The sequence below is a fragment of the Polypterus senegalus genome, chromosome 2, assembly GCF_016835505.1.
Source record: "Polypterus senegalus isolate Bchr_013 chromosome 2, ASM1683550v1, whole genome shotgun sequence".
NCBI classification, from domain to species: domain Eukaryota; kingdom Metazoa; phylum Chordata; class Cladistia; order Polypteriformes; family Polypteridae; genus Polypterus; species Polypterus senegalus.
In genome coordinates this window covers 317815803-317887891 of record NC_053155.1, presented here as the reverse complement: position 1 = coordinate 317887891, position 72089 = coordinate 317815803, and positions in this window count along the sequence as shown.

The window sequence follows — 72089 nt, the reverse complement described above, 5'->3', positions numbered from 1 at the left end:
GGCTGAGCTTTCAACGTAGCAACTTCCTTTTAATATCTGACATGCCTTATGGACACAGGAGTATTTCAGCAGTGACATTAAGTTTACTTGAGTAACAGAAAATATGCAAAATGAATCATAACAAAATTAGACAGGTGCATAAATGTGGGCACCCCAACAGAGATATGACATCAATACTTAGTTGAGCCTCCTTTTGCTCCTTTGAGCCTCCAGACGCTGTCCTCCTGTAGCCTGTGATGAGTGTCTGGATTCTGGATGGAGGTATTGTTGACCATTCTTCATACAAAATCTCTCCAGTTCAGTTCAACTTGATGGACAGCCAGCTTCAAATCATCTCATAGATTGTCGATGATATTCAAGTCAGGGGACTGTGACGGCCATTCCAGAACATTGTACTTCTGTAGATTTCAAACTGTGTTTTGGGTCATTGTCTTGTTGGAATATCCAACCCCTGCGTAACTCCAACTTTGTGACTGATGCTTGAACATTATCCTGAAGACTTTGTTGATATTGGATTGAATTCATCCGACCCTCGACTTTAACAAGAGCCCCAGTCCCTGAACTGGCCACACAGCCCCACAGCATGATGGGACCTCCACCAAATGTGACAGGAGGTAGCAGGTGTTTGTCTTGGAATGCGGTGTTCTTCTTCTGCCATGCAAAGCGCTTTTTGTTTTGACCAAATAACTCTGTTTTATTCCCAAATGTGGCTTGTCTAAATGAGCATTGGCATACAACAAGCGACTCTGTTTGTGGCATCAGTGCAGAAAGGGTTTCTTTCTCATCACCCTGCCATACAGATGTTCTTTGTGCAAATTGCACATTTCTCACAGTTCTCACAATCCTGCTCATATGCCGCTCCTGTGTTTTTCTTGGCCTGCCACACCTGTGTTGGTTTAATAGCAACTGTGCCTGTGGCCTTCCATTTCCTGATTCCATTCCTTACATTTGAAGCTGACAGTTTAAACCTCTGAGATGGCTTTTTGTAGCCTTCCCCTAAACCAGGAGACTCAACAATCTTTGTTTTCAGATCTTTGAAGAGTTGCTTTGAGGATCCCATGCTGTCTGTCACTCTTCAGAGGAGAGTCAAAGGGAAGGAAGCACAACTTGTGATTGACCACCTTAAATACCTTTGACCACTCATGATTGGACACTCCTGTCTATGAAGTTCAAGGCTTAACAAGCTCATCCAACCAAGTAATCAGCATTGAGCAGTGACAGGCATTCAAATCAGCACAATGACAAGGGGACCCACATTTGTGCACAGCCAGTTTTTCACATTTGATTTAATTTCATACAACTAAATACTGCGTCACTAAAAGTCTTTGTTCGGAAAACACCCCAGTACTCCTAGGAAATGAAAGACATAACACTGTGATCTTTATTGTTGAAAGGAGAGTCAATTATTGTACAGGCTGAGAAGGGTTCCCAAACTTTTTCATATGACTGAATATAATTATTGTATGTATAAGGTATCTATATATGTATGTTATATATGTATGTATGCATATGTGTTGGGCCGGGATGCCCAAGAAACAAAAGAATGGGATAGGCAGCCTTTTTTAGGGCAATGCCTCCCCCAGAACTCTAGATGGCAGCTCCCCTGGGTTGTTGCGTTGCCCCAAATTCCCATAGGGCATCATGGGACTTGAAGTTCTTTAGTTCAGCCCTGCTGGGTACTGTGGCTGCAAAGACTGAGGAGCCGTATGGCATGTGGTTCCTGCCTTACCTGGAATTGCTTACAGACCACGTGGGTGGAAGAGCAGAAGCACTTCCAGGTTGGCCAATATAAGACAACTTGCTGGCCTCATAGAGGCGAGCCAGAGTCGGGTGGAAGGTGGACAAAGCTTGCTGGGATGTGCGGAGGAGACAAAGACCAAGAGACAGAAAGAAAGAAGAGTAATTGTACTGTACTATTATTGTATTTTTGGCTATGGTGGTGAGAAGTGGTGGTGTGAAGAGTTTTCCACGCAATAAAAAGGCTCTTTTGTGCTTTTAACTTGTACCCTGTGTCTGTTGTGTTGGGTTTGGGGAGCTTAAGTGCCCTCTAGTGACTACAATACATAACCCAATAAACCATGTCTTGCAAAAGTACAGAATACTTTTGCTGTTTATTAAAAACTATGATGAAGTTTTATTCTCTGTGGTATTTCTATTTCAAAGCACTGTCACTGAAACAATATAATTTAATGTGACTTTGTTTTATGTCACATTGCGGCAAGGTCTTAGGTTTCCACATAGGCAACCAAGTAATTCTGGAGCAGAATTTTCTCCTTCAAACATATATCTGGCTCACTCTAATTTACAGAATGAATTAATGTGTGCATTCCAGTGTATAACTGAAATCTACAGATTAAGGCCCACGTACAATTCTCTTTATTACTTTCTATTTCTTTTTATTGAGCTCAGCTCTGTTTATAACAAAGTCTCCTTCTCTGGCTTTCTTGACAAACTCATAGACGTGGGTGTCAATCATTAACCTCTTTTTATTGGCTAATTGGACTTTCCAACTGGAAGCAGGTGATGGAAGTTGAAGGAGACAACACTTCTGAACCCCTCCAAGCCCCACAAGGTTGTATCTTGTTTATTTGTTTTACCTGAACAACTGAATGTCACATGTGGGCACCATACGTTTGATCAAACACTCTTGTGGGTCCCATCACAAATTAAGTCAAATCTGCCTACTGGAATGAAGAAGCAGAAATTGTCAGTGGCTGTATAACTAGACAGAGAATGAGATACCTGTATGTCCTCCATGAGAGGATGCCACAGAATCCCCCATCAGGGCATAAGAGATGACTCTTATACAGAATGAAAGGGGAGAAAACTAAACACCTTCTACAGTATCCAGTCACTTGCTTTGACATACACCTCTAGTTGTCACACAGACTACTCTGCCTGCTTTCTAATCTAATAATTAATCTAAGAAAAATCCCCCCACAGCCTTGTCATTCAGGCCCCCAAATCACCCCCTGACTCTAGTTGGCTATTTCTCTCAACCCTTCACCCCCTAACAGTTAATGTGTGGTAAGCATACTGGCACAATAATGGCTGCCGTCTCGTCATATTCTCTTTATGTAAAGTGCTTTGTGTAGGAAGAAAATTGCTCTATAAATAGAGATATTATTATTATTATTATTATTATTATTATTATTATTATTATTATTATTATTATTGTATAATATGTTTAACCGATATTAGCTCTAAGACATGGGTTCTTAACCTCCTCAAAGGCTGGAGTTCAGTAAGTGGGTTCTAGAACTTTCTGAGTTACATTTTGTATATAAATTGATAAATATTTTGTACGTCTTTATTTGTAAACTAGACATACCAATTGTAATATTAGTGTTTTGTTATGCTTGTTGGACTTTCATGGCTAGCTTTCCAACCCCTGGGTTTTTAGGACTAACTCAAGATGTGAAATGTATTGCAGGGTTTTGAGGGTGGGGCCTCAAACTGATCTATCTATCTATCTATCTATCTATCTATCTATCTATCTATCTATCTATCTATCTACAGTGGTGTGAAAAACTATTTGCCCCCTTCCTGATTTCTTATTCTTTTGCATGTTTGTCACACAAAATGTTTCTGATCATCAAACACATTTAACCATTAGTCAAATATAACACAAGTAAACACAAAATGCAGTTTTTAAATGATGGTTTTTATTATTTAGGGAGAAACAAAAATCCAAACCTACATGGCCCTGTGTGAAAAAGTAATTGCCCCCTGAACCTAATAACTGGTTGGGCCACCCTTAGCAGCAATAACTGCAATCAAGCATTTGCGATAACTTGCAATGAGTCTTTTACGGCGCTCTGGAGGAATTTTGGCCCACTCATCTTGGCAGAATTTTGTAATTCAGCTTTATTTGAGGGTTTTCTAGCATGAACCGCCTTTTTAAGGTCATGCCATAGCATCTCAATTGGATTCAGGTCAGGACTTTGACTAGGCCACTCCAAAGTCTTCATTTTGTTTTTCTTCAGCCATTCAGAGGTGGATTTGCTGGTGTGTTTTGGGTCATTGTCCTGTTGCAGCACCCAAGATCGCTTCAGCTTGAGTTATGAACAGATGGCCGGACATTCTCCTTCAGGATTTTTGGTAGACAGTAGAATTCATGGTTCCATCTATCACAGCAAGCCTTCCAGGTCCTGAAGCAGCAAAACAACCCCAGACCATCACACTACCACCACCATATTTTACTGTTGGTATGATGTTCTTTTTCTGAAATGCTGTGTTCCTTTTACGCCAGATGCAACGGGACATTTGCCTTCCAAAAAGTTCAACTTTTGTCTCATCAGTCCACAAGGTATTTTCCCAAAAGTCTTGGCAATCATTGAGATGTTTCTTAGCAAAATTGAGACGAGCCCTAATGTTCTTTTTGCTTAACAGTGGTTTGCGTCTTGGAAATCTGCCATGCAGGCGTTTTGCCCAGTCTCTTTCTTATGGTGGAGTCGTGAACACTGACCTTAATTGAGGCAAGTGAGGCCTGCAGTTCTTTAGACGTTGTCCTGGGGTCTTTTGTGACCTCTCGGATGAGTCGTCTCTGCGCTCTTGGGGTAATTTTGGTCGGCCGGCCACTCCTGGGAAGGTTCACCACTGTTCCATGTTTTTGCCATTTGTGGATAATGGCTCTCACTGTGGTTCGCTGGAGTCCCAAAGCTTTAGAAATGGCTTTATAACCTTTACCAGACTGATAGATCTCAACGACTTCTGTTCTCATTTGTTCCTGAATTTCTTTGGATCTTGGCATGATGTCTAGCTTTTGAGGTGCTTTTGGTCTACTTCTCTGTGTCAGGCAGCTCCTATTGAAGTGATTTCTTGATTGAAACAGGTGTGGCAGTAATCAGGAAATTGAACTCAGGTGTGATACACCACAGTTAGGTGATTTTTTAACAAGGGGGCAATTACTTTTTCACACAGGGCCATGTAGGTTTGGATTTTTTTCTCCCTAAATAATAAAAACCATCATTTAAAAACTGCATTTTGTGTTTACTTGTGTTATATTTGACTAATGGTTAAATGTGTTTGATGATCAGAAACATTTTGTGTGACAAACATGCAAAAGAATAAGAAATCAGGAAGGGGGCAAATAGTTTTTCACACCACTGTATCTAACCCAGACGGGACGGCCTAAAAGGAAAAGATGGGGGGAGGCAGCTTTTCTAGGACACACTGCCTCCCCAAAGACACTAGATGGCAGCTCCCCTGGAGTGTAGCAGTGTCCCAGGTTCCTGCAGGGCACTATGGGACACGGAGTTTGGAAACACAGCCCTGCTTGGTGCCTTGGGTGCTGCCATGAGATGCTGTGGGAAGAATGATGGGAGTCTAAATGCTCACCTTGTCCGGAAGTACTAGCAGATCATGTGGGCAGAAACCCAGAAGTGTTTTTGGGCTGACAAGGAAACTAAAGTTCTCCATCTGACGCGGAAGTACTGGCAAGTCACGAGGACGGAAGGAAGGAAGCACTTCCGGGTCAAGGACTATATAAAGAACTGTTGGAGACCCAGTGTGTGAGCCTGAGTCGGGAGGAGGTGGATAACTCTTGCTGGGAGGTGTGGAAGAGAAAACTATTAGGAATTATTAGTGCACCACTGAGACCCCAAACCCCAGACACAACCACTGCAAGACTATCCTGAGTTCAAAAAAATGTTTTCTACTCTCCAAATACCTTTACCCCCTGACTCAATTGGCTTCCATTTATGATTGACCAGGGAACACTTTTGGTGAAGTCACAGTCCAATGGAAGCACTTCCAGGTCAAGTGGAATCACCCTTGAAACACAGAATCCTTCTTCCTGTAGTGTCCTCTGGCAGAACCCATGGACCCCAAAAGGATTGTTTCTCAGGACTAGGGATCCCATGGATCCCTAAGGGAGTCCAAACTGGGTCATTACCAGGAGAGCACCGCCATATATTGTACAGGGGCAGGACATGTTCTTAATAAACAGGCTCCCCCAGTCTATCCATTAGTCTTTCATCTTGAATGGGATAATAATCCAGCACCTTCCCAGCTGGGTTATGCCTCCTCTCATGTTGTTCTTACATTGCAGCTTCCCAACCAGGCAAGGATCAACCTACAAAATCTCAGTCATAATGCCAATCCATCCGTCTTGGTGCTTACACTATCTATCTATCTATCTATCTATCTATCTATCTATCTATCTATCTATCTATCTATCTATCTATCTATCTATCTATCTATCTATCTATCTATCATTTAATTTAATGCCAAAATCTTTCTATCCATTCATTCCAAGGTTCAAAGTATTTCAGGTGGGCAGATGAGCAGCCTTGCAGTAAAGCAGTGAGACCAAATGCCAGACACCAAGAAGAGAAACAGAATAAATGAGGGGTAGTGATGGTTTATAAATATTATATTACTTATATTTCTGTATAAGTGACTAACAATAGAGATGCAGCATGCACAGCTAATCAGCAGCTCTTGTCAGGGTATGCTATACTGAAGTTATGAGTCTTCAGCTGGGATTTGAAAGCTTATATTAATGGGCAGATGATTCCACAGCTTCTAGGCCCTGTAACTATAACTCAACCTCTCAGTGTTGTTTTATTAATCCTTGGAATCTTAAGTAGGCCGGCATCTTGATATCTCAATGTGCTCCAGGTTTGTAAGTAATGATAAATTCAGATGTGTAGGCAGGCCCTACTTTACATGTAAATGTTATGGTCAAGCTAGGGTTCTTCCTCCAGTTCATGTCTTTGTTTTCTTCTTTTTTTTCTAAATATGAAGGTGATTTAACAAATAGTAGAACAAAATAGCAAAATGCCAAAAAAGGCAAAAATTGATGCAAAAAACAATTGCATGAACAGTAATCATAAGCAAAAAAGTTGTTATGAGCAGGGTTTGCTTTGAATTTTTTTCTAGGCTTTTTTGAGGCTGCAAAATTGTCAAGGTGATTTATTCTGAACCAAGTCTTGTAAAATTTCACTTATTTGTATGGAATGTTAATTGTTATTAAAATGAATAAAATCCAAAAAAAGTGTTGTTTTTCGCATTTTATGCACTCAGAGAATTTAATTCTGTGGATGTTTAATTGGTGCCTTTCTTTATAAATGACCTTTGACTTAATATCTTTTTGGACACCACTTTATTACAACTATGTGGGCAGCCATTTTATGATTTCAGTCATCAGGATGCAGATCATGGATGCTAGGGGCGTGGCCTCGGGTGTCATGACATCTGGGTAATTGCCGAGGGGTCAAAAGGTCACCTGGACTGCCATTTCGTATTTGAGATCAGTTTAATCTTTGTGGCTCACTTTACTTGATATTTAGATCCACTGTAATTATGTTGTTTGTGACACCATTGACCATTCTGTTTTACTGCACAGGCTAGAAAATGATGTTGAGCTCACAGGCATTGTGCTTACTTGGTTTAGTTCTTATTTATCAAATCGATTCTCCGATGTCATCTTTAATTAGTTGTGTTAGTGAATTAAAGGAGTGGAAGGATGAGAACTACTTGTCTTTAAACACCAATAAAACAGAGATGTTAATTGTTGGAGGAAATATATATAGGGAATAAATATATATACACACAGGGTGGTCCAGATCTAATTATGCAACTCTTAATACAATGCAGGAAAACAATACAATTTCTGGTGATTGGCGCTACCAGTCCGGTCAAACATTTCGTTGATTTGGGAGATCGTGTTCCTATGCACTGCAGGCTGTCCAAGTTCCTCCAACATCCAGCGTTGCACATTGTTTATATGTTTAAAGTGTTTATGCTTTAGCGTGCAAGTTTACTTCGTTTTCTTTAAGTTTAGGGGCTTTGAAGGTTTTCAAAAACTTGTTTTAGACTTTGGCAAGTCAAAAGACCCAAATGAGCCGCCAAGTCCCAAAACAAAAACCACAGCGTCTTTGGTCCATTAAAATCAAGGTGAGTAAGAAAAACAAGCAGGCCACATTAAAAGCAAAAACAGCGGCCTGTAAAATAATAATGCCAGTCCGAGCCACGTAAAAAAGATGTCAGGCAACTCTAGTCCTAAAACCACTAACAAGGTATATTAATCCCTGATCTAAACTTCAACCCAATCCTCTGTGTACATACTGTGCATTTTATGGAGCACGCGTCCCTTTGCTTTCCTAAATGGCTTTCCTTAACGGCATGCAGATAGCAATATAAGACTGAGTCGACCAGAGTCTCCTTCAGTCTCCCTTGTGCACATCCCTTCAAGTTACATAAACGGTGCCCCTCTGTGTACATACCGTGCACTTCCCTTTCACTTTCTTCAATGGCACCCCTTGAGTGACGACACACAGACATTACTATTTGTCCCTCTCAGTCCCCTTGGTGTCTGGCGCGTGCGTCCCTTCATTTATGTAAACAGCACCTCTCCTTTGCTTTGATAAAAAGCATGCAGACTGCATTATCAGACTTTGAGGCCCTGGGTCCCCCTCAGTCTTCCTTGGTTTTCCTTGTGCATGTACCCTCAGTTACTTAAATGGAGCCCCTCGGTGTACTGTACATACCATGCACTTTACAGAGTGTTTGCCCCTTCTCTTTCTTAAATGGCACCCCTCAGGTGATAGTGTGCAGACACCTCTATCAGATTTTGATGATCTGGGTCCCTATTAGTCCCCCTTAGTGGACGAAGAGCATGCCTCCTAAGTTACATAAGTAACTGACATGCTGTGCGTTTTATGAAAAATACACCATAACATTTTCCTTTAAATTTTTTAGCTTTTGGTTCAGGTATCCCATGCTGACCCTGGCAAGGTGCCACCCTAGATACCTGCACATGTTGTCCATACCTAAATTTTCCCCTAGTGACGTGTGTTGGATTTACTCTGTGGGTAAGTCCTGCTGCACCCTCCAGAGTTAGCTACTGCTTGGCACACAATGCTGCTGGAATGGACTCTGCAGCTCTGATTGTGATGAACAACAACAACAACATTTATTTATTTATATAGCACATTTTCATACAAAAAATGTAGCTCAAAGTGCTTTACATAATGAAGAATCAGAGAAGGACTGGAACAGAACATTTCTCTATATAAAGATGATATGGTACTGTACATATCAGGCCCACAAAATTCTGTGCCTGCAGTCTTAACAACACTTATAGAATTTCAAAAGATCTCTGGTCTCAGAATTAATTTGAATAAAAATGTACTCTTTCCAGTGAATTCTCAAGCATATAATATTAGATTAGACACCCTACCTTTAATCATTGCAGATCAGTTTAAATACTGAGGGGTAAACATCACAAGTAAACACAAAGCTCTTTATCAACAAAATTTCGCCGTCTGCATGGAAAAAAATTAAGCAAGATTTGCATAGATGGTCAACCCTTCATCTCACTCTAGCAGAAAGAATTAACGTTGTTAAGATTAATATTCATCCTAAGCTTTTTTTTATTTCAAAACATTCCAATATATATCAATAACAAATTTTTTAAGCAATTGGATTAAACAATAACCTTATTTATTTGGAACTCAAAACATCCACGTATCCAAAGAGCGACCCTACAAAGGCCTAAGGCAGAAGGTGGCATGGCTCTACCTAACTTTCAATTTTATTACTGGACAGCAAACATACAAGCTATAAAAACTTGGACACAAATGGATGAACATACACAGGCTTGGTCTGCAATAGAAGTAAAATCCTGCAGCACTTCTTCATATTCCCTGCTTTGTGCCCCAATAAATGCAAGTTATCGCCAATATACTGATAACCCAATTGTGCTTCACTCACTCAGAAAATGGAACCAATGCAGAAAGCAATTTATGATGGAGAAGCTGTTATCTGTGGCACCTCTGCAAGAGAACCACCTCTTTCAACCGTCGCAAACATATGCAGTTTTTAATATCTGGAAAAGATTTGGGATTAAATTGCTTAGAGATCTTTATATAGACAACATCTTGCATCCTATGAACAATTACATTCCAAATGTAACTTTCCAGTTACACATTTCTCTCACTATCTTCAAATTAGGAACTTTGTTAAACAGAACCTGCCCGATTTTGTACATCTTGCACCCTCCTCCATGCTGGAAAAAATATTGCTCAATTTCGAACACTTAGAAACCATTTCTGAAAAATTATTTTACAGTCCCTGCCTTTCAAAGATCCAAGAGGACAATGGGAAAAAAATCTCTTAATCAATATATCAGATAAGGAGTGGAAGGTAGCAAAGCAGAGACTTCACTCGACCTCCATATGCGCAAAGCATACAATTATTCAACTCAAAATGATATATCGAGCACATCTGTCTCACTTAAAACTATCCAAAATGTTTCAGGGCAAGATCCAATCTGCAAACGCTGCAATCGAGTCCCAGCCTCACAGGGTCACATGTTTTGGGCCTGCACCAAATTAACATCATTTTGGACCAAAATGTTTAAGTGCCTTTCAGACAGCCTTGGGGTCACAATCCCTGCTAACCCATCATCAGCTGTGTTTGGTGTTCTTCCAGATGGGTTTAAAATGGAGAAGGACAAACAAACTGTGACTGCATTCACTACACTTTTGGCAAGCAGACTTATTTTGCTAAATATTTTGCTAAATTGAAAGAATCCTAACTCTCCTCTTTTAAGTCAGTGGGAAACCAATGTTTTATACTATTTGAAACTGGAAAAAATCAAATTCTCAGTTAGAGGACCTGTACAGAACTTCTTCAAAACCTGGCAGGATCTAATCAATAACATTTTAGAATAAGAAGGAGTAATTCTCTCTGCATTTCTTTTTCTTCTTCATTCATTTGTATTGCCCTATTAAACTCATCAATATAGGTATTTTTACAAGCTTTAAGTATTACTCCGTTGGCCATGCTCTTTTTCTCAGGGGTGGGGTTTGATTCATTTTCAATCCTCTTTTTGTAAAAATTAAACTATTTGTATGCAGTGTTGCCAACTCGTCAGTAAGGAAAGTAGCTATTGGCTGTCGTAGAAGTCGCTAGATGACGTCATCACGTAATTTGCATAATGCACGCTGCACATGCAAGTTATTTGCAAATTCAGAAACCGAAAGTAAGAGACAATTCTGTCATATGGCTTTCATAAAGTTACGTGACACTTATTTGAAGCTTGAAATAAATGGCAGTTTGTTTTGTGTGAAACTATTGTAATGCTTTGCCTTTTGTGTATGTTTCTGAGTTGACATGTGTTTTTTTTATATCGCAAAGTTTGGCATAAAAATCAGTCTAGCGATACAGGCAGTATGCCCGTGTATTATCTCCAATAAAAGGCTTCAACCATCCTTTGAATTCAGGATTCGATTCCCACTCCTTTCTGAATTTCTGAGAGTATAGTTTTGACTGAGACATGATGAACTAGCGAGCTATATGTTTATGCTAAAGTCACAGAGAAGCACACACACAGTGGATGAGGTAAGTAATGAGGCTGTTTGAGTCAAATGCAGCGATTTATTCTTGTGCAGCAATTTATTTTAGACAAAGAACATTTTTTAATATGCATCGGAACAGGATATTTTTAATTTACATCCCGCTTACAAGCCAGGGCGGGATCACTTAACGGCGGATTCGCGCATGGGCAATTCATTTGCAGTCGAGACTGGTAGGAGTGATTATCTCCTGCTGTAACTGCAGCTGGGGGGGACTCCTGCGAGAGGACGGGCCTGTCTGTGAGTGCTTTCGGACAGGACGGCAGCCGCTGTGGCAAGTTGAGAAAAGTCAGTCAGTACAGACACATCAGAGTCTCCAAAAGTCTCCAGTAACACAAGAAAAAGTCGCCAGATTTGTCGCTAGTCGCTTTTTAAAAAAATTGTCGCTAGAGGGATTTGAAAAGTCGCTAAATATAGCGACAAAGTCGCTAAGTTGGCAACACTGTTTGTATGGAACGATTAAAATAAAAAAAAAAAAAAAATCTCTCCTTGGTTATAATTTGCAATATAGGCACAGTAAAGGATACAAGTTAAACTAGCTACCTTAAGCATTTCCCTCCTTTTGAAATTAGCCATTTAGAAAATTATAAATATAAAGAAATTTATTTTGTCAACATACTAAGCCATATGAAGCCATTTTGAGAGTATAATGCATAACTGCCGTTGCGTCCAGAGATGAATATGCAGTAGATAGGAGACAAATGAAGTGTACGTATGTGATACGTATGTGAAACATCAAGGTGAGGATATCAGAATTAAAATGTAATGCAGAGAGGTCTGACATTAAGGTGGCCTTATGGATCTCTTAGTTCTTCTTCTACTTCTTTCAGCTACTCCCGTTAGGGGTTGCCACAGCGGATATTCCCCCATCACCTGCATGTCCTGTCTCACCACATCCATTAATGTGAATTTCCCCTTGGGATTAATAAAGTATCTATCTATCTATCTATCTATCTATCTATCTATCTATCTATCTATTCTATCTATCTATCTATCTATCTATCTATCTATCTAACCTTCTCTTAGGCCTTCCTCTTCCCCTTTTGCCTGGCAGCTCTATCCTTACTACCCTTCTCCCAGTATACCCTTCATCTCTCCTCTGCATATGTCCAAACCAACGCAATCTCACCTCTCTGACTTTGTCTCCCAAACGTCTAAGCTGAGCTGACCCTCTAATGTCCTCATTTCTAATCCTGTCCATCCTCGTCACACTCTTCTTTAACTCTGCCACTTCCAGCTCTGTCTCCTGTGCCACCGTCTCCAGCCCATATAACACAGCTGGTCTCACTACCGTCCTGTAGACCTTCCCTTTCACTCTTGCTGCTAACCGTCTGTCACAAATCACTCCTGACACTCTTCTCCACCCACTCCACCCTGCCTGCACTCTCTTCTTCACTTCTCTTTCACAATCCCCGTTACTCAGTACTGTTGATCTCAAGTATTTAAACTCATCCACCTTTGCCATCTCTACTCCCTGTGTCATCGTCACCATTCGACTGACCTTCCTCTCATTCACATACATGTATTCTGTCCTGGTGGTCCTACTGACCTTCATTCCTCTCCTCTCATATCTCCACCTCTCCAGGATCTCCTCAAACTGCTCCCTACTCTCAGTACAGTTCACAATGTCATCAGCAAACATCACAGTCCACAAGGACTCCTGTCTAATCTCGTCTGTCATCCTGTCCACCACCATTGTGAATAAGAAAGGGCTCAGAGCCGATCCCTGATGTAATCCCACCTCCATCACTCCCACCGCAGACCGCACCACGGTCACACGTCCCTCGTACGTATCCTGTACAACGCTTACGTACTTCTCTGCCACTCCTGTGTTCCTCATACAATACCACAGCTCTCCTCGAGGCACCCTGTCACATGGATCTCTTAGTTGTGCTAACAAAAACCTTCAAAATTAAATCAGAACAGCTAGTTTAAATGGCTAATATGATAAATGCGATAGCAATGGATGAAGGACTATTCAAATATAACCTGAGAGAACCCAATAAAGAGTCAACACAGAAGAGAGATTTATTGATATGATAAATGACTGCATTTTAGATCAGAACAGTATATCAAAGCGCTAACAAGAGGGCAAGCTTGACTGAACTTGATAATAAAGGAGAGATTCAGACTCCAGGGGTTATTGAAATGCCAGGAGGCTTCGATAAAACCAAAATTCAGAAATTCACACAGGGAAAAAGGCTGGGATCAGCTTTCAACTTGTAAGGAATAATAAGGTACATTAAGAATAAAAAATGTCAGTCGTGCAATAATTTTATTGTAAAAGATCTTTGCAATTGTTGAATAGAGCAAGGAAAGGTAAGAAGGTGAAACAAAACTTTAGAAGCCCTTGAGATTCACCATGAGAAAGAAATTCTTAAATGCCATTGGGTGTCGTGTTCGAGTCGAATGCATCGTGTGCCCGAATTTGATAGTTGTAGACATTCACAAAGTTAGAAACATGAAAGTTTGATTGAGTACAAAACCAAAATGTCAGAGTCAGAATCCAATCCAAAATACATATTGAAATAATACATTATATACATTTTTGAATATTTCCTTGGATAAGCAAAAAATGTGCAATTCACATACTGTTGACTGTCATCTTATGTGAGAATTTCATTTATTTGGTTGATATCTTTATCCAAGGCAACTTTCAACATTTATAATACAATTTGTTCTATTCCTATTGGTTTTCCAATTAGAGCACAGGGAGGTCAAGTGACTTACTCAAGGTTAGTAGCAGGACTTGAACCCACAACCTCAGGGGTTTCAATCCAAAGCCGTAACCACTAAACCACACTGTCTACCTGCATTGCACATTGCATCGTGTATAGAGGAACGTTACATTTGGTGAGGTGTCCTTAAACAACCCTGACGTTCCCCTAAAACAACAGCAAACACAGTTTAACCGTCACCCATTAATACGTACATTTAATATACAAAGCCCAATCAAATCCCTTCAGTTGATTCACAATTTGCTATACACTGTATTAGTTAGTTTGGTAGAGCACTCTTCACTGACTGCAGGAATAGAGCATTGTGAAAATTCTTAGTTAAAACTCAAGTACAGATTAGACTAAATATGTTAAAACATACAAAGTAGAAACTGATTAAACGTACATGGAAACCAACAACATCTAATTGATGAATAATGGCCAGTTAACAATAGAGGAGACAAGCATAATAGATGAGCAAGTCAAAAATGAAGTCACCATCCTGGAGAACTTGGCAAACTGGCAATCTAACTGCTTCTGGATTAGTTCTGGTGCCTTTCATTATTAGTAGTAATTATACAGTGACTTTAGAATCTATCTATCTATCTATCTATCTATCTATCTATCTATCTATCTATCTATCTATCTATCTATGTAGTGCCTCTCACATATCTATCTATCTATCTATCTATTATATAGTGCCTTTCATTTCTATCTGTCTGTATATCTATCTCTCTTCTGCAGAGTGGTGGCTCTGAGGGTAGGGATTTGCCCTGGCAATCGGAAGTGGCTCTACTCTGTTATACCCTTGAGGAAGGTCTTTAACATTCAATTGCTCCATCTTGGGTTTGACATCACTCTGTATCCAGTTCTGCATGTACTATTGGCCCTCCAACCTGCAGGGAAAAACCTGGGGGTTGGTGGCAGAATTGGCACTCCAGCCACCATTTAAAAGCACACATTGGTTCCATCTATCTATTATTGTGATTTTCCTATTCATGTGACCTCAATAAACTCTTCCCACTATTTTTAATGCATTATTTGTCCTTGACATTTTTCTCGGCATGGGAGGCTTCATGAGGTTTTTCCTAATAACTAACTGATAAACATCAAGTACTAAGTTATGCTTCACTTTTCTTGGAGTGTTTTATAAAGCGTTTAATAATCTTGCAGTCACACACAACACTACACCTTGCATCTCTTCCTGATATCCAAGTCAGTTATTCCCAGACAAATGAGTAATTTATAATGTAATGAGTTGTGCTTAAAACCAGTTTGTTCTGTGATTTGGTACAGTAAGCCCAGTGAAATACTGTATATAACATAATGACTCAAAAGAGAGAAGGGAAAATAAAGCCAAATGACCCATAGCCATCGCTGTTGATGACATCCGTCTGCGGATGCAGCATTATATCTTGATTTGATTTGACAGGCTCTTCACTTTGTCTCCTTGCTATGCTTTGTTGCCTCAGCTCATCTGTTCAGAGCATCAAATCCATTAACTCAGGTCATAGAATATTAAAGACCCTGTAATACGACTGTGCAGGTGGGATGTTGTATGATGGATATACGTAAAAATGTTCACTCCAGCACAAAAAATAAACATAATTCATTCTTTTTTACAAGCCAGCGCAGGTTGGTACAACGGTTCAGGCTTCAGGTTCACATGCTCAACAAACTCGGGTTCGAGTTCCACACCATCTGCCCGGACATTCTTCCTACTGCTTGTAGTTGCTGGTGTGTAAGACAGGATCAAGCACGGGTCAAACGTGTGCTGAAAGAAATCTCTTTTAGTCCAAAAGTTCATTTTAAAAGATTTAGTGAAAATTCAAAGCAAATAGTCCACATGTTACACATGGCATACTTGTCTGAACTTATCATGACTTACATACCGGAGCACATATTATGATCTCAAGATGGTTATCTGCTTAGGATTCCAAGGATTCGTAAAATAACAGTGGGAGGTCTTTTAGTTACTTTTAGTTACTGGGCCCCCTAAACTCTGGACTGGTCTGCCTGCTACTATAAGAGATGCCCCTTCAGTCTCAGCTTTTAAATTCCGGCTGAAGACTCACGACTTCAGTTTAGCACACCCTGACTAGAGCTGCTGATTAACTGTACAGACTGCATCTCTGTTGTCAGTCATTAACACTAAAACATAAGTAACATGACAGTTAGAATTTGTTACTCACCATCACCTATTCTGTTTCTCTTCTCGGTACTCAAATGTGGCACTTGGTGCCACTGCCCACCTGCCAAGGTGTTTGGCCTTTCTAAGGTAAAGTCATCTCTGATGGAGGATCACAGGAATCGTCGGGAAGAGGGGTCCTTTCATCGGATTGGCTAGCCGAGCACTGACTCTTCTGTGGAATGGCCAATAGGGAGAGGCAGCCTGATCGCCGAGGTCTCAAGGACTCTAAACAAATCCAAATCCTATGATGTGATATCATCTACTGTTAAATTCTGCTCTGTACTTGTAATATTTCTACTGCACTGTTGTATTGTATCGAGGATTACTTGTCTTCTGTCCTGTGTATTGTCTTGTATTAACATCCAATTTTTTGACATCCACTGCACACCTAACCTACCTGGAATGGGGTCTCTCTTTGAACTGCCTTTCCTGAGGTTTCTTCCATTTTTTTTCCCCCACAAGGGTTTTTTTGGGGGAGATTGTTTTTGTCTTCTTAGAGAGTTAAGGCTGGTTGGCTGTCACAAGGCATGGCCCATTAAAACCAATCACTTCTCGTGTGATTTTGGGCTATATAATAATAAATTGTAAATTAAAAGGCAAAATCTAAATCTAAACCTAGCGTTTCATGTCAAACTTCAGTTGTTTCTATACTTAAATATGCTTTACTTCGCCTTCAGTACGCTCTAAATGTACAATATTGCACGTTCAATAGAGCATATTGTCTTTCATGCTACTGGGCACATAAGGCCTGGTTTAAAATTGTGTGCCCTCCATGCCTCACTTACAGCAAGACAGGTCACTAACTCTGTAGAGAGAAAGGCTAGAAACAGTTAGGATATACAGTCATATGAAAAAGTTCGGGGACCCCTTCTTAATTCTTTGGATTTTTGTTTCTCATTGGCTGAGCTTTCAAAGTAGCAACTTCCTTTTAATATCTGACATGCCTTATGGAGACAGTAGGATTTCAGCAGTGACATTAAGTTTATTGGATTAACAGAAAATATACAATATGCATCATAACAAAATTAGACAGGTGCATAAATGTGGGCACCCAACAGAGATATGACATCAATACTTAGTTGAGACTCCTTTTGCTCCTTTGAGCCTCCAGACGCTGTCCTGCTGTAGCCTGTGATGAGTGTCTGGATTCTGGATGGAGGTATTTCTGACCATTCTTCATACAAAATCTCTCCAGTTCAGTTCAACTTGATGGACAGCCAGCTTCAAATCATCTCATAGATTTTTGATGATATTCAAGTCAGGGGACTGTGACGGCCATTCCAGAACGTTGTACTTCTCCCTCTGCATGAATGCCTTTGTAGATTTCCAACTGTGTTTTGGCTTATTGTCTTGTTGGAATATCCAACCCCTGTGTAACTTCAACTTTGTGACTGACGCTTGAACATTATCCTGAAGAATTTGTTGATATTGGGTTGAATTCATCCGACCCTCGAATTTAACAAGGGCCCCAGTCCCTGAACTGGTCACACAGCCCCACAGCATGATGGGACCTCCACCAAATCTGACAGTAGGTAGCAGGTGTTTTTCTTGGAATGCGGTGTTCTTCTTCCACCATGCAAAGTGCTTTTTGTTCTGACCAGATAACTCCATTTGTGTCTCATCAGTCCAAAGCACTTTGTTCCAAAATGAATCTGACTTGTCTAAATGAGCATTTGATACAACAAGCGACTCTGTTTGTGGCGTGAGTGCAGAAAGGGCAGAACGATGTACAGATACACCATCTGCAGTGAGATGTTCTTGCAGGTCTTTGGAGGTGATCTGTGGTTGTCTGTCACCATTCTCACAATCCTGCTCATATGCCGCTCCTGTATTTTTCTTGGCCTGCCAGACCTGAGTTGGTTTAACAGCAACTGTGCCTGTGGCCTTCCATTTCCTGATTCCATTCCTTACAGTTGACACTGACAGTTTAAACCTCTGAGATGGCTTTTTGTAGTCTTCCCCTAAACCAGGAGACTCAACAATCTTTGTTTTCAGATCTTTTGAGAGTTGCTTTGAGGATCACATGCTGTCTGTCACTCTGTGACGAGAGTCAAAGGGAAGGAAGCACAACTTACAATTGACCACCTTAAATACCTTTGACCACTCGTGACTGGACACTCCTGTCTATGAAGTTCAAGGCTTAACGAGCTTAGCCAACCAAGTAATCAGCATTGAGCAGTGACAGGCATTCAAATCAGCACAATGACAAGGGGACCCACATTTTAGCACAGCCAGTTATTCACATTTGATTTCATTTCATACAACTAAATACTGCGTTACTAAAAATCTTTGTTCTGAAAACACTGCAGTACTCCAATGTTCTAGGAAATGAAAGACTTACCACTGGTATCTTTGTGTTGAAAGGAGAGTCGATTATTATGCAGGCTGAAAGGGGTTCCCTAAACTTTTTTTATATGACTGTACCAATTCAATTCAGCTTGTGGGGACTGTAAGGGCGTCCTATAGACTATGCACTAATAACTAACAAATGGCTCTCACACTGTTTTCACAATCTTTTCACCTTTTTCACTAGATTACTAATAGGTTTACATCTTACCTGAAGAAGGGGCCTGAGTTGTCTCGAAAGCTTGCATATTATAATCTTTCTAGTTATCCAATTGAAGGGGTCATCTTGCTTGACTTCTCACTACACCTGTTTCAACACAATGTTCACATTCGGCTTAGCAGAAACTCTTCTTTCACCTTTTTCTAGAGAGTTTGATGATCTGTCGTGGGTCATTTCCTTCCATCTGACAATGGCTACTGGGTTTTTGATTTTGAAATAGACGGATGGCCACACAGAATGTCAGTATTGCTGTCAAAAGTACACACCGCTCCTAAAGCTTCCCACTGACCCCTTCCTATTTGCTGTATGCGGCTCGAGGACTTTACTTCTGCCCTTTTATTGTTATGGAATAATACTTTTAAGAAGATCTCTTTGGTCTATAAAATCCTCAACTGTACTGTTTGTCTCTTGCCATGGGACTTGCTCCTAACGTTTTGTATAAGTGATATTTCCTTAATGCTACCGGCGCTCTTATCAGTACATTTGACTTCGCCCTTCTTTGCCTCCTCCCGGTCCTTTGTTGCTCTGAGTGTCCCCGAACGTCCCTCTCCTAATGCTTTTGTTTCTTCTCTTGGCTCTTTCTGTCAAGTCTCTTGCTTCTTTTGCAGGTTCAATCATCTCATTGGGAACTACTGCTGCAAAGCTGACTTAATTGTCTCAGTTCGAGGACCCTGATTTCCTTCTGCCTAAGCTTTGGAAATACCGTTGTTATCAGTGTTGTGCATGAACGAGTTCAAAAGAGCGCCTTAATTGATCAAGCTCATTTTTCTAAGAACGGTGAACTTAACATAACGTATTTGCAAGTGAATACCTTGAACGTGAGCTCGTTCAGTTTTAGGTGACATTTAGGATCTGGTTTAGGTCCAGATTAAACGTTTTGCCTTACCCTGTAAGGCAGAAGTGGAGCAGAATCTGAATACAGTATTCGGATAAGCACACAGTGGATTTTTACAAATATTTATTTTTATATATTGGAAGAAATCCCATTACAGGGTACCATGCAAGCAAATGGGTCAGAGAGATAAGGAAATACATTTTTACCCAGCCAGTATACTAAAGGAACTGAGAAAATAGACTGAGGATTTTAAATGCTTCCATCCCAAAAACACCAGGTAGCAGTGGTCCTCTTATGAACATGTTGGTGAAGGGAACAGAGGAGACAAGGAGGTGATGGGTAGGTATGGTGTTAAGGAGAGGAATAAAGAAGGTCAGAGGATAGTGGATTTTGCCAAAAGGATGATCGTGACTGTGGTGAATACGTATTTTAAGAAGAGGGAGGAACATAGGGTGACGTACAAGAGTGGAGGATGATGCACACAGGTAGATGACATCCTATGCAGAAAAGTCAATCCGAAGGAGATTGAAGACTGCAAAGTAGTGGCAGGGGAAAGTGTAGCTAAGTAGCATAGGATGGTGGTCTGTAGGATGATGTTGGAGATCAAGAAGAGGAAGGGAGTGAAGGCAGAGCCAAGGATCAAATGGTGGAAGTTGAAAAAGGAAGACTGCAAGGTTGAGTTTTGGGAGGAGGTGAGACAGGCAATGGGTGGCAGTGAAGAGTTACCAGACAGCTGAGAAACTACAGAAGATGTAATAAGGGTGACAGCAAGAAGGGTGCTTGGTGTAACATCTGGACAGAAGAAGGAGGAAAAGGAAACCTGGTAGTGGAATGGGGAAGTACAGGAGAGTATACAGAGGAAGAGGATGGCAAAGAAGAAGTTGGATAGTCAGAGAGATGCAGAAAGTAGACAAGAGTACAAGGAGATAAGACACAAGGTGAAGAGAGAGTTGGTGAAGGCTAAAGAAAAGGTGTATGATGAGTTGTACGAGAGGTTGGACACTAAGGAGTGAGAAAAGGACCGGTGGGCTACAGAGAGGGGCAGAGGTGGTAAAGGATAAAGATGGAAACGTACTAACAAGTGAGGAGAGTGTGTTGAGCAGATGGAAAGAGTACTTTGAGAGGCTGAAGAATGAGAGAGAGAGAAGAGGTTGGATGACATGGAGATAGTGAATCAGGAAGTGCAATGGATTAGCAAGGAGGAAGTAAGGACAGCTATGTAGAGGATGAAAAATGGTTCAGATGACATACCTATGGAAGCATGGAGGTGTTTAGGAGAGATAGCAGTGGAGTTTTTAACCAGATTGTTTAATGGAATCTTGGAAAGTGAAAGACTGCCTGAGGAGTGGAGAAGAAGTGTACTGCTGCCGATATTTAAGAATAAGTGGGATGTGCAGGACTGCAGTAACTACAGGGGGATAAAATTGATAAGCCACAGCATGAAGTTATAGGGAAGAGTAGTAGAAGCTCAGATAAGAAGTGAGGTGGTGATTAGTGAGCAGCACGGTGGTTTCATGACAAGAAAGAGCACCACAAATGAGATGTTTGGTCTGAGGGTGTTGATGGAGAAGTAGAGAGAAGTCCAGAGGAAGTTGCACTGTGTCTTTGTGGACCTGGAGAAAGAATATGACAGGGTGACTCAAGAGGAGCTGTGGTATTGGATGAGGAATTCGGGAGTGGCAGAAAAGTACATAAGAGTGGTACAGGATATGTAGGAGGGAAGTGTGACTGTGGTGAGGTCTGCAGTGGGAGTGACAGAGGTGGGATTACATCAGGGATCGGCCCTGAGCTCTTTCTTATTTGCAATGGTGATGGACAGGTTGACAAATGAGATAAGACAGGAGTCCCCATGGACTGTGATGTTTGCTGATGACATTATGATCTGTAGCGAGAGTAGGGAGCAGGTTGAGGAGACCCGGGAGAGGTGGAGATATGAGAGGAGAGGAATGAAGGTCAGTAGGAATAAGACAGAGTACATGTGTGTGCATGAAAGGGAGGTCAGTGGAATGGTGAGAATGAGGGGAGTAGAGTTGGCGAAGGTGGATGAGGATCAACAATACAGAGTAATGGGGATTGTGGAAGAGAAGTGAAGAAGATAGTGCAGACAGGGTGGAGCAGGTGAAGAAGAGTGTCAGGAGTGATTTGTGACAGAAGGGTATCAGCAAGAGTGACAGGGAAGGTCTACTGGACGGTAGTGAGACCATCTATGTTATATGGGCTGGAGACGGTGGCACTGACCAGAAAGCAGGAGACAGAGCTGGAGGTGGCAGAGTTAAAGATGCTAAGATTTGCATTGGGTGTGACGAGGATGGACGGGATTAGAAACAAGTACGTTAGTGGGTCAGCTCAAGTTGGATGGTTGAGAGACAAAGTCAGAGAGGCGAGTTTGTGTTGGTTTGGACATGTGCAGAGGAGAGATGCTGGGTATATTGGGAGAAGGATGATAGAGATAGAGCTGCCAGGCAAGAGGAAAAGAGGAAGGCCTAAGAGAAGGTTTTTGGATGTGGTGAGAGAAGACGAGTACAGTAGATGCTGGGTGTAATAGAACAAGATGACGAGGACAGAAAGATATGGAAAAAGATGATCTGCTGTTGTGACATAGATAGATAGATAGATAGATAGATAGATAGATAGATAGATAGATAGATAGATAGATAGATAGATAGATAGATAGATAGATAGATAGATAGATAGATATGAAAGGCACTATATTATAGATACTGTCTACTGTGTGTTGGAGGATCTAATCACAGGCTTGATCGAGGTATGTAATATTCTGCCGGGGTGAGAGGGGACACTGTCACTAACATTGTTGTCTCCTTTTGTCCCAATTCCAATTGAATGAGAATTTGTGAATGTTATGTTGTCACAGAAGTATATTGAAGTAAGCACATTCACTATGGTGAAGTTAACACAATGTCTCTCTTTTGCCGAGTGCCCCCTGCTCACTGTCTGTGTGCAGTTTATCCATCCCTTGGGTGTTTTTTTGGTTACCAGGTTTTGCCCCAAAACCCAAAGTTAGGCGAACACATGACTGTAAACTGCCTTATTTTGAGTGATGACCCTGCCCAGTATTTGTTTTGTGCTTTGCTCACATTGTTGCCTGGAGAGGCTCTGGACCCCCAGGTAACACTTCAGGATGTAGGTACTCCTGAAACTGGTGTGCCACTGAGATGGTTGGGCTTTCCTTCAAACCAGCTTCTTCATTTGATGTTAAAGCCATATTTCCATCTGGGGACAAATAAAGTTCTATCAGAGTCTCTAGCTGTTAATTAAACTTAGTTTTAAATGAGAAGGCTGGTCTTGGCAACACTACAATTCATTCATATGCTTAACATCTTTATAAAATTAGGACAGATGTTGATGGTTTTCTTATTTTTTACTGTATTCTCCACACTACTTTTTGCTTAATTTAGCTTTTTCTCTTTAAGATTCACAAGTTTTTAGTATTTTTCCTTTAATCAGGTGTCAATTTACAATACTGGTCAATAGTCGGGGTCACCAAGAAAGTTTCATGTTATGGATAGAAATTGAGCAAGTTTTTTGTCAAGATACTAGTACATGAATTTACAAATACAGTCAAGACATTACTTGTGTTTCTAATGGCTACCACTGCTTGAAATTCAATAATACAGAAACATTTAAAACGATCAGTGGGAACATAATGCTAATATAGAGATGAACACCTCAGAATCAGCCATACCACCTGCACTTCAGAACAGGTTAGCCACCTGAAGCTAAGCCTGTTCAGGCCTGGCCAGTATTTGGATGGGAGACCATCTAGGAAAAGCTTGCTGCTGGAAAAGGTGTTGGTGAGGCCAGCAGGGGGTGCTCACACTATGGTCTGCATGTGGATCCCAAATACCTTGTGCAGTGACGGGGTGGACACTGTGCTGTGAAAATTGATACTGTACCTCGGATGAGATATAAAACCAAGGTCCCCAATGCTCTGTGATCATAAACAATTCCAGGAAATTCTTTGAAAAGAGTAAAGTGTATCCTGATGCCCTGGCTAACAAACTAGTCATTCTGGCCCCCTAGTCTTCCCCATCTGTCTCTCACCACTTCACCACCTAATAGCTCATGTGTGGTGAGCATACTGGTGTCATAATGGCTGCCATCGCATTATCCAGATGGACTGAAGCGCTTTGAGTAGTAAGCAAAGTGCTATATAAATGTAAAGAACTGCTATTATTACTATTACCTGTAAGACTTGCAATGGATGACATTGCTGCCAACAACATACTGTAGCTGCACCCAGGAAATGGAGTCATACAAAAGTGTGATGTTTGTCAGAGACACATATATAAATTAATAATATTAGAAAAGATACAAAGTGAATCACACAGCAATCTAATGTATTCCTCAAGTTACCATTGTTGGCAGAACACACACTAAGAAATGGAGAGCGACTCATCGGGCTGAAGGTGTAGGATAAAAAAAGGCATTGGCCACTAGTGGCACACCAGGCCTGTTCAGACAGCAGATTTAACAAGGATGCAGACATCCAGCCCCGCCCACCACCCACTTACATTTCAAACTTAGCGACTGAACTCGCTGTACCAGGACTAGCCTGTACTTCATCTGATAACGAAGGTCTCTGCAGACCCCTTCTGGCCAATCAACTGGCTGGTGTCCTAACAGACATCTTCAACACATCTCTGAGCCAGTTGTCGGTCCCAGCATGCTTCAAGTCGACCACCATCATACCTGTGCCGAAGAAGTATATAAGTGACATGCTTGAATGACTACCGACCAGTTGCACTCATGCCAATCATCATGAAGTGCTTCGAAAAGTTAGTCATGTCACACATGAAGACTAATCTCCTTGCCTCCCTTGAGCCTCTTCAGTTTGTGTACCGCTCAAACAGGTCAACTGAGGGTGCCATATGCCCTGCCCTTCACTGCTCCCTGACACAGCTGGATAAAAAAGACACATATGTCAGGATGCTATTCATAGACTTTAGCTCGGCCTTCATCCCTTAAAAGCTGGTTGTAAAACTGAACAGGTTGGGCCGGAACACCACCCTCTGCAATTGAATCCTGGACTTCTTGAAAGAGAGGCCCCAGTCAGTTCGGATGGGCTGCAACACTTCCAGCATTACCACACTGAGCACTGGAGTGCCGCAGGGCTGTGTGCTTAGTCCACTGCTCTTCATCCTGCTAACTCACGACTGCATAGCCATGCATAACACCAACCACATTATCAAGTTTGGGGATTATACGGGACTGATAAGCAGGGATGATTAAACAGCATACAGAGATGAGGTGAAATGGCTGTCCACATGGTGTGAAGACAACAATCTCTCTCTCAGTGTCGACAAGACAATAGAGATAATCATGGACTTCAGAAAATCACATCCTGCCCACATCCCACAAAGCACCAATGTGGATGTGGAGACTGTTAGGAATACCAAGTTCCATGGTGTGCACATAACTGAGGAACCTACGTGGACGCATAACACCTCATCGCTAATCAAGAAAGCCCAGCTGAGACTACACTTCCTGAGGTGGCTGAAGTGAGCAAGTCTTCCCCCTTCCATCCTCACCATGTTCTACAGAGGCATCATGGAGAGTGTCCTGACTAGCTGCATCACTGTCTGGTATGGCAACTGCAACATATCCGACTGCAAAGGATAATGAAGACAGCAGAGAACATTATTGGGGTGCCTCTCCCTTCACTACAGGACATATTTTACAAATGCAGTGTCTGCAAGCCCTGCAGCATTGAGCAGGACCCCTCACACCCCTCACATGGACTTTTCACACTTCTGCCATCCAAGAGAAGATACTGCAGCATCAGAGCCAGATCTGCCAGGCTGCAGGAGAGTTTTTACCCCCAAGCTGTCAGACTCCTTAACACCAGGCTGCCTCCTGGGATCTCCCACACGGCCTCAAACACCTCTAAAAACTGAACTTTTATACATGCAGGACACTTTCCTGAGAAGACGAGTGTGCAGGTAGAGAAGAACTGAAAATCTCATACTGACCTGTAAGGATTTTGCACATTACACTTTGAAATTCTTTGATATCCTTCTCATTTACACGTCATAAACAACTGTTATCATACATTAAGTCATGTGGCCATTTCTGTACTACCTGACACTGTGCTGTATTATCTATATCTATTATTTATTTATTATATTACATATCTATTGACTATATTTATGTATCTAGATTGCAAATAGCATACATGGCATTCACGTTCATATTGCTTACTATACGTCAATATTGCTGCTACTTCTTTGTCTTGTCTTTGCACAATGTCTTGTCTTGTTTGTGTTTTAAATTTTAATCTTAATTTTAAATTAAAATTTTAAATTTTACTTTTAATTCTAATTTTAATTTAATTTTTGATTTTATTATTTGCACTTCATGTTGTTACACTCTGGACCCTGAGCTTCACAATTTTGTCTATCTGTATACTTGTATATGGTTGAGATGACAATAAAGTTTGCTTTGACTTGACTTTGACTTGATAAGGTGCCAAATAGACAACCCAAGAACAAAGAGCTATAATATAACTAAAGACAATTCTGATCCTGTTGACGTCATCTGGCTGTGAACTTCAGCACGAATTGGGACAGTTTCCCATTTAACTAAGTGTGACGCTACAGGGATGAGGGTCAGCAACACCAAAATTTTAAGAGAGGTGGACCGTCTTCTCCGAATGGGAGGTGAGTTACTGCCTCAAGTGGTGCAGTTTAAGTGCCCTCGGGGTCTTGTTCACCAGTTAGGGGGAAAGAGGATGGTGAGATCAGCAGATGGATTTCGGTCCCCGAGTGCAGTTATGCGATCACACTTGGTGATAAAGGAGCCAAGCCAGAAGGAGAAGCTCTCGATTTATCAGTCTGTACCCTAATGTTTGGTCATGAGCTTTAGGTACAATCAGTTTTCTCCACAGGGGTGGCTGAGCTCTCCCTTTAGAGATAGAGTGAGAAACGCACACATCTGGGAGAGGCTCACTCTGCACATCAAGAGGAGCCAATTGAGGTGGTTCGGGTAACTGATACAGATGACTTCTGGATGACTCCCTGTGGAAACGACCAGGTAGGATGAGACCTCGGAGAAGACCCTGGGATCTCTTAGATGATTATAGGCATCCTGGGAATGCCTTGGAATACCACAGTATGAGTTAGCAAGTGTGGCTGGGGGAAAAAGACGTATGGGCCTTGTTGCGAAGACTGTTGCTCCTACAAAAATGGCAAGAAGAACAATGAATGAACGATAATTCTAATGGACAAAATAATGTGCCAATAAGAAGGTACTGACTTTGTAATTCGAAGTGACTTTAATCTAATCTAAGTTGTGACTCGGGAGTCCCTAAAGCACAGAAGTCCCAAAAGAACTTTAAAAGGTTGCCCTTTTGGTGGGACAATGTCATCAAATTCCAGACTAGATTTAAAAAGGGCCTTGAACAATCTTCATTAAGTAAAAGGTTTATTTAAAGAAAAATCTCTATAGTTTCAATGAACTCCTACGAGCACAAAGAAATGGCCTAAAAAGGCAAAGGCATCCACAGACGACAAAGAGCCAAAGAGAGCACAGGTTAAAAAATACAGGGAATCACAAAGTGGAGCAAAAAGAAAAGAGAAACACAAGAAACACTCCACTCCCCAGTGTGGTGGAAAATAAACCACCAGGAACTACGAAAGACCCTCCAATACATAGGGTGTGGGGGACCACCCACAAAACATATGGGACATAAGTGCCATTAATGCAAAGAAATGGCACAAGATAAGTCAAAACAGACAAGAAACACAATTTTGAACCCCAGCCGAGGGTAGAAATGCTGACTAAGACATGACAAGCTGCACTCATAACTCCGAGGCCAAACTCTCAAGAGAATTCTGAGGGCACTCTTGGGGGATCACTCCTGAGTGCTGTCACACATGTGCACATGGTGATTACAGCTAAATGGCTCGAAAGAGAGTAACTCCATGCTGGATCATGGAGTGGCAAAACGTACAAATCCTTTCTGTCTTTCCACTGCAGACCAACCACGAGAAATCCTACCTGCACCCGATGACATCACCTCCGGTTCCAGTGGCCGATGATGGAATGTCCAGTTCCGTTGCCCGATTATGTAAATTCCTCCCATCAGGCTTTACAAACGCCATTTTGAGTATCAGTAATTAGTTCTGTTTTGCACTCGAAATTATGTTGCTTCTCTTGAACCCAAACTTCAACTTTGCGGGGTGGCTATCCCAAACGTTTTTGCGGTATTTTTGGTGTTTCATTTCACAACACACTCTCCAAAATGACTTCCCCCTGAAACCTGCTCTCTGAAACTAAAAAGCTGAATAGCCTCTCCAACATAAACTTCACTTGGGAGCTGAGATGTCACAATCACTTCTCCTTTTGGACTGAGGAGCTAAAGTCCAATCTGCCATTCCAAGCTGGAGGGCTTAGAAGAATGCGAAACAGGTAGATGATACCAAATTATTAGAATTATCAGATAATCTTGAATCTGTGGAATCATCACAGAGGGATTTGGATGGCAAACAGGCTTGGGCAAATTTGTAGACGATGAAATTTAATGTCAGTAAATGTAAGGAATTAAACATAGGAAGTAAAAATGTGAGGTTTGAAATCACAATGGGAGGTCTGAATATTGAAAGTACACCTGAGGTGATTCTGGGCAATGGGGTGAATGTCCAAACCTACTCAGGTGACTATTTGAAGTCACCATTTTCACACTGTTTTGGCCTTGGTCCTCACTCAAAATTATAACAGCGGCAACCTCTGGGTGCTGAGAGGGTGACCATGTGGTGTAAGTGGGTCTGCGGCTCTGAAAGAATGGCAGTTTTTAAAATAATCCATTTGGCCGTATCAGTCTCTGTGGGCACACTCGGGCAGCGGCAGGGATTTGATGAGGTAATTGGGGCGAGATGCAACCACACGTGAGGGTGCGATCATTCTCAATTGCTTAATTGGCTTCCTGCGGTACGAGATTTGAGCCACTGTGCCCACGGAGCCGTATAAGTACAGGCTGGCACAGAGAGAGGAAAGAGATGGAAAAGAAAAAGGAAGAAAGGCTTTGTCACACACATGCAATTAGGAGGAAGCTGAGTGGACCAAGTGGAGGTAATTATCCGCCAGGCCAGGGGATGGCGGGGTGCACTAAACTTTCTTCTGTTGTCTCTGCAGGCCTAATACGGGAAAACCTAACTGATTTAACAACAACAACATCACTTCCGGTTTCTGGAGGAAAGAATGATGTCACTTCTGGTTCCAGCACCAAACATGACGTCAATTCTGGTTTCCGGCCTCAGATGACATCACATCCGGTATCACCCTTTAGATCCGCCATCTTTTCCACCATTAAATCAGTCCAGCCTGGAACTCATCAAGGACAGTTGTGTCAAATTTTCATACCCTTCTGCAGCCAGGGACAATATGCGGGTGGCTGTCCCTAATCTTTCCAGTGTGTTGAGACTAATTCTTTTACAGCTTGGAGCGCGAGAGTGCAGCACTGGGGCAGTTAAAGAGTGCACAAGCCAGCCAGCCAGCTAAAAGAGAGAGGTCAGCTCGGTCAGGGGTCCAGGGTCAGAGTAAAGAATCGGCGCTCGAGGGACTGATCGCGCCCATTGATTATTCAGAGCAGTGAGTTCGATCGAGGTGGCGCCCTCCCTAGGGATCCCAGGGACGACTGCATGTGCGAGAAGGAAGGCGGAAGGACAAACGACCCCAAGTGGTCTGACAGTCGCCGACGGAGGCAGCCAAGATGGGGGTCAGTAGCGTTAGGACCGTGGCGGCTGAAGTTTCTTCGGTTGAGCGAGTCATGAGTGAACTAGAGAGACACGGAAGAAGCTGTGCTCGGCTGGTTTGCACCAATGATGCATGCAGGTTGTTAGTCTCGTTTTAGCCTGGCTTTAAGCACAAGGAGTTTTTACCTGTTTTTATGAATTACTTATTGAAACGTTTTGAAGCACAGCACTATGGGCACTGTTGCACTTTTGCACCATCCCTTTGCTCTGAGCGTGATTTGTCCCCATCTGCCAGTTCATCTGATTACATTACCAGTGGTGTTGGGTTCAAGATGCTCCCGAATCTGGAAGATGGAGCATGGAGCGGGACCTGCACTGTCACAGACCATCTCTGAAGGCCTGGTCACTGAAACAAAATTAATCAAGCGACCGATTTTTCCACATTTCACCGTTTATGGGGCTCATGATCAAACATTTTGTTAAGCATTTTGATCACCAGGCCTTCTCCACAGCCACTGAGCGGCGTGACCTTTTCACATTTTTACTTTTAACACTTTATTCTTTATCAACTGTAAGGAAACCGGAGAACTCATCAAGTAATTGCACTTGGATGCACTAAGTGGTCCTGAATCTCAATCTGAACTGAAATCCCGACAATTCTGTCATGCATGTGGTCTGGAGACTACAACGGAAACAGAAATAATGTCAAGGATATGAGGTTTTATTTTCCATTTCATATGTTCCTATAAATCCTAGATATTGTTAAAAGTGGCTTTCTGTGTGATCGTGGCACACTGCCAGTATTTTGGTCTGGAAAAGGCGTCTGAAATAAAATGGAGTGCCGTCTGCTCCTTGCCTCAGAGCTCGCATAAACTGCAGAGTGTGCAGATCTACAACAGAGATTAAAATCTTTGATTTCAGTTTGCAGGAATATACATTTCAAATCCATATTTTCATATTAAACTTTGTAAATTTTATATAATTGCATCTAATACAATGCAATTTTTTTTTGTAAAGCCCAAAATCACACAAGAAGTGATACAATGGGCTTTAACAGGCCCTGCCTTTTGACAGCCCCCCCAGCCTCAACTCTCTAAGAAGACAAAGAAAACCCCTTGTATGGACAAAATGGGAAGAAACCTTGGGAAAGGCAGTTCAAAGAGAGACCCCTTTCCAGGTGGGTTGGGCATGCAGTGGGTGTCAAAAGAAGGGGGTCAATACAACACAATACAATACACAGAACAGAACAAATCCTCAATACAGTATAAAAGTAAAAATTCTAGAAGTACATAGCAGAATTTAACAGTAGATGATATCCCATAATATGATTTGGATTTGTTTAAAGTCCTGGAGACCTCAGCCATCAAGCTGCCTCCCCCTATTGGCCATTCCATGGCTGAAACAGTGCTGGGCCAGCCAATCCGATGAAAGAACCCCTCTTTCCCATGATTCTTGCGAACCTCCAATAGGGAAGACTTTACCTTAGGCAGGCAAAACAACTTGGCAGGTGGGCCGTGGCACAGAGTGCCACATTTGAATAGGTGAGGGTTAGTAACAAATTAGAACTGTCATGTTACTTATGTTTTTGTGCTAATGACTAACAACAGAGATGCAGTCTGTACAGTTAATCAGCAGCTCTAGTCAGGGTGTGCTAAACTGAAGTTGTGAGTCTTGAAAACTGAGACCGAAGGGGCATCTCTTATAGTAGCAGGCAGACCATTCCACATTTTAGAGGCCCTGTAACTAAAAGCTCGACCTCCCACTGTTATTTTATTAATCCTTGGAATCCTAAGCAGACCAGCATCTTGAGATCTTAATGTGCGCTCAGGTTTGTAAGTCATGATAAGTTCAGACAAGTAAGCCGGACGTCGGCCATTTAATACTTTATATGTTAAAAGGAGGATTTTGAAATCGGCCCAATCAGGTTGTTGCATGGGTAAATACTGCAGCCTCACAGAATAAGCACCCTTGGGTCGAATCTCATGCTGGTCAGTTCTCTATGTAGAGTGTGTATGGTCACCGTGAGTGTGTTGTGCTTTTCACCAGCGTAAGAGAGACCGGGCATTGCCCATTGTGTTGCGATTTTAGTGCCACACAAGGTCTGTTGAGACAGTATATTTTATAGGGGTGCATAAAGTCAGCAGCAAAACCTCAAATAATGAGCAAATGGCTGATCTGAAGTTCTGCCACAAATTTGGTCAGCCCTGTACTTCATCTGATAATAAAGGTGGAAATCTTTGAGACTCTTTTAAACTAAAAGATGGACGTCCATTTTAGGTTTGTAATCACTAACTGAAGTGTGACTGGATGTGTTGGACAAAGGAAGGCACCTGTAATCAGCCACTGGACCTGTAACTGGGAGGTATTAAAACATTATAACAATCTGGACGAGAACAGGCCATTCAGCCCAACAAAGTTCACAAGTCCTGTCCACTTAATTCTTCCAAAACAAAAGAGTAGAGCTTTGAAAGTCCCTAAAGTCCTAGTGTCCACTACACTATTTGGTCAGTTATTCCATGTGCCTGTGATTCTCTGTGTGAAGAAAAACTTCCTAACGTTTGTGTGAAATTTTCCTTAAGTTTCCAACTGTGTCCTCATGTTGTTAAAGAACTCAATTTAAAGTCACAGTCTTGATCCACTGGACTAATTCCCTTCAAAATCCCTTCAGAATTTTAAACACTTCAATCAGGTCTCTTCTTATTCTCCTTTTGCTTAAACTGAAAGGCTCAGCTCTTTCAATCTTTCCTCATTCTCAACCCCTGTAGCTCTGGAGTCAGCCTGGTTGCTCTTCTCTGGATTTGTTGTCCTTGTTTTATGGCCTGGAGACCCAAACTGCACACAGGACTCCAGATGAGGCCTCACCAGTGTGTTATAAAGCTTGAGCAGAACCTCCTGTGACTTGTACTCCACACATCAAGGCGCTATATAACCTGACATTCTGTTAGCTTTCTTCATGGCTTCTGGACACTGACTGGCAGTTGATCGTGATAAGTCCACTATGACTCCGAAGTTATTGTTATAAGGTGGACTCTCAACTTTCAGACCCCTCATCGTGTATTCAAACCTCATATTTTTACTTCCTATGTGTAATTCTTTACATTTATTGACATTAAATTGAAATCTGCCCAAGCCTTTAGGCTGTCCAACTCCCCATGTAATGATTCAATGGATTCTCGATTATCTACCAATCCACCTCTCTTGGTATCATCAGCAAACTTAATCAGCTTGTTCTTTATATTCCTATCTAAATCATTTATATTTTTTAGAAATATCAGCTGCCTTAGCATTGACCCCTGCTGGTCACCACTCCTAACGTCACCTAATTCTGATAAGGTTCCTCACCTCATCACCCTCTTCTTCCTATGTTTGACCCAATTCTGCACCCGTCTACACACCACACCCTGAACTGCAACTTCTTTTCATCTGATGCCCACCCTCTCATGCGGCACCTTCTCAAATGCTTTCTGAAAGTCAAGATAAATAATATCCCCGGTGAATATTTTTTTCTGGAGGCTGGAGGGGCGTTAGTTCTGACGCTTGTCCACTAGGTGCGTGTACTAGTCTGCCCTTTCCATCATTTGGCCAAGCGGCGACCTTGAAGTGCTCGAGCAATTGCGTGATGCAGTGCGGAGAAAACGACGAGTGGCTTCTGTGTCACGACAATGCTGCCACCCACACAGCACCGAGTGTGCAGCAGTTTCTCATGAAAAACGGGATGATAACAGCTTCCCACTCCCACCCTCTCCCCCCTACTCCCTGGACCTTAAAGTTTTTCTTTTTTCCAAAAATGAAGAGGGACCTTAAAGGAAAGTCAAGGAGGTCAAGAAGCAAATGACAGAGGCACTGAAGGCTATCACTTTGCAAGACTTTCAGAACAGTTTTGAACAATGGAATAAGTGGTGGGTCAAGTGTATTAGGTCACAGGGAGACTATTTTGAGCGTGAAAACATTTTGGAAATGGTCAGAGAAATATACAATTTTTTTTTTAATTCTTGTTATTTTTGGTCCCCCCTTGTATGATAAACCTGACTGAATTTTAAGGCACATTGTAATGAATGGAGTAAAGGTCATTTTTTTTTCTTGATTTAAAAATATCAACTGTGAGCCCTTACACATAACGGAAGGCCATTTCAAAGATAAGGTGCATGGTAGTCGAATGCTCCGTGACCAACTGATTTTTTTCTTAACTAAAGGAATGACCAAAAGACCAGCATTAAGAGAGCGAGGAGGACATGCCGGAGTGTATGATGTAATTGGCTCAGCTAAGTAAGGTGGTGCAAGTCCCATGCCTTATACATTAAAAGAAGAAGTTTAAAATCAGCTCTGACCTGTACTGGTAACCAGTGAAGAGAAGCTAGAATGGGTTTTATGTGCTCAGTTGTTTTTGTTTTTGTCAAGATTCTGAAGAAGCTGAAGAACTCTTGTAGCATTGCTAGGAAGACTGGAGAAAAGAGCATGACAATAATCAGGCCTACCTACAGTAGAAGAAACTGATGCACGTATTAATGTTTGAGCATCGCAAAAGATAGAGTAGATCAGATTCCTGCAATATTATTAAGATGAAAAATTCTGTATTGGTAACAGCTTTGATATGAGACTCTAAAATGAGGCAAGTATCGAAGATCACACCAATATTTTTGATGGTCGGACTTTCAAAAATCAAACAGCCATTAACACTCAGGCTCTCACACAATTGTCTGTATTTAGATGGTCTAACAGCCAATAGCTCTGTTTTATCAATACAGTGGAACCTCGGGTCTCGAACGTCTCGGAACACATACAAATCGGTTTACGACCAAAAAGTTCACCAAACTTTTGCATCTGTTCATGACCACACACTCGGCATACGAACAAGCCAGTTTCCCTTTTGGTTCAAGTGCGACGATGATTTCCGCACATGTTCAGTCTCTCCCTGTGCAGCGAGAGAGAGAGAGAGAGAGAGAGACAGACACACACGCGAGACAGACACACACACACACACACGCGAGAGAGAGACGGCTGGACGCATAAGGCTTGTTTTTAAAGAGACAGATCCGAGTGTTGTTTTCACCTCGTATTTAATGAAGACTTTTTTCTATTGGATTTTAACCTCCACTTCACTTCTGTTTACAGCGATCGGTTCATAGCAAGCATTGTTGCAATGTTACTTTTCTTGGTGGTTTATTAAATTAAGGATTTTTCAAATGTTAATTTTTTTCCCTGTGCTTAAAACTCATTAAAAAAAAGTTATTTTAGCAAGCGGTTCGTAGTGCTATAGCGCAAACTCTTGCAGTGTTAGTTTTCTCTGTTGTTCAAGGTTTTCTCAGTGTTATTCAATATTTTTACAATTAGTTTACTATTACCCTGTGCATTCTATGGTATAATGAACTATATTTGTGCTTAAAAACTAAAAAATATATATAATTACGTATAGTTCATACAGTCTGGAACGGATTAATTGTATTTACATACAATCCTATGGGGGAAATTACTTTGGTTCATGACCAAATCGGTTTACTTACCAGAGTTTTGGAACGAATTATAGTCGTGAACCGAGGTTCCACTGTACTTAAGAGCAGAAAATTCATAACTTATCCATTTTCTAATTTCTGACAGACTTACCTCTAAATTTAGGAGTTAGGCAAAGGTCATTTGGGTTTACAGGTGTATATGTAGCTGGATATTGTCAAAATAACAGTAAAAATGAACATCATATTTAGAAATGATGTCGACAAGGGGAAACATATCTCTATTAATATAAAATCCAACATGTCTGTCTGTATGTCTGTCCGCTTTTCATGAGAGAACTATTTAACGAATTTAGACTGTTTTTTTTCTATCATTTGCTTGAACATTTCGTTGATCATAGTTCACTCATACGTATCATAGTTCACTTACGGTACTGATTTATTTTTGTGAATCCGAGAGACACGCAGCGGGAATCACTCCTCATTCACGCACCAGCCTTGGGGCATTCCTTATCTCCACTTACCTACTGTAGGAACGAGCCTTGGACACAGACAGGTAGACATCGTATTACACACCACAACACGTTTATTTACAGTCACTATTTACAACAAAGTGCACACAAACCCCCAAATCTCCCCTAAAGTCCAGGCCTCACACTGCCTCTTTCAGTCTTCAGGCTGCCTCTTTTCCTCCTCCAGGAAACGTCTTTCTTCGCTCCTGACTCCAGCCAACAAATGGAGGGAGGTGGACTCTTTTATTCACACTCTGACAAGCTCCAGGTGCTTCCGCCGACACTCCCTAATGTGGCAGAAGTACCAGCTGCGCACCCTGAAGCACTCCGGGTGTCCCTGATCCTCTTCCCCCCAGCACTTCCAGGTGTGGTGGAAGTGCTGAGGACTAGGCCTCTATAGGCATCGGGGCGCCCCCTAATGGTGACCACGGGCCCCTACAGGGCTGAGCTTCAATGCTCTGTACTCGTGGTCCCCATAGCCACCAGGGCAGTCGCCCCTATGTGGTCTGGGGGAGGTGTAAGCCCCCCTCCGATCCTCCTGGGCATCCCACCCCCAGCCAACTGTGACACTAGCAAACGAGAGAACTACTTAACAGATTTAGATCGGGTTATTTTCTTTAATTTGCTTGATTTTGCGACTTCTCTAATCATGCTAAGAATCAGAGTTCGCTTGCAGGAGTGATATATATTTGCACTAATCCAAGACAGAGGCTGCGGGCCAAGGGGATGGGGAAGTGTGACATCAGGAGTAGGGAGCTGGGCAGAGCCCTCCTCACTGTCCTGTTGTACTACTACGTGGGTGGAGCCGTGGGGGATGGCTAGTAAATAGATCAAAGCAGAGGGCCAAGGACTGACCACTGGGGTACAACAAACTTTACTTCATAAAATTCAAAGATTGGATTGGTGTAACTTTCACATTGAGTTCTGTTTCATAAATAAGAGTGAAACCATGAAAGTGCCATCCTCTGAATGCCAATATACGTTTCCAAGCAGCTTAAAAGTACGGCGTGGGCTACGGTGTCAAAAGCTGCACTTAAGTTAAGTTACTCTGCAGTTTGCATACCAGGAGAAGGTGGGAGCGGAGGATGCCGTCATCTATATGCTACACCGATCCCTCTCCCACTTGGACAGCGGCAGTGGTGCTGTAAGAATTATGTTTCTGGACGTCTCTAGTGCCTTCAACACCATCCAACCTCTGCTCCTTAGGGACAAGCTGACAGAGATGGCAGTAGACTCACACCTAGTGCCATGGATCATGGACTATCTTACAGACAGACCTCAGTATGTGCGTCTCGGGAACTGCAGGTCTGACATTGCGGTCAGCAGCACAGGAGCACCACAGGGGACTGGACTTTCTCTGGTCCTGTTCAGCCAACATACATCAGACTTCCAATACAACTCGGAGTCCTGCCACGTGCAAAAGCTCACTGATGACACTGCTATGGTGGGCTGCATCAGGAGTGGGAAGGAGGGGGAGTGTAGGAACCTAATCAAGGACTTTGTTAAATGGTGTGACTCAAACCACCTACAACTGAACACCAGCAAAACCAAGGAGCTGGTGGTGGAGTTTAGGAGGACCAGGCCCTCATGGACCCCGTGATCATCAGAGGTGACTGTGCAGAGGGTGCAGACCTATAAATACCTGGGATGATAAATTGGACTGGACTGCCAATACTGATGCTCTGTGGAGGAGAGGTCAGAGCCGACTATACTTCCTTAGAAGACTGGCGTCCTTCAACATCTGCAATAAGATGCTGCAGATGTTCTATCAGACGGTTGTGGCGAGTGCCCTCTTCTACACGATGGTGTTCTGGGGAGGCAGCATAAAGAAGAAGGACGCCTCATGCCTCAACAAACTGGTGAGGAAGGCAGACTCTATTGTAGGCACAGAGCTGGACAGTTTGACATCCGTGGCAGAGTGACGGGCGCTGAGCAGACTCCTGTCAATCATGGAGAATCCACTGCATCCACTGAACAGGATCATCTCCAGACAGAGGAGCAGCTTCAGTGACAGACTGCTGTCACCGTCCTGCCCCACTGACAGACTGAGGAGACCCCACACTATGTGACTCTTCAATTCCACCTGGGGGGGTAAACTTTAACATTATACAAAGTTATTGTCTGTTATACCTGCATTTTTATCACTCTTTAATTTAATATTGTTCTTTATCAGTATGCTGCTGCTGGAGTATGGGAATTTCCCCTTGGGATTAATCAAGTATCTATCTATCTATCTATCTACCACAGCTATGCTGATGACACACAGCTGTACTTATCTATAGCACCTGATGACTCCGACTCTTTCGATACACTAACACAATGTCTTACTGGTATTTCTGAATGGATGAATAGTAATTTTCTCAAACTAAATAAAGAGAAAACTGAAATTTTGGTAATTGGCAATAATGGATTCAGCGAGGTTATCAGAAATAAACTTAATGCACTAGGATTAAAAGTTAAGACGGAAGTAAAAAATTTAGGGGTAACCGTTGACTGTAATCTGAATTTTAAATCGCATATTCATCAGATCACTAGGACAGCATTTTTTCACTTAAGAAACATAGCACAAGTTAGACCTCTTATATCATTGAAAGATGCGGAGAAATTAATTCACGCTTTTGTTTTCAGTAGACTAGATTACTGTAACGCAGTCCTCTCAGGACTACCCAAAAAAGACATCAATCACTTGCAACGAGTGCAGAATGCAGCTGCTAGAATCCTAACTGGGAAAAGAAAATCCGAACACATTTCTCCAGTTTTGATGTCACTACACTGGTTGCCTGTGTCATTCAGGATTGACTTTAAAATACTGCTTATGGTTTATAAAGCCTTAAATAATCTCGCTCCATCTTATATATCGGAATGTCTAACACCTTATATTCCAAATCGTAACCTTAGATCTTCAAATGAGTGTCTCCTTATAATTCCAAAAGCTAAACTTAAAAGAAGTGGTGAGGCGGCCTTCTGCTGTTATGCACCCAAAATCTGGAATAGCCTGCCAATAGGAATTCACCAGGCTGATACAGTAGAGCACTTTAAAACACTGCTGAAAACACATTACTTTAACATGGCCTTTTTATAACTTCACTTTAACTTAATCCTGATACTCTGTATGTTCAATTCTTCATAATAACTATTCACAGTGGCTCCAAAATCCGTACTGACCCCTACTCTCTCTTCTGTTTCTTTTTCCGGTTTCTTTGTGGTGGTGACCTGCGCCACCAACACCTACTCAAAGCATCATGATGCTCCAACATTGATGGACTGAAAGCCAGAAGTCTACGTGACCATCATCATCAGGTCCTTCCATGAAAACCCTAAATACAAAGAGGACTGTTTGACTTTTGTTAGGTAAATTGCCCAGAGTGGACTGGGAGGTCTCGTGGAACCCCTACAGATTTTATTTTTTTCTCCAGCCTTTGGAGTTTTTTTGTTTTTTCTGTCCACCCTGGCCATCGGACCTTACTCTTATTCTATGTTAATTAATGTTGACTTATGTTTATCTTTTATTGTGTCTTCTATTTCTCTATTCATTTTGTAAAGCACTTTGAGCTACATTTTTTTTGTATGAATATGTGCTATATAAATAAATGTTGATTGATTGATTGATTGATATCTATCTATCTATCTATCTATCTATCTATCTATCTATCTATCTATCTATCTATCTATCTATCTATCTATCTATCTATCTATCTATCTATCTATCTATGTCAAGAAGCAGCAACCCTGACATTAAATTAGAATCAACATCGATCGGTAGGTCACTAATTACTCTGGTCAAAGCAGCTTCTGTTGAATGATGGGACCTAAAGCCAAATTGAGGTTTGTCAAAAAGTTTATTGTCAGACAAGTAGGTAATACGTTGATCAGCCAAAGCCCTTTCAAGTCATTTCGACATAAAAGAAAGATTGAAAATGGGTTGATAATTATTCAGAATCTGTGGATCCAAATTAGGTTTTTAAAGCAATGTCTTAATAATGACAGTTTTAAAAGGCAGATGAGCGGAGACAATGAACATGTGGGTAAGAGAGTGATGGAAATGAGATGTAAAATCGAGATCCTAACTCTTTGTGGTCCTTCGTGAAGCATAGACAAGGATGTGTGGTCAGGTGAGGCAGATGAGGCATCATGAAAAGTAAAAAAAACTATGATAACATAAAATAAATGTGTCCACTGATCTGTGCTATAAATTTGTTTTCTGAATGATTCCAATAATTTTTATAGCTAAAATTGCTGAATTGGTGCATTTCCTGTTCAAATACAGGGGAGAAACATGAGGTGCGGCAGAGACGAGCCTCACCTCCCCTCAGACTGCACTCTCCCTCACACACAGGGTTGATGCCTGCGATTGGCGTGTGCCTGTTGCTGTCTCTCTTTATGTCAAAATTATAATGTTTGCAGACATGTGTATTATGCACCCTGACTTTTCACAGTCTGGCTAATATCTTTAATGAATGTGTGTGACATATTTAGTTTTGAGATCAGACATAAAACTGCATAAGGCACAAGGTGGGAGAGGCAGACAGTACCATGCCACCCTGATGGGTGCCATGTGTGCCCAACAGGTGCTCATTGCTGCTGCTCTTCTACGCAGAGGTGCCAGTCAGTTACCAATATCAAAAAGTCAAGTGCACTGCAGCGGTCCATTTATTTTTATTTTTCTGTTCTGACGAACTGCCAAAATGGAAGATTAAGACTTTTAAAACTAAAGGAAAATAAGAAGGACTTTTACAAGAAAGTGTCGGAGAAGGATAGACGCATGGACTTCATTTACAAATAAAAGTAAGACCATAAATGGTTTTCAATTCAATTAAAAAATGGGATCAGACTAAAAAAAAAAAATCCAAAATTTTAAAACTAAATTTTGACCATAAATAAAATATTCTTTTTTTTTATGTTATCCTTCCGTTGAACAGTCTGTATTAAAATTGATTAAACCATCAGAATTAAAAGCTTTCAAAAACAACTAAATATGTCAATAAAGATCAAATTTGAAATCCGTTTCTTTTTTTTGTACACCCATCTATACTTTCATTTGAATTGAATTGTGGAATTGCAAATGAGCTCTCCCACCACTATAAATGTAATGTTCTTTCTTAGCCAAATATGAACCTAACCTGTCTATGTGTGTGTAAAGAATGCTGATGGAATATGAAACATAACCAGAAGTTAATGTGCAGGCTGTCAACTGAACAGTGAAGAAGCTACTCTTTTGGGTTCATAGATTTGTAAATCTGACTCTGAAGGAGTCACCAGCCATGAACCTCACCACACGTCACTGAGCGTAGAGTGTGGCCCAATGTCCAGCAGAGCCTGGTCATTCTGGCCCCCTAATCATTCCCTGTCTCTAATTGGAAATCCCCCTTCACCACTTCACCACCTAACAACTCATGCGTGGATTACATACTGGAACAAAAATGGCTGCCGTTGCATCATCCAGGTGAATGCTACACATTAATGGTGGATGAAGTGGCTCATATATATACAGTCATATGAAAAAGTTTAGGAATTCCTCTTAATTCTTTGGAGTTTTGTTTCTCATTGGCTGAGCTTTCAAAGTAGCAACTTCGTTTTAATATATCACATGCCTTATGGAAACAGTATTATTTCAGCAGTGACATTAAGTTTATTGGATCAACAGAAAATATGCAATATGCATCATAACAAAATTAGACAGGCACCCCAACAGAGATATGACATCAATACTCAGTTGAGCCTCCTTTTGCTCCTTTGAGCCTCCAGACGCTGTCCTCCTATAGCCTGTGATGAGTGTCTGGATTCTGGATGGAGGTATTTCTGGCCATTCTTCATACAAAATCTCTCCAGTTCAGTTCAATTTGATGGACAGCCTGCTTCAAATCATCCCATAGATTTTCGATGATATTCAAGTCAGGGGACTGTGACGGCCATTCCAGAACATTGTACTTCTCCCTCTGCATGAATGTCTTTGTAGATTTCAAACTGTGTTTTGGGTCATTGTCTTGTTGGAATATTCAACCCCTGCTCAAGTAACTTCAACTTTATGACTGAGTCTTGAACATTATCCTGACGAATTTGTTGATATTGGGTGGAATTGGCTCCAGCAGACCCCCGCAACCCTGTGTTCAGATTCAGCGGGTTGGAAAATGGATGGATGGGTTGAATTCATCCGACCCTTGACTTTAACAAGGGCCCCAGTCCCTGAACTAGCCACACAGCCCCACAGCATGATGGGATCTCCACCAAATCTGACAGCAGGTAGCAGGTGTTTTTCTTGTAATGCGGTGTTCTTCTTCTGCCATACAAAGCACTTTTTGTTCTGACCAAAGAACTCCATTTGTGTCTCATCAGTCCAAAGCACTTTGTTCCCAAATGAATCTGGCTTGTCTAAATGAGCATTGCCATAAAACAAGCGACTCTGTTTGTGGCGTGAGTGCAGAAAGGGCTTCTTTCTCATGACCCTGCCATACAGATGTTATTTGTACAAATTGCGCTGAATTGTAGAACGATGTACAGATACACCATCCGCAGCGAGATGTTCTTGCAGGTCTTTGGAGGTGATCTGTGGTTGTCTGTCACCATTCTCACAATCCTGCCTCTCATATGTCGCTCCTGTATTTTTCTTGGCCTGCCAGACCTGAGTTGGTTTAACAGCAACTGTGCCTGTGGCCTTCCATTTCCTGATTCCATTCCTTACAGTTGAAGCTGACAGTTTAAACCTCTGAGATGGCTTTTTGTAGCCTTTACCTAAACCATGAGACTCAACAATCTTTGTTTTCAGATCTTCTTAGAGTTGCTTTGAGGATCCCATGCTGTCTGTCACTCTTCAGAGGAGAGTCAAAGGGAAGGAAGCACAACTTGCAATTGACCACCTTAAATACCTTTGACCACTCATGATTGGACACTCCTGTCTATGAAGTTCAAGGCTTGACGAGCTCATCATACCAAGTAATCAGCACTGAGCAGTGACAGGCATTCAAATCAACACAATGACAAGGGGACCCACATTTGTGCACAGCCAGTTTTTCACATTTGATTTAATTTCATAACTAAATACTGCGTCACTAAAAATCTTTGTTCAGAAAACACTGCAGTACTCCTAGGAAATGAAAGACATACCACTGGTATCTTTTTGGTTGAAAGGAGAGTCAATTATTATGCTGGCTGAGAGGGGTCCCCAAACTTTTTCATATGACTGTATATATGTAAATAATTATCATTCATTGTTAATATTTGATATTTAAAAGTTAATACAAATTTGGAATCAGCCCACAGAACTATTTTGTGAATCAGAAACTGCACATAACAGGCTAAAGATTTACTGTGTGAGTCTGCGGATCCATAATCCCTGTAGCAGTGAAAAAGAAAACCCGTTGACCTCTACCACCATTGAAGTGGCCCACCCTTTCATTATGACTGGAAATCATAGGATGTAGTACGGTGATGTCAGCCTTAAAGAGTTGAAAGCAGGGAGGCTTATGGATGCCTTCTGTTAAGCATACGTTTCATTCTGAATTTGTCGATTGTATCAAACCTTGAATTTTTTATTTTAAGGTGTAAGCATATTTTGTTTAAGTAAGGCAATGGATATAATAGCCAACATTATTCTGAATTAATTCAACTCTTCTTTTTATCTCCATATGTACTCCGTGTGCCGTTGTTGATATTGGACTTTAATTATAAGAAGAAAGCAGAAGGGCCGCATAAAGGTTAAGTGAAACCATGGTGATAACTGTGCTAATTATTTTAAAAGGTCTTCAAATTGTGTTCCTTTTTTTATTCACATTAATGAAAAGCAGATGGCCATTTAAGATGGGCAGGCATTAAAGAAATTTGCACCTTAACGACGTTCCCACTCATGGGTGAAGTGCCGCACTCGGCCTGCCAGCCGAATTAAATGACTGCTATGCTTGGTTAGCTCCCGCTACTCTGCACATGTAATATAATGTCGCCGTGCCCTGAAACTGGAACACCCGCGGATAACGCAGTTTATCTCAAAGGAATCCGTCATTTATATAAATAAGTTTTAAATCCTGGAATGCACATGGAAATATAAAAACGAGTTATTCATCTACTGCTGTTTTTTTGTTTCTTATTGATGTGCGTTCATGTTGTGCCAGACGGATTGTAAAGATGTAAACGACTTGTGGTTTAATCGATTGTCATGAGCTTCCGTATTGACCGTAAAATAAAGCAATCAAAAATCAGGCGCTCGCCTTTTTTGCTTTAATGAGGGAGTTGGAAATCAAATTTTTATGCCATTACTCACATACAGAAGCAAGCTTATGGTTCATAAGACTGCCATTAGGTGACTTCACTTGATAACAATGAAGAGACACCTGCCGGCATGAAGAATTGAGAAGAAACCATTCCGATGGTTTTTAGGACAATACGACGGATGTTTGACTTGTGTTAGAGATCTGAACATGTCACTGGAGATCAGGACATACCTTAGCATGCCACACATTCAGTTTGAGGTCATTCCATAGCAAACACATCTACCTGCAAGTCTATGACGAAATGGACGGATTAGGAGCACCGTTAAATTCCTAATGAAATGAAGGGAAGAACCCACAGAACATCCATGAGATGCTGAATGTTGTCAGTCAATTGAAGGTGACACCCAGACAGGGTACTCTATAGAGCCATCTTTGCAGGGAATGTGCCAATAAGTGGAGGCCATGATTTTGGAAGATCACCTGTGATACAGCGGGGGTCAATGGAGATGTTGCCATCTTAAATAAATATGCTATCAGACTTATGAGGGAAGTGTGGTAGCATGATGGAGCGACTTGAGGTGTGAATTGTGGTGATTGGTTGAGCATGCATTCATGTGTAGACACACGCGGTTCAGTCAATGGACTCAGTAGCACTTTGGAGGTCGGAAACAGCGCGGGGAAACCTGCATCCCTTTGAGAAGCATATGAAGAGACCTGAGCAGAAAACATCAGAAGCAAGAGGTAGAAAACTGTGAGAGGGAAAAGACAGCATTGGGGGGTTCAAGCCACTGTGGAGGAGATTAATAGGAGAGGTTGGTAACCCAGAAGAGGAGCGAGCCGTCGGTGGTCCAGGGGTGGATCGTCCACCATTGATAATTGTGGAGGAGCAGGATGTGATGGAGGTGACCCTTCAAGGGAGCCAGAAGAGGCTGAGGTACAGGTGGTGGGTGGTTGAAGGACAGCTGGCTCTGCGGATATATAGTGCCTTTCAGATAAGTCCGAAGGTAGGCTCACTTATGGGATGCCCTCTGGACCCAAGTAGAGAAGGAGAGAATAAAGACAAAACTGAGTGTCATAATGAACAACGCTGCACATCCTCTTCCTGATACACCAACACTGACGGCTTTCATACAATAAATTATTCAGCAGAAGTTTGTCAAGAAATGTGACTTGGCATACTATAAGCCAACCGCAGAAAGCCTGTATAGAGCTTAAATGGGACTGGGACGGCCAAGGCAGAAGTTTTCTTTCATTTTTTAAATGTTCTTTCTTTTTGCTCAATCTGTTGTGTGTTCACACCTTTGTGTTTGTGTTGTAGGAGGAGATCCCAATCCCCCACCCACTTCAGCACTCATACAGTACATAAGAAGTTTCTTTAGACTTCAACAATACCATATCACCAAACGTATCGAGACGCCTGCCTTGACACATACATGAACTTTACTGACATCCCCTTCTTCATACATAGCTTTAATATGGAGTCAGCCCACCCTTTTCAGCTCTACCAGCCTCAGCTCTTCTGGGAAGGCTTTGCACAGGGTGTAGGGCTGTGTTTATGGGAATTTATGACCAGGAGAGCATTGCCACTGATGTTGGACGAGAAGGCCTGGCTCGCTCGCAATCTCCGCTCAAATTCACCCCAAAGGTGTTCTGTTGGTTTGAGGTCAGGGCTCTGTGCAGGCCAGTCAAGTTCCTCCACACCAAACTCGCTCATCCATTTCTTTACCGACCTTGCTTTGTGCACCATCCCCAAACTTTTCCCACAAAGTTGGGAGGGATCATTAATTGTCCAAAATGGCTTTGTATGCTGAAGCATTAAGAGATCCTTTCACTGGAACTAACGGGCCTATCTATCTATCTATCTATCTATCTATCTATCTATCTATCTATCTATCTATCTATCTATCTATCTATCTATCTATCTATTACATAGTGCCTTTCAAGTCTATCTATCTATCTATCTATCTATCTATCTCTCTATCTATCTATCTATCTATCTATCTATCTATCTATCTATCTATCTATCTATCTATCTATCTATCTATCTATCTATCTATATATCTATCTATCTATCTATATTATCTATCTATTATATAGTGCCTTTCAAGTCTATCTATCTATCTATCTATCTATCTATCTATCTATCTATCTATCTATCTATCTATCTATCTATCTATCTATCTATCATATAGTGCCTTTCATATCTATCTATCTATCTATCTATCTATCTATCTATCTATCTATCTATCTATCTATCTATCTATCTATTATATAGTGCCTTTCAATCTATCTATCTATCTATCTATCTATCTATCTATCTATCTATCTATCTATCTATCTATCTTTTTAGATATTTTTTCAAATCTTAATTAACCTTTTCTTTCTTTCTTTCTTTTTTTTTTGCTACATATGACTATTTCAAGGCACTTTATGTAGCTGATTTGATTTAAATGCAGATGGCATGCAGTACTACACTGGTGTTTCTCATTCATTTATCAGATTTTGGTTTTCCTGTTATGCTCTCTTATGGTTTGCAGTGGCTGGTTCAAATAAAAGATCAGGCCATGATGTTCTGAGCCCCCATTCTCACAGTAATTTAATTGAAAGGTAGGGATACACTGATCCTTGGAGACCATTAGTATGATATATGGAATTTTACTTTTTTTTAATTTTATGTATTTATTTATTTTTATCTGGGCTTGTTATCAAGAACTTGGTGGCCACATACTGAAAAAGAAAAGTGATTTTACTGAAAATGCTGGCCCATTTAAAAGCAGTTTTATCCACGTCGGGCATTGTGATTAAAAGATTTGTATAATGTAGTCAAATGCAATAGTTGTGCTTCAGTTCCATTTTAAGAGAATTGCTTTTTGTGTTACAGGACTGTGGGGAAATAACTGAATAATAAATAAAAGCCAGTCGCACTTCTGGAGTGAAACAGAGCTGTTCCAGGCCAGGAGCCTTTGTAGACATAATTAAAATAATTTTTGTATTTCAGGTGTGTGACCTTGAAAACTTTTCTGTTGTTTCATGGTGAGCTAATAGGTAATAATATAAAAACAAATTGTGATTGTACCCTTTTATAAGGAGAAGGGTGATATTCAGGATTGTGTAAAATATAGAGGGATAAAGCTGATGTCACACACAATGACAATTTGGGAAAGGGTTATAAAGAGAAGGTTTAGGGAAGGGACCACCATGGAGGAAGGAACAGTTTGGTTATATGACAGGGAGAGGAACAACTGATGTAGTCTTTGCACTGAGACAGCTGATAGAGAAAACAGAAAAGTTTACATATGGTGGTCACAAGTTTGAAGAAGGCTTATAATAGATAGCCACGTCAGGAGGTCTGGAGGTGTATGAGTGAGAAAAGAGGACCAGAGAAGTGTATAAGGATTATCCAGAATATGTATGAGGGAGTGAGGACTTGGTTTAAAAGCAGTGTTGGGGTAACAGACAAGACCCCAATTTACTGATTAGGAAAAGGGTTAGAATGAAAACCTGCAGCCACTGCAGCCCACCTGGCCCGGTGTTTGACACCCCTGCACTAGCATGTAAGTTTATTTAGTTTTCTTTAACTTTAAGGTCCTTTGTAGGTTTGCAAACATTTCTTTAGACTTTGCGAGTCAAAAGGCCCTACAGGACTGTCATGTCCCAAAAAGCTGATTCTTGCTATTACTCCGTTCCCTCCAAACACATGGCGTCCTTGGCCCACAAAAAACAAGGCAAGTGAAAAACAAACAGGCCACATCCAGAAAAAAAAACAGGAGCCCGTAAAACAATAGTGCCTGTCCAAGCCACTTAAAAAACATGTCATGCAACTCCTTCCAATCGTCAATAGCTCTAAAACCAACAACAAAGCAAACTGACCCTTGATCTAAACCTCAACAGTACCACCAGATAAAGAGTTGGAAGAATGGACCTTTGGAATATGGAAGGTTGAAGATAAATAGGAAAAAGAAGACAGAATATTTGAGGTTTAATGATGACCAGGATAGAGAAGTAAGCATTGCAGGGAGAGCTACTGAAACGAGTGGAGATATTTAAACATCAGTAGTAGCCGGAGATGGAAAACTGGAGGCAGAGGTAACCCATAGAGTGCAGTGTGGATGAAACAATTGGAAGAAGGTATCAGGAGCATCGTGTGATTGAAGAAGTAAGAGAAGGTTAAAGGTGAGGTTCTTAACACCAGCAATGATGAATGGTGCTTAGACATGGGCAGTAAAGAAGAGTGCAGCAAAAGAAGATGGATTTGTCAGATGTGGGAGATGGGAGTGTGGAGTTACACAAAAGGACAGAAGAAGAACAACAAAAGTGGAAAAGAAATCTAAGAAAGGACAGCAAAGTATGGAGAAGTGGTATGGACATGTGGTGAGGAGAGACAATGAATACGTGAGAGAAAGGATGATGGGAATGGAAGTCCAGCAGAAGAGAAACCGAGAGAGGCCAAAGCAGAGGTGGATGGATAACGTAAAAGACTGAGTGGTAAGGAGGTGCAGGACTGAGCTGTTTAGAGATTGATAAAGCACATTGACTATACATAGAAGTGGGGAAGGGTGAAAAGGAAGAAGAAGAAGAAGACTGCACACCTCTACACAGTTTTATACTGGTTTTACTGGTGTGGCACAGATTACATGCAGGAAAACAGAAAAACACAAAAATGTGAGGTGTGTAGTGAGAACAGGGCGTGGATTGTTGGAGTGTTTGATTCCTTTAAATCGTTTTAGAGGTTGTGGCACATCCCGTGTGGTTCCGATTGGCATGGGGCATGGACATTGTTAAGTTTTTGTGCCGAGGAATTGGGCTGAGAATAAAGAATGACTAAAAGGGAGCGGGATCTGTATATCGGGAATGCAGAAAGAAAGAAAAGGAAAGATAACGCAATCACTGGTGGAGAGAGGTTTAACGAGAGGAGGACGCACTGGGCAGCATCTGTCATAGATAAGCAGAACTTTATTTGTCCACAGTCTGAAATATGACGTGCAAAAACTTGGCTTTTCATGCGGACTAATTGTGGAAGGCAGGACGGTGGGCTGACAGAAAGCTCCGGATGTGTTCTAGCTACAGTACTGGACAGCTGAAAGGTGGGCTGGCGAGAGGAAGCTGATTGAAGGATTGGGGTCCTGATGTGGTGGCATGGCACACCAGAGAGTTGCAGTGACTGATGGAGGCGACAGCTCTGGGTCCACAGCTACCGATTGAGGTGCCCATGGTAATGCCCACAGTCCCGAAGAGAACGGTGAAAAGATTGAAAAACATGACAACGAGTTTAATTTCTTTATTTTGGATTTTATCTTATTTACTGGTTATTGACACCAAAGGGTTTTCTTTAAGGCACGATTATACGGATTATTTATTGAACTACTTATAGAAGTGTACGACGTCTTCTGCATTTTAACCTCTCCATTTTTATAATAAACAGTCAGTTAGTTCACCAAGTAAGTTTGTTTATTTCCTTAGTCCTGGTCCATCCTCGGTCGTGACTCTCGATGCCCTGAGAAGTGGGCAGTGCCAAGGTTGAGGGCACACCACAGATGCACTTACTTTTTCACATGACTTGCAAGTGCGAAATTGTTTAATAAGGAAATCTTGAAATATTTAAGGTGATCCCCAAAGCTCTCCTCAACAGAATTATTATTCTCCCCGCACATTTCGCTCCACTGTCACATAGTTAATATAAGTCTGAGATTGCATGAAATGAGCTTCCCAAAATGCAAGCCTTTTCATTTCAACTAAATAGCAGCACACACACAGGATAATGAAAGTCCTCTCATTATTTGTACACGTGTAGTCAATTCGGGCTTCCTGAGGACAGCTCAAACATGGCCGATTTCTCTTCTGCCAACTGCAGGGTTGCAACGTTGCCATTTTGCATTTAATGAACCTTAGCAGGTGAGACAAATGTTAAGCGCACATGCAATTGAAAACGAAAATCAATTTACTTGAAACGCAATAGCCCCCCTGCTACATACTAAACAGTGCTGTTGTTTACCCTTCTCCCTGCGTTAAAGCTCTTTTATTCAGGCGGGATACTCATTTCGTGTAATCACTATTTCTGCCGAAACCTGCTATGAATTGTAATCCCGAGCCACAGCTCAGCCACCCGAATACATTTACAACGAATAATAAATGTTAGGACCCTAAAGAAAATTGATGACCTGTGATCGATATAAAACATGTGAGCTCATCTTCCAAAGCCGGATGCTTTACATTTGAAACAATACCTGAAGTTGAAGGGAGATGAATAATAATAAATATAATAAAAATAAATAAATAAAAAAGTTGTATGAGAAATAAATATGCCGAGAAGTGAGCGAAGCACTAAGGAGGAGTACTGCATAAACAAATGAAAGCAGACAGAAGATTTATGAACAGCAAATAAGCAGGCGTCTTTTATTTGTAAGTCATAGACGTAGGGAATAAAGCGGCTGATTAACATTCCGACCAGTTGTGTCTTTTGCAGCACCGATGCAAGCAACATGTGCGGACCCTTCAGGATTTGTTCTTTTTTGGATAATGAGTATTTGTTTGTAGTTCTTTCACTGGTTATAGACAAGGTCAGATTAGGACCCTCACAGGTGTTGATCAAGGCCTGTTAAGATGGCAGATTTAACAGGGGTGTGGAAATTCAGCTGCAAAACCTGTAATCCTGGGTGAACGGCTGATCTGAGGTTCTACCGACACTTTGGTCAGGCAGACCTGCACTTCATCTGATAAGAAAGCTGGAAAGTAGAGTTGAGCGGACATCTCAGCAGAGTCTCCTTCAGATGAAAAGGCGCCTAAGTGGACATCCATTTTAGATTTCTAACTGGTAACTTAACTCTGACTCAGTGTGATGGGCAACGTCTTCTTTTTCTTCTATTGGCTGCTCCCAATTAGGGGTCACCACAGCGGATCATTTGTCTCCATCTATCCCTGCCTTTTACATCATTTTCTTCCACACTGACTGACTACACATCTTCCCTCACCAAAATCCATAAACCTCCTTATGGCCTTCCTTAATTCTTCTTGCCTGGCGGTTCCATCCTCAACTCCTCCCTCACCTTTCCTCTGCATGTGCCCAAACCATCTCAGTCTCACCTCTCTCACTTGGTCACCAAACTGTCCTCCCTGTGCTGACCCTCTTAGATACTCATTCCTAATGCTGTGTACCCTCATTAATCCATCCATCCATCCATTTTCTAACCCGCTGAATCCGAATACAGGGTCACGGGGGTCTGCCGGAGCCAATCCCAGCCAACACAGGGCACAAGGCAGGAACCAATCCTGGGCAGGGTGCCAACCCACCGCAGGACACACACAAACACACCAAGCACACACTAGGGCCAATCCACCTAACCTGCATGTCTTTGGATTGTGGGAGGAAACCGGAGTGCCCGGAGAAAACCCACACAGACACGGGGAGAACATGCAAACTCCACGCAGGGAAACGAACCCAGGTCTCCTAACTGTGAGGCAGCAGCGCTACCACTGCGCCACCGTGCCGCCCACCCTCATTAATCCAAGTGAAAATTGTGGCATCTTCAACTCCGCCACTTCTAGCTCTGCCTCCTGTTTGGTCATCAATGCCACCGTCACCAAACCATACAGCATAGATGGACTCATTACCATTTTATAGACCTCCTCTTTCACTGTTGCAGATACTCTTCTACCACGTAACACTCCAGTCCACTCCTGCCCACACGCTTTTCTTCACCTCTCTGCAGCGTTCTCCGTTGCTTTGGACCAGAGGTGTCAAACTCTGGGCCTGGTGGGCCGGCATGCCTACAGGCTTTTCATTCTAACCATTTTCCTAATCAGTGATCAGTTTTCACTGCTAATTAACTTTTTATTCCCTTCAGTTTAATAGCTTTGTTTTTAAGGATCATTCCAATTTCACTCCAACCAATCTCTTAATGAGAAGCCACCAAGTACCATGTACAATGAAATGCTTGCTTACATGTGCCCCCACAGACAGTGAACATAGACAAAAAAAACACGCAATAAATAAATGAATATAAATAAGTAAATAAATAAAACCAGAATCCTAGGAATAAATTGAGACAGTGGCAGAAGTATAAGTGCAGGTAGCAGTGAAGGTGACACAAGGTTACTAATTGTTCAGGAGTCTGATTACACTTGCGTAGAAACTGTTCCTGAACCTCGAGGTGTGCGACCGAATGAACTTTAGTCACTTCCCAGATGGGAGGAGGGTGAAAAGTGACAGTGCAGGGTGGCTGGGGTCCCGCTTGAGACTGTTCACTTTCCTGAGGCAGCGTGTAGTGTGGCTGTCGTGGATCGCAGGGAGCTGTGTGCCCGTCATCTGCTGTGCCGTATTCACCACCCGCTGCAGTCCTGAACTGAGCAGTTGCTGTACCAGGATGTGATGCCTCCTGTCAGGATGGATTCCACAATACACCTGCACAGGGTTGTGGGGGAAATCCGGACTTTACTCAGTCTCCTGAGGAAGTAGAGGCATTGTTGGGCTTTCTTGACAACTGCCGTAGTGTGACTTGACCATTTAAGGTCATCAGTGAGGGTGACTCTGAGGAACCTGAAGCTGCTGACCTGCTCCACAGCCTCACCTCCGATTTAGATGGAGCTGTGCTCTGTTGCCTGTTTGCGGAAAACCACAATCATCTCCTTAGTTTTGCTAACGTTGAGGGTGAGGTTGTTGTCCTGACACCATTCTGACAGGAGTCTGACCTCCTCCCTGTAGTCCGTCTCATCGTCCTCGTTGATCAGACCTATTACAGTGGTATCGGCAGCAAACTTGAGGATGGCGTTAGAGCTATACTTAGCTACGCAGTCATGAGGGCTCAGCACGCTGCCCTGCGGGGTGCCAGTGTTAATGGTGATGATGGAGGAGGTTTTCCCACCAATACGCACTTGCTGAGGTCTGCCATTGAGGAAGTCTGGTATCCAGTTGCACAGTGAAGAGCTAAGCCCCAGATCCAGAAGTTTAGCGATGATTTAATGATTAGCCAGCATTATACCCTGCATCTCTCCTCTGCACATGTCCAAACCAATGCAATCTCGCTTCTCTCTGACTTTGTCGCTCAACCATCCAACTTGAGCTGACCCTCTAATCTCCTCTTTTCTAATCCTGTCCATCCTTGTCACACCCAGTGCAAATTTTAAAATCTTTAACTCTGCTACCTCCAGCTCTGTAAAAAATATTTAAAAAAAAATATGCAACAATCTCTTATTATATGTTGAGGGTGCGACTGACGCCACTGATGAAGTTCAGTCAATCACCAAGCCAACTGCGCTTGAACTGACTACACGCAAGCACACAGAGGCCAACGCCGATGCCAGCAGGCTAGTCTAGTGCAGTGGCTGAATCCCAGGGACAGTGATGCAGATTCGCTAGGGGGTGCCAGCGGTCATGAGCTGGCTACTCAGCGAATGTACGGCACTGACTGATCAGCTCCTGTGTGCTGGCAAATTGCATTGGGAACCGACTATAGCTGGTTCTGGCAGTTTAAGGGTTGATTTTTAATTCTGTCTATACATGCCCCCTATTGCACAGTGACAGTTTTGTTTCAGTTCTTATTAAGAACCAGGTACTGAAACTGGCACAGATTTATGGTGCCACTGCCAAGTCATTCATTGATGCTGAAGTCTTGGCTTCTCTTCTTGAAGTAAAGTCAGTCAGGACGATTCAGCACTTTCTCTCCTCCGTAGCTAAAGACTACCACTTGCTCAATGAATCCATCGGCTCCACTGTTAATAAGTTGGATGTTTGCCCCGCTGTGGACCTCTCATTCCTACCAGGACATTCAGTTGCTCAGTTCACCAAAGAAACAGTGGTGGGCTTTACGTCTCTGTCCAAGAGAGAGCTCTATGAGTACTGCGTCAAGGTGAGTCACTTAACTGCTTTGGCGTCTGTGCTGGACACTCCATGGAGGGAGAAGCTGGGAGAGGAAGGACACAGGGGGTCTGCGTGGAGGAAGCTCTACAAGCCGCCAAGCAACAAAAGAACTGCAGACTTACAGTGGAGAATTGGGCATGGGATCATTGCCACCAACTCCTTTTTAAAAATTATTAAAGAAGCTGAAATGATTCTTGCATTTTCTGTGGACTAAAAGAAACAATTTTTCATTTGTTTTTGTATTGTAATTGACTTGGGGTATTCTTCAGATTCTTTAAAGCTTTGTGTACCAGTTTGATTGGAACTTTTAATGAAGTCCTGTTCATTTTTGGAATTAAATATAATAAGAAAACTCGATGCAGGATGCAACTGTTCAACTTTCTGTTAGGTGAAGCAAAGCTGGCCATTTTAAAAAGTCGAAATAATAAGCAATGTGGGTCAGAACCTACGGATATTTGTTTGATTTTTAAGTTGAATGTTTATTCAAGAATAAGACTGGAATTTGCTTTTCATAAACAGATGAATAGAATGGGGGGGTTTGAAAATGTGTGGGGTGTGAAAGGGGTGCTGTGCTCAGTTGATGAAGGGGAGCTGAAAATGAATTTCTGATTTCACTGTGGTGGGTAAGAGAAAGAGAAAGCATTGGTGGGCTTCAATAACACGTGCTTATTAATGTGCGGAGTAGGAGGAGTGAACAGGGGGAGTAATGGTGGTCTTTGTTATAATGAATTATTATTTTTTTTGTTAATGTGTGGAGTAGGAGGAGTGTAAAGGGGGTAATGGTGGTCTTTATGTTATAATGAATTGTGAATTTTTGATTTTCTTATTAATGTGTGGATTAGGAGGAGTGTAAAGGGGGAGTAAAGGTGGTCTTTATGTTATAATGAATTATTAACTATTGATTTTCTTATTAATGGATGGAGTAGGAGGAGTGTAAAAGGGGAGTAATGGTGGTCTTTGTGTTATAATGAATTATTAATTTTTTTTTAATGTGTGGAGTAAGAGGAGTGTAAAAGGGGAGTAATGGTGGTGTTTGTGTTATAATTAATTATTAATTTTAGATTTTCCTATTAATGTGTGGAATAGGAGGAGTGTAAAGAGGGAGTAATGGCGATCTTTGTGTTATAATTAATTATTAACTATTGATTTTCTTATTAATGTGCGTAGTAGACGGAGTGTAAATGGGGAGTAATGGCGATCTTTGTGTTATAATTAATTATAAACTGTTGATTTTCTTATTAATGTGCAAAGTAGGATGAGTGTACAGGTGGAGTAGTGGAGATCTGATGTATGGATCTTTTGTTTATTCTGAATTTTGTCTTTTTTGTCATTTGACTGTGTTTGCTATGTTTATAGTTTTTCTTATGTTCACAATAAAAGGTTATTTATTTTTTTTTAATAAAGTTTAAGGGTTAAACACTTCAAATCATGTCTCCTCTTAATCTTATTTTGCTTAAACTGTGAAGGCTCAGCTCTTTTAATCTTTCCTCATAACTCATTCCCTGTAGCTCTGGAATCAGCCGAGTTGCTCTTCTCTGGACTTCTTCTACTGCTGTTATATCTTTTTGTGTAGCTTGGAGACCCAAACTGCACACAGGACTCCAGATGAGACCCCACCAGTGTGTTTCAGCCAAATGCTTCGTGCATTGAAATGAATGGTAACACTCGTAAAATGCTAGTAAAATGCGACCATAAAGAGCATTCCTGCAGTGTTTTCACTGGAAGTCACTGCCTCCTCCGGGATGAGCCAGGAACTACAAAACAAAAGCTGGTGTCGCTGTGAGTGCACACACTTCAGCTGTCTGTTGATGGAGAGATTGCATCCGCACATACAGTACAGTAGCTCACAATCAAGTGGCAAAGATGAAGAGACATTATAGGCATTCATTTATTTTAAATCTGGTTACAGTTCAGTAAGTTCAGTACTGATCTTTTAGCATGGCTGAACTGTTATTCTGGTCTCTGAGCACCAGCGTGTGTATGGGGTCTGCATGTTCTCCTTTTGAATTGGTAACAGTGAGTGTGACTGATTACCTGATTTAACACTGAATGCTAGAATACGTCTCAATTAACAAAATACATTTAGTCCTCCAAGTGCTGTGAAGTAAATAACACCCATTCCTGTGTTTTCATCTCCAACTTGAGCACCTGAAGATTCGTGGTTTAAACATTAGCTGCTGTGATCAAACTGTTTCAAAACGTCTAAAGGAAATAACAGAAATAAAGCTAAACCCTGGACTTCATGTTTGTTTTTTGTCCAGACATGCAGGATCTTCTATACGCAGTGTTACACATGCGCAACAGAGGGTTCCATGTTCGCCTAAAGCAATACCACACCAGGATTAGAGGGGCAATGTCGCTGACAGTTGTGACCACAAGTCCCTGAACTGGCCACACAGCCCCACATCATGATAGAACCTCCACCAAATCTGACAGGAGGTAGCAGGTGTTTCTTGGAATGTGGTGTTCTTCCTCCATGCAAAGCGGTTTTTGTTCTGACCAAATAACTCCATTTGTGTCTTACCAGTCCAAAGCACTTTGATTCCAAAATGAATCTGGCTTGTCTAAATGAGCATTGGCATACAACAAGTGACTGTTTGTGCCGTGAGTGCAGAAAGGGCTTCTTTCTCATCACCCTGCCATACAGATGTTCTTTGTGCAAATTACGCTGAATTGTAGAACGATGTACAGATACACCATCTGCAGCGAGATGTTCTTGAGGTCTTTGGAGGTGATCTGTGGTTGTCTGTATCCATTCTCACAATCTTGCCTCTCATATGCCGCTCCTGTATTTTTCTTGGCCTGCCAGACCTGCTGAGTTGGTTTAACAGCAACTGTGCCTGTGGCCTTCCATTTCCTGATTCCATTCCTTACACTTGAAACTGACAGTTTAAACCTCTGAGATGGCTTTTTGTAGCCTTCCCCTAAACCAGGAGACTCAACAATCTTTGTTTTCAGATCTTCTGAGAGTTGCTTTGAGGATCCCATGCTGTCTGTCACTCTTCAGAGGAGAGTCAAAGGGAAGGAAGCACAACTTGCAATTGACCACCTTAAATACCTTTGACCACTCATGATTGGACACTCCTGTCTATAAAGTTCAAGGCTTGACAAGCTCATCATACCAAGTAATCAGCACTGAGCAGTGACAGGCATTCAAATCAGCACAATGACAAGGGGACCCACATTTGTGCACAGCCAGTTTTTCACATTTGATTTCATTTCATACAACTAAATACTGCATCACTAAAAATCTTTGTTAAGAAAACACCGCAGTACTCCTAGGAAATGAAGGACATACCACTGGGATCTTTACTGTTGAAAGGAGAGTCAATTATTACGCAGGCTGAGGGGGGGTTCCCAAACTTTATCATATGACTGTAAATGATTTAGATACTGTAGGAATATAAGGAACAAGCTGGTGAAGTTTGCAGATGATATCAAGATAGGTGGATTAGCAAATAATTTGGAATCCGTTATATCATCACAGAAGGACTTGGACAGTATAAAAGCTTGGGGAGATTAGTGGCAGATTAAATTAAATGTCAGTAAATGTAAAGAATTACACACAAGAAGTAAAAATGTGAGGTCTGAGTACACAATGGGCGGTCTGAAAATCGAGAGTCCACCTTATGAGAAGGATTTAGGAGTCATAGTGGACTCTAAGCTATCAAGTGCCAGACAGTGTTCAGAAGCCATTAAGAAGGCTAACATACTGTCAGGTTATATAGCGCCTTGATGTGTGGAGTACAAGTCACAGGAGGTTCTGCTCAAGTCTTTATAACACACTGGTGAGGCCTCATCTGGAGTTCTGTGTGCAGTTTGGGTCTCCAGGCTACAAAAAGGACATAACAGCACAAGAGAAGGTTCAAAGAAGAGCGACTAGGCTGATTCAGGGCTACAGGGGATGAGTTATGAGGAAAAATTTAAAGAGCTGAGCCATTACAGTTTAAGCAAAAGAAGATTAAGAGGAGACCTGATTTGATGAGTGTAGTTTGTGGCCAGTGCTCTTGCCTGGCCGGGACACCTCCATGCTGGGAGGACCGGTGGAGCAAGTGTGACCAAAGTGTTACCTACACCAGGACGCTAGATGGCAACACCCTGGGTTGCAGCGGTGACTCGGACTCCCGCAGGGCTTCACAGGAGTTGGAGTTTGGTGCAGGCGCCGCCAGGGGGTGCAGCAGAAGGAGCTGATGAGCCCTTTTGGGAAGTTCTTCTGCCACACGTGGAAGTGCTGCCTGGAGCACTTCCGGGTGCATTATCAAAGGAGCCAGCAGCCACTACTCGGGGAGCTAGAGTCGGGAGGAAGAATACGAAGCTTGACCAGAGGAGTGGAGGAGAAGGAAAAGAGTGGAGAAGGAGTATTGTGTGTGTGCTGTGTTTTGGACAGTGGAAATCGGGGAAGGCATTTCCCACAAGAGAAAGAAAAAATAAATCTTGCGTACCTTGAACTTGTGTCCCACACTTGTCTTTGTCGGGTTAAGCTGTTGGTGCCAGCCTGGTGAGCCACAAGTGTTTAAAATTATGAAGGGAATTAGCCCAGTGGATCGAGACGGTTATTTTAAAATGACTTCATCAAGAACACGGGGACACAGCTGGAAACTCATTAAGGGTAAATTTCGCACAAACGTTAGGAAGATGTTCTTTACACAAAGAACAATAGACACTTGGAATAAGCAACCAAGCAGTGCGGTGGACAGTAAGACTTTTTTAGAAGAATTAAGTGGACAGGACTGACGAGCTTTGTTGTGCTGAATGGCCTGTTCTCGTCTGGATTGTTCTAATGTTCTAATGCATCACAGCTTATTCTACACAGGATGTAGTAATCGACTATACTCTATCACGCACATTGAGTTTAAGTTGTCACATCATTTTTTTAACCCTTTGAACAAGCAGCTGTTTTTTGGGCCAGCCACATAGCAGTGCATACTCAAAAGACCAGCGTACTATGGCCGCCTATCTGTCATAATAACCCCGATGGCCAATCTGTTACACTACGCTAGTGTTACTCCACTTTACTCTCTAAATCTTGCAGTCTGCTGCCGTAGAGTTAGTAGTTAGTAGTTAGTTAGTAGTTTTTCTGCCGTCATGACCTGGCTGGCCAGAGTACCAGCCCTTGTTGTATTAAACTACAGGTCAGGTCAGGTTGGGGAGCAGCACGTTGCCTCACCCACCATACAACAAAACAGCTCGGTATCCCGGTTGGCAACCCCCCAGGCAGACACACGGTCCAGTCCCACCCTCTGGAAATGACCCGCTATCTGTTGCAGCCAGGTGTTACGTGGGTGTCCCCTTGGCCTGTTCCAGCCATTCAGGTCCTCAACAATGATGGTCCTGTGAGCCGGATCACCCTCGGGTAATCGCACCACGTGGCTGTAGTACCGTAACTAACGCTCCCTCACCATGCAGGTCATGTGCCTCATTCGGGACTCCGTGAGCAACGCAAAGTTAAACCACCAGCGGAGAGACACACATGAAGGAGTCCAGTCTTCATCTCAGATCACAGGATAGCGTCCATGTCTCACAACCATATAGCAAGACAGGAAGCACCAGGACTCTAAAGACTTGGACCTTCGTCCTTTTAAATAGATATTGGGAGTGCCACGCACCCCTTTCTAGCAACCTAATGACTCCCCATGCTCTTCCAATCCATCTACCCGAGGATTCTCACAGTTCTGAAGGGATCTCCAGTCTTCATCTTAAGTCACTGGATATGAACTACGCATTTTAACATATCGCTGTCTTGTTACGCTGTTAGGCTGCTTATGCAAGTTATGCCATTTTTTATTTCTTTAGCTGCTGGTCACTTTTGTTTTTTCTCATAGGTTTCAAGAAGAAGAAAAGGATTTCAGTTGTAATTTAGCTTGGGGTCAAATCAAAACGATAGACACGTAGTGTGCAGAGAAGTACAAGCAGGCAAAGAGAGCTTTTATCTTTCGGTTCCACGGGAGGTTTCTTTGCTCCCTGAGATCGCCTTAGGGTATCTGCATTACGGTGTGACAGGTGTACCACTCCAGTCAAACTCCCCACTTGTCACTGTCACCAGCACGGGATACACTGCGCCCGAGGGTCTTGGGAAACTAGACGCCAGAAGTGAGAGCCCCTCACGGAGGGATGGCCTCTCTGGCACTAAAAGCTGTTTTAAAGTTTTGTGCTATGACTGCCTCAGCTGTAACTTAATGCCGTCATATGTCATCAAACATCAGAATTCGCATCCATCGTCAGGTGGGTAAACTCCAACCAGAGTGGTCTGAATCAAAATACATGGTGGCTTTCAGACAACACAATTTTACAGCCCAGCAGGAAAAAAACAAGCAAGCAGACCATCTTCTGTTTTATTTTTTTTTCTTTTCTGTTCATGCAAGTAAATCCACGTCAGAGGAAAGAAAGGCGGAAGATTTTCAAGCAGGTTACTACTAAAAGTTCACCATGGACAAGAAGAAAATTCAATTACATATGTGACAGTTTCAGTGCTTGCTCGCACCCTTGCACCCTCAGACACCACGTCAGACAACAGGTAAAAGTCCAATAATGATATTTATTATAATAATAAAGTGCACAAAGCACCCTCCACTCCCAAATACTCAATAAACCAAATCCTCCAATCTCCCAGACGCTTAGCCACCCTGCCTCCCAACTCAGCTCATTGTCTGGGAGCTCCCACAGTCCTTTTATATCCCCCAACCCGGAAGTGTTCCCAATCCAACAGTCCACAAGTCCTTATTCCTTCCGGGTCAGGGTAAACAATGCTTTTTCTCACCCCGGAAGCCCGTCGCTCTTCCTATGACGAACTTCCGGTTCATAGGGCACGAAGAACTCTTCGGTCCTCCCTGCAGCTCCCTCTCGTGGCCCCCATGGCATCCAGCAGGGCGGTGCATAAAAACTCCATTGTCCATGATGCCCTGCTGGTCTTCTGGGGACCTCCATGCTGCAAGGAGGGCTCCACCTGGCGGCTTTGGGGTATTGGCCGGCCATATCTTACACATAGTGTAAATGAAAACATAACCCACTGAATGCAAATGAATAGCGGATGCATCCAATTTCACATTCAGAGAGGAAATAAAGCACAAACTGGTGTGCTTTGTGATCTCTGTTTGATTTCGTAATTCATACAGTTATTTTATTACTAACTAGAAGCCAGAAGTGAAACATACAGAGACACAAAAGACATCTTCTTGTCTTGTTCAATTTTAGGATAAGCCAAATAAGGTAAATATTGCATGTATTGTAGGAGAATAAGGGGTTCAGGCTCTTCAACCTTAATAAAAGGACAGGCATCTGTGTATCTGTCTGGCTGCTCTATCTCTGCTATCCAACAGGTGGCACATTAGAAAATTTAGCAATGCTTTTACGAAATCACATACCAAATCCATCCATCCATCCATCCATTATCCAACCCATTATATCCTAACTGCAGGGTCACGGGGGTCTGCTGGAGCCAATCTCAACCAACACAGGGCGCAAGGCTTTTTCCATCTTAATAAAAGCACACGTGTCTGTCTGGTTGCTATGTCTCTGTTTTCCAACAGGTGGTGCATCACAAACATTAGCACTGCTTTTACAAATCACATACCAAGTCCACCTTAATAACAGCACAAGTGTCAGTCTGGTTGCTAAGTCTTTATTTTCCAAGAGGTTGTGGATCACAAACTTTAGCACTGCTTTTATGAATTGCATACCAAATCCATCTTAATAAAAGGGCTAATGACTGTTTATGTCTTTGTGTCTGTGTGTCTGTTTGGTTGCTATGTTTTCCATTATCTAACAAGTGGCACATCACAAACATTAGCACTGCTTTTATGAATCACATGCCAAATCCACCCTAATAAAAGGACAAGTGTCTGTGTCTCTGTCCGGTAGCTATGTCTCTGTTTTCCAACAGGTGGTGCATCATAAACTTTAGCTCTCCTTTTACAAATCACATACCAAATCCACCTTAATAAAAGTACAAGTGTCCAATTGTCTGTCTGGTAGCTATGTCTCTGTTTTCCAACAGGTGGTGCATCACAAACATTAGCACTGCTTTTACAAATCACATACCAAGTCCACCTTAATAACAGCACAAGTGTCTGTCTGGTTGCTAAGTCTTTATTTTCCAAGAGGTTGTGGATCACAAACTTTAGCACTGCTTTTATGAATTGCATACCAAATCCACCTTAATAAAATGGCTAATGACTGTTTATGTCTTTGTGTCTGTGTGTCTGTTTGGTTGCTATGTTTTCCATTATCCAACAAGTGGCACATCACAAACATTAGCACTGCTTTTATGAATCACATGCCAAATCCACCCTAATAAAAGGACAAGTGTCTGTGTCTCTATCTGGTTGCTATGTCAATGTTTTCCAGCAGGTGGTGCATCATAAACTTTAGCTCTGCTTTTACAAATCACATGCGGAATCCACCTTAATAAAATAACAAGTGACTTTGTACGTCTTTGTGTGTGTGTGTGTGTGTGTGTCTCTGTCTGATTGCTATGTCTCTGTTTTCCAACAGGAGGTGCATCACAAACTTTAGCACTGCTTTTATGAATCGCATACCACACCCGGTTTCTTGACTTGGATTTTAGTTCATGTTTTGGGTTTAGATGTTTATTAGGCTCTCCTTCCTTCCATCACTCATTCAAATCGAGAAGCCAGGCTTATTTCAGCCACTTTCAGTTCTACCAAAGAGGATCAATCAGGGCAAGTAAACCAGGCAGCTAAGCATCAGAGTAAAAATGAAGCTTAGTGGAGTGTTGAGGATTGTGGGTTCATGAATTCACATTCGATGAGAAACAAAACCTTGGCGTGAGATTCAGAGGGTTTTATTTTTAGCATGATCTAATGTTGATGAATTTTTAATTACTCTGCTGTAGTGAAGATGCAGTGCAGAGATGGTGGGCGCTCACAGAGAGAGATCTGTTGATGTTACTAGGTAAACCCACCACGGTCCGAGCGATTCGAGATGAGCACCACACGGCTGACAGATAAGAGTTCAACATTTGGCCAAAGCCACAAAGTGCTCACCTCTGATCTGGAGAATATGGGTTAGCAGCTCAGCACAGTGCAGACCTTCAAATTGAGATGGTTCATAGAGTGAGTCCACCGCAATTGAATTGGTGACACAGGTAGGATTTGCACTGTGGACAGGTAGAGTGAAGTAGCAAAGAGAGAGAGAGATCAGCGGACATCACAAGGGAAACGCATCGCTCACAGTGGTCAGAGATGGGCTCTGCATGGCTGATGGATGGAACTCTCTGTTTAGCTTACGTCACAAAGCACTCACCTCTGAGCCAGAGAATGAGGGTTCATGGCTCACCACCGGTAGTTCATCACAGTGCAAATCTTCAGCCTGAGATGCTTCTCGGTGTGTGTCCACAGCAATTCAATTAGCGACCAAAGTGAGATTTGAACTGAGTGTAGAGGTGACTCTGCATAGAGAAGGTGTGGGCTGACACACGGAGAGAGATCTGCTGACGTCACCGGGGAAGCACAATGGTGAGTGACGGGCTCTGCATGGCTGACGAATGGAGGCCACAAAGGGCTCACCTCGGGTTCAAAGCTCACCGTGGCGCAAATCTTCAAACTGATGTGCTTCATAGTTTAAACCAACAGCGATTCAACTGTCATTTAAAAGTTACAAAATGGTAAAAAATTTAAAAACTTTACTGTCTGTCGTAGGAGAAATGATTGAACATGAGACTCAAATGTCCCCTTAAAATGTCCGGCAATCTTGCACAAAATAAGCAAAAAAAAGGGATCAAAATCATAACATTTGGTGATCAACAGAAGCCGGACGTGACCTTTTATAGAAGATGGCGACCGGCAGGAAGTGGTAGTGGAAATTACAGTACGTCATAACTGGAAGACGGAAGTGATGACATCGGTCGGTGACCGGAAGTGATGTCATCAGAAGGCGACTGGAAATGATGTCCTCAGAAGTGACATCATCAGGGAAGGCCAGAAAGTGACGTTATTGGAAGGCAACTGGAAGTAACGTCGTCTTTGGGAGTCTGAGGCGGAAATGAGGAAATGGAATGTGAGCCGTGTTGGGAATCTGGAACTGCTGAATGTGAGTGAATTATTTTATTACTTTACTTCGACAAGAGAGGCATTAACACCCGATATTACGCCCTTGTCTCGCGATAGCTCACTCACCTCAGGACTTGTTGGTTGCCTCTTAAGCGCTCGTGTGTGACACATTTTACGACAACAGGAATTAATAACATATCACATTTAAATTCTTACTCAGATCGTTCTCATTGCTGGTTTTCATCAGTGACGGACAAGAGGAAAGGGTGTGTTTCATAATGTGAAAATCGTCAATTAAAAATGTACTAATTCTATGTCGGCAAACCTCTAATATTAAAATTGCTCAGAGTTGTTCCGTGGAAGGTAATGTACAAGAAAAATGCCAGACTTTTAGTTATTTTGGGATCAACTACGGTGAACTCCTTTCTTTAAAATCTCACTGAAGAAGAAGACGGTGTATGCTGTGGAGCTTTTAAACCACAGTCAAGTCAAGTCAAGTCGGGGAGCATGCACTGGTACAGCACGCTGCCACACCCACTACACGACGAAACAACTCAGGATCCCCATGCAGACACGCGGTCCAGTCCCAACCTCCGGAAATGGCCCTCTATCTGCTGCAGCCTGGTGTTACATGGCCGACCCCTTGGCCTGGTCCAGCCACTTGGGTCCCCAACAATGAGGATCTTATGAGCCGGATCACCCTCGGGGAAACGCGTCACATGGCTGTAGAGCCGTAACTGACACTCCCTCACAGTGCAGGTCATCTGCCTCATTCGGGACTCCATGGGCAACACAGAGTCAAACCAATTGTACCCAAGGATTTATCAGAGAGACACAGTATCAAAGAAGTCCAGTCTTCATCTAAGGTCACTGGATAGCGTCCATGTCTCACAACCATATAGCAAGACAAAAAGCACCAGGACTCTGAAGACTTGGACCTTCGTCCTTTTGCCTCATTCAGGACTCCGTGAGCAACATAAACTCAAACCAGTGGGATCCAAGTATTCTCTGAAGAGACACACATGAAGGAGTCCAGTATTCATCTCAGGTCACTGGACAGCATCCATGTCTCACAACCATATAGCAAGACAAGAAGCACCAGGACTCTGAAGACTTGGACCTTCATCCTTTTGCAGATATCGGGAGCGCCACACACCCCTTTCCAGTGACCTCATGATCCCCCAATCTGTCTAATGACTTATTAGGAAGAGTCACCAGAGACATGAATGTCACTGCCAAGGTAAGTAAACCTCTCAAACCACCAGCACAAATAATGAGTTGAAGGAAAGCTCACTGGCTGCTACAGTCCTGGTGACATTTGTACATAAATTACATTGTATATAAATATTAAAGAGGATCGTAGATGTGGGTTTAATGATTAATTGCTTTCAGTCTCTTTATTATTTTTTGAATAGCTCATATATTTTTTACTAGTGAGATATTAAAATGTAGGGTCTGGCATTCATAAAGATGATTTTTATACAGATGCTTGTAGTTACAACCAATGCAGGAAAATTTAGGGATTTTGGTTTGTCGGTAAATGAATATTGTTAAACGCCAGCCCTTCAGCCCCCTTTCACTTGTTTCTCATTTTGCAGTGTTACAGCCTTGTGCTAAAATCATTCCAATTCATTTGTTCCCCTCATCAAGTCACACTTAATACCCCAGAATAACAAAGTGAAAATATGGGATTGTAGGAAAGTTTGCTAAATAATTATAAATAAAAACCCATGAAGAAATTCCGGGGAACAAATCTTTAAAAAACAAGTTAATTAAAATGAATTGAAGCAGAAAAGAAGTTAATTAGCAGCAAAAAAGGAGTCACTACCGTATACTCTCGTGGATAAGTCGGAACTTGATTTTACCGCATAATTTCTGGTATTTTATAATGTCGGTCGTATAAGTCGAATGCAGAATGCTCACGCTATTAGTACAAGAGATTACGATATGCTAACACCTGCCCACCCGAGAGAGGAACCACAACAACAACATTTATTTTTGTAGCACATTTTCAAACAGATAATGTAGCTCAAAGTGTTTTTACATGATGAAGAAAGAGAAAAAAGGACAAAGTAAGAATTAAAATAAGGGAACACTAATTAACATAGAATAAAAGTAAGGTCCAATGGCCAGGGAGGACAGAAAAAAAAAAAAAACTCCAGACGGCTGGTGAGAAAAAATAAAATCTGCAGGGGTTCTGAGGCCACAAGACCACCAGACCAGCCCCCTCTAGGTATTCTACCTAACATCAATGAATGCACGTTCACGCAGATGAGCAGGGACCCTGGGCATCTTTCACAGTCGGTAGACAAGTCTCTTTAGTGTCCTGCGTTTTTAGAACTGTGACCTTAAATGCCTACTTTCTGTCAGCTGTTAAGGTCTTAACGACCATTCCACAGGTGCATGTTAATTAATTGATTAAGGTTAATTGAACATGCATGGAAAACATTGTTTAAACCCTTTACAATGAAGATCTGTAAAGGTATTTGGATTTTTAAACATTATTGTTGAAATACACAGTCCTGAAAAAGGGACGTTTCTTTTTTTGCTGAGTATATAACAGAACAAGTGCGCTTCTATTCAAAAATATAACTGCAGAAAAAGAACCCGCGTTATGGTGCGACACTGACACACATTTACTACGACAGTTTTCGGTGGCGCAACTTTATCAGCTGTTGACTGGTAATCAAAAGGTCATGAGCTCGACTCCATTTTGAGAAGTCAGCTGCTCTTATTCTTACTATTTTACAATAAAAACATACATTTGATTCCAGTCGGGTAACAGCCGGTGTAATTTATGATACTTGTAAAGGATAGCTTTGTTTTTTTTATTCAGTTTTATTCTCTGCTGTTTTCACATAAAGACGCGCTATAGCTCTGCAGTGTACTTGTGACTGCATTCTCATACCGATGCTTGCGAACTGAAGTGTCTGCGTGCACTTTTTGTGGCATTGAGCGTGTATTTTTTGAGCATGTCGATCAAACACAGGAAGCTATGCAGTGTACAGTGGAACCTCAGTTTACGAGTAACTTGGTTTACGAGTGTTTTGCAAGACGAGCTAAATTTTTTAATAAATTTTGACTTGATAAACAAGCGATCTCTTGCAATATGAGGAGTATGGATACACTTTGTCTGCTGAGTGTCATGTGATCACAACTGAGCTGATGGTTCTTCTCTCGCATACAGCGCGTCTCTCTCTCTCTCTCTTCTCTTGAGGGCAATTGTCTCCTATTCTCCATCTGAGTCTGTGTGCCTCACTCATATAGTCAATATCCGTACGAGCGTATACTGTTTACTACAGCATTGTGACTGTGTGTGTGTGTGCATGCGCACATGTGTGTGCTGTGAAGTGCGAGTCCCCATCTTGCGCCCCAAAACACAGAGCTGAGTCTCAGTACTTTAACACCAGCTTCATTCAGCTTGAAACAGCAACAGCGCTGTTATTTATTGTAGCTGGATCTTTATAATGTTCCTTGTATGACCCATTGACGACAGGCGCTTATAGCATGTCTGTGATCTTTTTGGATGCGCTTATACGGCAAACTGCTACAGCGCTGGGAGACTGCGATTTGCTTTGGGACGCTCTTCCGCATGTCTTCCTGTTGGGTGGAATCCCACATGAGTTTAGAAACTCACACCAGCCATGATTCTTTTTAAAGGTAAAGTGCAGGTTAATTTGTATTATGTATTTTACTTTATATTTTGTCTTAATCATTTTTATATGAATAGTTTTGGGTTGTGGAACGAATCATCTGAGTTTCCATTATTTCTTATGGGGAAATTCGCTTTGATATACGAGTGCTTTGGATTGCGAGCGCGTTACCGGAATGAATTATGCTCGCAAACCGAGGTTCCACTGTACTTGTGACTTGATGCTTTCTTTTTTCCTTTGTCCACACTAGTCTGCACCAAAAAGAGGTGGGGCTAGGACTTCTTCTTCTTCTTCTTCTTCCAGCTGCTCCCATTAGTGGTTGCCACAGCAGATCATCTTCTTCCATATCTTCCTGTCCTCGTCATCTTGCTCTGTCACACCCATCACCTGCATGTCCTCTCTCACCACATCCATAAACCTTTGCTTAGGCCTTCCTTTTCTCCTCTTCCCTGGCAGCTCTATCCTTAGCACCCTTCTCCCAATATACCCAGCATCTCTCCTCTGCACATGCCCAAACCAACATATTCTCGCCTCTCTAACTTTGTCTCCCAACCGTCCAACTTGAGCTGACCCTCTAATGTCCTCATTTCTAATCCTATCCTTCTTCGTCACTCCCAATGAAAACCTTAGCATCTTAGGACTTTGCTGACCTTTTTTATTATTATTATTGTTGTTGTTGTTACTGTCATTATTATTTATTTTAGAGTATTTATTATGTTGCTGTGCTTCAAATGCCACAGACAAGCGAACGGTTACCCCGTACAGCCCTTTTTCTGAAAAATGAAGCTTTTAGATTAATAGGAGCCCACTCTATTATTTATGCCTCATGTCACTCCATCCCCTCATGCATCAGTCATCTGAAAAAAGACAAGGCTGAATTTATCTTCTGGTCTCTCCAGACTCGCAGGGATATATACTGGTCGATATTCTTTGTGAAAATCAGTTGGGTCTGCATCTTCAATCTGCTGGTTGCCCTACTTTCATCTTTTTTTTTTTTTTGGTCTAATTACCGGTGCATTGTCAGCACTTTCATGTCTCCGCTGAAAATTAGAATTCAACGCACACGACTGTGTAGCACATCAAGATGCATGGTGATGCCTTTATTTGGACAATTGTTTAGAAGAGTGGGCCCTGTCACATGGAACTCAAGTTGCGGCAAGATTTAATTTTCATTCTGAAAATCTTTGAAAACTTTTAAGGGGGTGTCAAAATGAGGATTAAATACTGAATATGATTTGGTGAAACTCACAGTAAACTGTACTGCCAAGCTCACATACAGAAGTGCCATGGACATGTGATTTACAAAACAGGCAAAATTATAATGCAGAAGGCAAATAAGAATTACAGTTTAATAGGTAAGTGTAGAAAGTGTAAAATGTAAAGGTGCAAAAAGTTACAGTAAATGAGGGTAAATCAAAAAGTAAAGGCAATTTAAAAAATACGCAGTAACCGCAACAGATAGAAGTTGACGCAATACAATTTTGTACCACGCCTTTCACTGAGTGAGGGCGAAGAGTGCCCGAACAATTCTCAGGTGAAATCCAAGTATAAATGACACTAATTACTAAATACAGAAGTGGCTTACATATAAATGCAGATTTCTTAACCAACTAGCAATATCTGCTGAGAAATAAATAGCCCGAACATACGAAACAGGTTTGGGGCAGCCTCCCTTATACTTGACTCCAAAAGGCAAATATTAAGTACAGATGTGTATAGAGTTGTGTCCAGAACAGAACTGAGTAAAAACAGCGTAGCGGGGCCACATAATAATAGGTATTTTTTTTTTTTTTTGTGAGTTGTGTTTTGTTTTTGTCATCCCGTTTACTATCGTGTATGTGTGTGTAAGTAAATGTTGTCCCCATACATCAAACGGGGAAAGACAATGAAGGGAGACCACAACCCCGAGATGGAAATTTCCTGTTTACTCAACTGATTACATCCGGGACATTCAGTTTTTACAAGAGAGGAGCGGAAAAGAAGAGGGAGGGTGAGGAGAGAGAGAGAGAAAGAAAGAAAGAAAGAAAGAAAGAAAGAAAGAAAGAAAGAAAGAAAGAAAGAAAGAAAGAAAGAAAGAAAGAAAGAAAGAAAGGAGCCGCTTTATGCAATCATTTTCCAACTCATCACTTCCATTCATCGTGCAGTTCCACTGCTTACTTTTTCACTATCAGGATCTTCATCACGACAACCAGTGCAGAGAAACCCCGGGGTTTGGATTCCTATCAGCCATTGCTGAGGACTTACATGGTGAGGTTGTTTTGTGTTTTCGGGAAGAATCAAAATATCACTTCAGCCAATAGTCAATTATTGACTGACTTTATTAGCTTTGGACTCATTTATCACATACATTTCAACTGCCGTTTATCATTAATCTGTCAATTTGTCAATGTCAATTTATTTATATAGCACATTTAAAACAACATAGTAATGCTGCGGCCAAATAATAGAATAAAAGAAAAAACAAAAACAATAAAACATAAATACAGTTATCCCTCGCTACTTCGCGGTTCACTTTTCGCAGATTCACGACTTCGCGGGTTTTTAAATATAGTAGTAGTACTGTACTTCCTAGTCTAAGAACAACAAAACAAGTTCGGTGACTAAGTGCGTTGTAACACGGGCTGTGATTGGTACATGGGAGGGAGACGACAAATCACAGCTTCCCGCTTTCTAATCGGGCCCGTGATTGGTGCTTTGACTGATGCCCAGATCCCACAGCATCTCCCCTTGTCTCTCTGTCGCAGCCATTTCTCTTCAAGCTTTCTCGCCGAGCGGTTTACTTTACACTGTACTGTGTGTGATTTTTTTGTGGTTTCTTTGTGTTGAACTTCGCTTCAATTTTACACCCCCTGCAATGGCTCCCAAATGTGCTCCTTCTTCCAAGGCTGGTGCTGAGCCTAAACACCAACGAAGAATGATGACGATCGCTGAGAAGGTAAGCAGCGGCAGCAACTGCCGATCACCATGTTTTTGCAGCCTCGCAAAAAAGAGCCAGTTCATACTACTACCATGGATACACCTTCGGAAACCGTGGCAGATGTGCCCCAGGAAATGGCACCGCCGTCTGAAGAGACGTAAAATACAGCAAAAGTCATCATCACCTTCATCGTCATCATTTTTACTGCACAGCATATTCATCACCATCATCACGTCATATATAGGTACGTGTACTTCGCTATAAAGTAACTGTAAACTTATCTATCGATTTCATATTGCTTAACAGTTGTCCCTGTTATTAATAGAGTAAAGGGTGGGTTGTAAACCGTACAGGGAGGGTTTAAAAACGTCCAAATACACGTTAAATGATTAAATAAATATGGTGTCCCTACTTCGCGGAAATTCAGTTATTGCGGCCGGCCTTGGAACCTATCTCCCGCGATAAACGAGGGATTACTGTTGTAATAAAATATATGAACATAAAATAAGATAGATAATAAATAGAAATAATGTTATATGATCACAAAGAGGAAACCATCAGTATTACTGAAGGTCACTGAATGCAAGTGAAAAGAAGTGAGTTTTTAATGTTGTTTTGAATTGTAGACGACTTCTTTATATAATGAGGTAAAGAGGTCCACAGGCGAGGAGCAGCAGCTGTATACGCTCTGTCTGTCCCCCTTGGTTTTACATTTGGTACGAGGGACAACAAGAGACAACTGACCAGAAGAACTAAGCACTCTAGATGGCTGGTGTAAAACACACAATTCAGATAAATAGGCAGGAGCGAGACAATGTAAAGATTTAAAAACTAGCAACAAGATTGTTAAATCAATTTGAAAATGGACAGGCAGCCAGTTTAAAGAAGCTAATATTGAAGAAACAGAGTCAGACTTTTTTACCCCAACCAGAAAGCGAGCGGCAGCATTCTGGACCAACTGTGACCTGCGGATCAGAGATTTGCTAATCCCAGAATACAGCAAGTTGCAGTAATCGAGGCAAGAGAAGATAAAAGCAGGAGTAGCTTTCTCAAGATCCCTAGAAGGTAAAAAAGGCTTGATCTTATCTAACAGACGAAGCTGGAAAAAGCAACTCTTGACTACAGAATTAACGTGTTTCTCAAAAGAGAGGTTACTGTCAAAGATAACACCAAGATTACGGATCTTTAGGTTTGGAAAAGACAGAGAAAGAGTCGAGAAGTCCAAGACCAATTTGGGCTTTAGCTGATAGACCCGCTATAAGCACTTCTGTTTTATTTTGATTCAGATCAAGAAAATTATAAGCCATCCAGGATCTTAGTTCAGAGAGACAGTTGTGCAGTTGATTTGTTGCAGAGTTGCAGACAGGAATAGAAACCTGAGTGTCATCAGAATAGCAGTGAAAAGAAATGTTACATTTCCTAAAAAGAGCTCCAATAGGGTGAAGGTATATAGAGAATAAGATAAGACCCAAAATGGATCACCATATTTAAGAGGAGCAGTAGACGAAAAAGAGGAATTTAAAGTCACTGAAAATTGTCTACCAGTTAGATATGACCTGAAAATCTGTGTTTGTGTACCGTGTTTATTCATTTATTGGTTAAGGGCAAGGGAGGGTTTTTGTAAATATTATTATTGTATATTTGTGTGTTCATATAAATAATATATATATAATCATTCACTGGTGTCTGTGGGATAGTGACACATGTTGGAAGAAATGCGCATATACAATGGTGTGAAAAACTATTTGCCCCCTTCCTGATTTCTTATTCTTTTGCATGTTTGTCACACAAAATGTTTCTGATCATCAAACACATTTAACCATTAGTAAAATATAACACAAGTAAACACAAAATGCAGTTTGTAAATGATGGTTTTTATTATTTAGGGAGAAAAAATCCAAACCTACATGGCCCTGTGTGAAAAAGTAATTGCCCCCTGAACCTAATAACTGGTTGGGCCACCCTTAGCAGCAATAACTGCAATCAAGCGTTTGCGATAACTTGCAGTGAGTCTTTTACAGCGCTCTGGAGGAATTTTGGCCCCTCATCTTTGCAGAATTGTTGTAATTCAGCTTTATTTGAGGGTTTTCTAGCATGAAGCGCCTTTTTAAGGT